Below are 69,976 nucleotides of genomic sequence, written 5' to 3' on the forward strand. Positions count from 1 at the left end.
ACCAGGTTTGCCTCAGAACCCAGAAACATCTCATTTCTGGCCAGCCTGTAGCAGAGCACCTAAGGGCAGAAAGGAGCCCCTCTGATTCCTGACTTAACCGTTCTTGATTCCAGCTGGACCTTGATCTCCCCCCACCCCATTCACCCACCTCCATGTCTGCAATTTCTTCCTGGGGGGCTGGTCAGGGGAGCCTTCTGGCTAAGGGACTCTGAGACCACATGTCCCCCTTCTTGCTTGAGGGGAGCTGGCAAAATCCTGCTCAGAAGGGCTGGTTGGCTCAGCTGTGTCACCTGGGCCAGACAATGGAGCCAGTGGCCCGAGCTGGACAGGGCACAGACCCAGTCAGTTCTCACCACGCAATGCCCTCCCCCCTCCAGCTGTGCCATGAGCGCACTGCTTTTTTCCACCCACAGGGCTGCCGAGGCAGCTGGGGTTTCTGGGGCAAGAACCAGGCTCTGCCCTGGCCTTGGTGGGATAAGATCCCCTCCCCTAGTGTCTACCAAACCTCCTGGCTAGCCCAGCTGATGCACAATGCATCCCCCCCAAACTCCCTAACAAGAGCCTTCATTTGCATATGGCATAATTCATTTACATATGGCTCTCTTTCTGCAGGGAGGCACTAAACCCCCAGCTGCCCCTACCAATTGCTCTCCCCAGAGACCAAACCTCTCTTCTTCACCCTGCCCCGCCCCCACACACAATCCTGCCCCAGCAGATGCTACTGGCAGCCTTGGATGGCTCAGCTTCTTCCTTCTCTCCTGCATCCTTCCATAGCTCCCACTAGATAAGATCACAGAACCCAGAATGTAAGAAGGTCTGGGTCAACCCCTCCCCCCATTTTACAGATGAGGAAAACAAGGCAAGAAGTATAATGTCTTGGCCAAGATCCTGCTCTCCTTGGATGGTTTCCACACACCCCTGCAGAGGGACGAAACCAGGGAAGAAGATGGGAAACTCCACGGCCAGGCTGGAGGGGACTGACCTTACCAACCAGAGTGCCACTTTCAGGCCTCCCAGGGGGATATCCCGGCCTTTCTATAGGAGCTAGAGGAAAACACCCAGGAGTCTGTAGTCAAGCTCTGCCCTCCAGTTCCCCTAAAAAAGGCTCCTGTTAGCTTCCCCACCCTGGCTGGGCTCTTAGCTCCTTCCTTCTTCCTCTGGCTGAGTCACAGGGAGAACTCATGGTAGGTTGGTTGGGAGTCAGGCGGAGTCAGATTCCAGCCCCAGCCCCATCCCAGTCCCCATCCCCAGCTGTATGACCTGGAACCAAGTCCCTTCCTCTCCTGGGCCTCAGTTTCCACACTGGAGGAGAACTAAGAGCTGCAGCTTTGGCAGTGACTCAGGAGGGCCCTGCCCGAGGCCTGTTTCATAATCAGGGTGATGGTAGAGACAGCCAAGCTGACACTTTCCCTGGCTGCCTCCGGGCAGACTCTGCTCAGAAGGGCCCTCTCCCATCTTCCTGGCTCCACAACTGCTGATGCTTTGAGATCAACATGGGAAAGTCACCCCCACAGCCTTAGGAAATCAGGTGCCACACAGCTCTCTTCCCAGCCAGGCCCCTCCTGTGTGTTAGCAGCAGTGAGGGGAGGGAGAGCAAAATGGCTTGCTCTGAGTCAGATCTGGGTTGAAATCCCAGCCCCAACACTGACTAGATGTGCTCTCTGGGGCAAGTTCCTTCCTTTTCCTCATCTGTGAAATGAGTGTAAACGCTGCACACACTGGGCACTCAGATCTAGGCAGGCTCTTCTCCACCTCCCCACCTCCCCTGGGCTTCTCTCTGTTCCACACTGCCCGCTGGGGAAAGCAAGCCAGCTACTAGGCAACCAGGTCCCACAGCTCCTTCTCTTCACATCCTCCTGCCTCCTGCCCAGGGCCCCAAGGAGAGGATTCATCCTAGCCCTGCAGGACCCAGGGACCTGCAGCAGGAGAAGACTGCTCAGTGCCACTGTGGAGCTCTGGTCTAGAAACAGGCAGCTCAGCCTTGACAACAGTAGCTCTGAAGCCACCATTCTCCACTCTCCTCCACCGCCCCCCCACTAAACCCCAGCCTGGCTCCCACACCACACTCTTATTCCAACGGCTTCAGTCTCCTAAACATTTGTACAGGCAGTTCCACTGTCTCCATGCCGCACTCTTCTCCAGACCACTCCCTACAGGGAGCCCTCCAGTTCAGGCCAAAAACAACTCCACTGTCACTACCTCCATGCATCCATGCAAGGCTGGCCCAGAACACCTACCACGACACACACAGGGTGCTTGGAGATCCCAGGATCAGTCTCCATGAACCTGGTTTCTCCGGAGGCACGGAAGCTGGGACTAAAGGGGTGTGACAACGAGGGAGGGGGGAGAAGGTACTGCAGAGCCAAGAGCCATCTGGGAGAGGGGAAGAAGGCCAAAGAGAGCCAGCCCAGGGTAGAGATGGGGATGAGAGAGGGAATTGCCCCCAACCTTAGGTGATGAAGAGTGGAGGGGTGGACAATTAGGGGAGACTTACTTCAAAGGTCGTGGGCAGAATCAGCCCCTGGGCCTCCAGCCAACTCTGGGGCAATTATGAAGACGGACAGGAGCTGCCCACGCAGGGCGGGCACCCAAGGCCAGGCCTGGAGCTGAGTGTGGAGCAGAAAGGAGTCGCAGCATTTGGGCTCAGTAACTCCAGGACCTGGGTATGCCGACTGAAAAGTGGGGCCTGCCCCGGAGGCCTGGCTGTGCCTGGGGCGGCAGCTCGGAGGGTCCTCACTGTGCCGCAGCCCGGGGAACCCTCACTCTCCCCAGGACTGGCTCGGTTGGCGGCCACGAAGGGCAACTGAGTGCCGAGCCAGGGTAGGCTGGAGACACACCTGACGGAGACGAGGTGTGCGAGGAGCTCCGAAATGCTGGGGAGGCTGGCCGGGCCGGGCGCCGGGCGGCAAACACCTGCCCCGCGGAGCCGGGGACCGGGGCGGGGGCCGGGAACCGGGGCGGGGCCCGGGCTTACCCAGCATTAGCAGCAGCAGCAGCGGCAGCGGCGTAGGGCTGAGGGCGCCCATCCTGAGCGTCCGGCTCTGGGGAGGATACGGGGGGCGTTGCGAGCTCTGGGGGGCCGGGGGCGCGGGGGGCTCATGCCCGGGTGGGGAGCAGGAAGCGGAGCAGCGAGGCGTGGGTGCGCGGAGCCGAGCCGAGCGGGAGCTGCCAAGTCCCCGCCCTCCGCCTTCCTCCTCCTCCTCCCCCTGCTGCTTTCCCTCCCGCCCTCGGCCGCTCGGGAGACCGTCCCCGCCTCGCCCCGCCCCGCCCCGCCCCGCCAGACTCTAGCCCTGGCTCCGCTCCGGGTCTCCAGCCCGAATGAGCTGGCGGCGCCTCGGCTCGTCCAAATCCCCAGCCATCCTCCCACAGAGCGCACCCCCGCCCCGCACCTGCTGGCCTTTCCCTGAGAGTTGGGTGCAGGGGCTCTGGGGCCGGGGAGGTGACTGTCGCCACGCACTTAGAATCCAGTTATTAGCTCTGGGTCGCTAGTCCTCGCTGCAAACCCTGCCGATGTGGGTGTGGGCAGGACACAGGACTTCCCGAAAGTGAAGGTTTTGGGCGGAAGGGCGCTTCGGGGATCTGGAAGGTCACTGGAGACCTGTTCGCCACACCCTCAGAGAGCAAAACCATAGGAAAGTGGGTTAGGAGGGTGGGCCGTCTGGGCGCCTTCACTTCCTGGTTGGGTGATTCTGATCCAGTCGCTTAACCTCCTGCAACCTGTTTTCTCCTCTGAAAACTGAACTGAGGTTGATGACATCCACCGAAAGAGTTATTGATACGTTTAATTGAGATAATGTAGATAAGGTTCTTGACACAGAATAACTAACAGGAAATAGGAGATGAGCGTTTTGTTTTGTTTTGTTTTTGAATTATTATTTAAACTGCTCCCTAAAAAGTTTAGTTTAGACCTAGTTTAGACCTATGGTTTAGGTGAAGGAGTTTCTTTGTCCGATGAGGAGAGATGGACATGGCTCTGTATTGAGCAAGGTGGGGCCTGCCTTGGAGGTGGGAGAATGGAGGTGACATCCTTCCTAGGTGCTCTCTTTTCCTCAAGTGTGAAGACGGTGAGGAGTGGGGAGGGGCAGGAAGGGTGAGCGTACGGAATGGAGAGATGGGATAGCCAGGTCTGCAAAGCAGAGACGATCAACCCGGCCATCAGTGGGAGGTGCTCATCCAGCACCCTTCACCCTCCAACCGCCCACTTACTCTCCACCCCCCTTTACAGAGGAGGCAACTGAGGCCCAGAGGGGGAAGTGGCACAAGCCAGACCAGACCTTCCTTGACTTTCTATTCCCAGAAGCTGACGCAGTTTCTGACTCAGAGGAGGTGCTCATGGAGTTGCTAGTTGAAGCCACATTCGGGAACTTGAGAAACGGGAAACTGAGGCAGAAGCCACATTCGGGAACTTGAGAAACGGGAAACTGAGCCAGAAGGGACGTCAGAGGTCCAGCCCTTGCCTCCCAATACTGCCAGGACTGGTCCAGAACAGGGCAGCAGGGTACCTGTTTATTCCCACTTTGACGTATCCGCAGCCTGGTTTCTGCAGACCATTTCATCTAAATCCATCCATAGGCTGTACTGGACTATGTGGAAGCAAAGTCATAGGGAAACTTTTGGAGGAAAACCACTCTCTTTTTATTTGGGACTTGAGTGGATTTAATGCCTTCCCAATTAAGAAATGTCACAAATAATAATAATAATAATAATAACAATAATAATAATAATAATAGATGCCATTTATGAAATGCTTACACAGTAAGGCCCTTTTGGATACTATTTCTAGGGTTTAGAGCATATTTTGTAAGATGGTGTCATCTTTTTTTTTTTTTTAAGTTGACCGGTAAGGGGATCTTAACCCTTGGTGTTGTCAGCACCACGCTCTCCCAAGTGAGCTAACCAGCCATGCCTATATAGGGATCCAAACCCTTGGCCTTGGTGTTATCAGCACCGCACTCTCCCAGGGGAGCCATGGGCCAGCCCCAAGATGGTGTCACTTAACAGAAGAGAAACATGAGGTTCAGAGGGATCTTGCCCTAGACCACACAGTTTTCAAGTGGCCAAGGTGTGACTTGAGCTCAATCTTGTCTGTCCCCAGAGCCTCACTTCTTCCTATACTCCACTGTCTCTCCTCCCAAGCCTCTCTACCCTGTGAACTCATTCATTTGACAAATACTGATTGGACCAGGCCTTGTGCTGGGTGGGCCCTGTAGATGCCCTGGTAAACAAGGCCGCCATGGTAAACAAGGCTGCTGTGGTAAACAAGATCGAGGTGGTCCCCTGCCCTTGGGGAATACAGTCATATGAGCTATGGAGACATACCATAAATATATAATAACCAACCTCCAATATGAGTGCTATGAGGGAGATCTTCAGGGCACTGAGGGACCCTCCCACACCCCATGGCTTGGGGTTGGGAAGGAGCTGGGGAAAGGTAGGTGTTGAGGACTGGACTGGTGTCTCCAGAAGGGATGAGGCAGAACACAGTTCCTTCCACCTGCCCCTCCCCAGACTGTGGGTTCCCGAGATGGCCAGTAGGGGGAGCCCACAGCTTAGGCCTGACTGGCCCCTCAGCAGCTTACGTAACTGGGAGAGCTGGGGGAGGAGAGCAGGCCCTAGGCACGCGGCTGGCCACACACAGACACACGTACCCACTGTAAGGGAGGGGGCTCCACACACAAGGACATCGCGCAAACCTCCCAACAGAGCGATGCACATGCTGCAAAGGAGGAATATATCATGTAGACTGGAGAGCACTCCCATACCCACTCATCACACCCATAAAAAACACACATAGGCTTACCCAGCACCTAGGCTGGTGCCCTGGGGTGGAGTGAGAGGAGAAAGGAGGAAGGAAGCCTTTCAGTGAGTCTCCAGGCAATGCTGAGAAATGAAGGGGGAGGGAGCCTGGGACTGAAGAGAGACATGGGTGGGGTGAGCAGTAGTGCCCACGGGGACCCTGATGCCTGGCTGGGCTGTGTTGTCACTATGCCATCACCAGCTCCCACCTGCCCCCATGTACTTCCAGGTATAGCATATACCAGACACCAGTCCTGTCTCACATGCTTGTTTAGTTCATTTCACTGCTAGGTGACATATGTACAAGGTGCTGAGGTGGCACCGAGGTGTCATTAGTAACATTAAAGATCATTAAGACCCGCGCTTTCCCCTTAAGCAGTTTATAATCTGGCTGAGATGTCACACACTGCAGTCACAACCAAGGAGACATGGCTCTCAGAGAGGAGCACCTTCAAAGACAGGACTGTTAATGGATTCTGACCTGTGCCAGCTGTGTACCGTATTTAATCCTTACCAGAACCTTGTGAGGTTAGTGCTGTTATCCTTGTGAGAAAACTGAGGCATAGAGAAGTGGAGGTACTTGTTCAAGATTAATGGGTTGGTTACTGTCCAAACTCGAATTTGAACCTAGGGTTGTCTAACTGTGGAACCTGTGCTCCTAATCCCTGCGACATTGCTTCTTAAAGGCAAACAGCACTAGAGGCAAAGTTAAACATGAACCCAGCACACACAAGTGCACACCGAGCTGCAGACACAGATACTGCTGTGGAGACAAAAACATCAAATAAACAAGCACACACACTCACCAGACACTAAGACATAGAAATGACAGAAACTCACACATAAGACTAGCTCACTCTCTTTTAAATGTGTATAAACCTCAGCTTCGTGGGGAGCTAAGGATGACAAAAATGTCCTGTGATTTGTGTGTGTTTATAAAGCCTTGACCCATGCTGCCCTGATGAGTTATATTTTCCCACCCTCCCAAAAGAGAAAAATTCTCTCTGCTGAGATGCTGCGAGGCCCAAGCAAAGCATCAGAGACAGAGGAAGAACGAAAACCTACCCTCACCCTGACAACAGACTCACGAAGAGTTTCACTGAAGCAGAGGTGCACCTACAACGCTAAACACACAGACATCATGCACAGCCAAACACACTCACAGAACCACAAAGCCATCTCCCCCTCCCACACACATGCACACATGCACACTCCACCTTCTCCCTCCTTCCTCCTTGGGCCGGGGGTCTGCACCCTCATGGTGGACTGTGTGTGTGTATCTGTGTGTCTATTCCCTGAACCCCCCTCTTGCCCTGGCTGAGCCTACATTCCTGCCTAAGTTCTCAAACACAGTGCCAAGGGGGCAGCACAGCTGTTCAAGAACAGGGGAGCCACAATGCCACAGAGGCCTTGGCACATCCTGGCCCTGACTCCTGAGGAGACACTGCCATTTCTGTACCCAGGCCGAGTGCCAGCTGCCACCCACTCTGGGATGCCTCACATGGATCCCTCTGAGCTAGAATCTCCTCAGCCTCTCTCTCTGACAAGTTCTTTGTTCCCAGTCCCATAGGGTGGGTGCCTAGACTCCACCCCAGATGCTCCCTCGTCCCTCTCCCCCATTCCCATCCAGCTGAGAGGGAACTGGTAGAGAATGCATATGTCTGGTGGGGCAGTGCAGGACTGAGTCAACCCTGCTGTGTGATATCACCTCTTCCCCAACCAGAGCAGCCTCAGGGGCTAGTCAGCCAAGGGTAGGAGCTGGCAGTGGTTTGGTTAGACAAGGGTGTGGGGGCTGAGTGTTGTAGATGAGCCTCAGGCGGCAGGAGGTGGTTGGCACCAGTTGGCTGCCTCTGAGTCACTGAGGTTGAGCAAGAGGCACATTTAGAGAAGAGGTCATTTACAAGTTTGTCTCCACCCAGCTCCAAGCAAGGTGAGAAGGAGGCACTGATCATTGCTGATGCTTGCTGAGCACCTACTCTGTTCTGGGCACTATCATAGACACGCTGCACGCATCCATTCATTTAGTCTTCACAACAAACCCATGACATAAGCGTGATGGTCATTTCTATCTTACAGATGGAAAACAGAGGCACAGAGAGGTTATATAATTTACCCCAAGTCACGTAGCTGTCAAATGGTAGCACCCAGATGCAAACAAAGCCTGATTCTCAAACTTAAGCTTCCCAAACATTCTTCTTCTGCTTGCTTACCCAACCTGCACATATCTATTCAAAGAAGCACGTGTGTGGGGACACACGCATACACACACCTGATACTTTGCAACCTTTTGAAATAACTGTCTTATTCTACTAATGTATCTCTAGCTTCTAGAACATAATGGGTGTTCAATAAATATTTGTTGGATGAATGCAGTGCTGGAGGCCCAGGAAAAGAGGAAATGTGAAGGTGTGTGTGGTGGTATGGTTGAGAGGGACGAGGGGGGATTTCACACACACACACACACAGAGCCCTCTGCTGCAAATAATGTTGAAGACTCACTTCTAGCTCTGGGGTCCCAGCACTTCAAAGTCCCCGAGGTGGGGAAAGAGCAATGGAACTGGGCTTCACTGGGTCCTCTGCGGTGGAAAGGGGTCTCTGCTCTTCCTTCCAGTCAGAACAGAGGACAGGGGACCATGAGAAGAGTTCTGGGAAGAGGGTATGGGGAGAACACAGCCACCTCAGCTCCTCCAGTCTCTTCTCTCCCTGCCCCAGCGCCACAGGCCCTTCCCCGGCCTCCCTCCGGAAAGTCCCTGCCTCCTCCACTTATCCACCTGGACTCTCTAGGCACCCAGCACCCCTGGGCTATTCTGGCTGAAGAGTGGACAATTCCCCTTTTTCCTAGTCCAACTGAAACAAGAGTGGAATTTTTCCAAGGACTCTCTATTAGGAAAGTGAAGGGGAAACAAGCCAGGAATAAAGATTGCAAAAACAAAGAGACAGATGGAATGGGATTGGGGGTTGGGGGAACGAGCTGGTCATGGGAGACACTGTGAGCCCAGAGTCCCGGTGCTTACGTGACCCCCCTTAACCCCACAGCACCCTGTCCTTGGCCCTTTGATGATGTCTCCCACTCTGTGTTATAATTACAAGACTTGTTTATATCTGCCTCTCCATCTTGGCTGTGAGATTCTCAGGGCCACTGTTAACTCTTTTTTGCTCTGTCCTCATGCCTACCTAGCATAGTCACCAGGCGAGGAGTAGAAGTTCAATAGACATTTGCTGAGTGACCGAGCAAGTGAGTGAGCAGTGAGTGACAAGACAGGAAATCTGGATCCTTTTTCTGGTGGCCTCATCACCTCCTCAGTGGGCACTATTGTTTCCTCTGGAATCCATCTCACACTGACCACGTCCATCCACAGCTGGTAGAAAGTTTCTCCTCCTATTTCAGAACCTGAATCTTCTATCCCTCAGGAAACAAACCAAACTGGCTTCCTGGGCAGCCTAGGAAGGCTAAGTTCTGTCCCCTGGGCAGAGAAGGGAGCTGGAGATCAGATCCAGCTGAAAGAGAATTTGCAGTCCAAAGGCCAAGACATTGGAAATCGAGGGCAGAAAATAATAGCTAACATTCACTGAGGATTTTAATTCTCAAACCAACTCTACGAGTTAGCGCTGCTAAAGAAACCGAAGTTTGGAGAAGCTAAAAAATGTGTCCAATTAGTGATAGTCTTAGGATTTCTTATCCAGGCATTCTGACTCTGTGTAATAAAATTTTATAATTTTATGTTGCCTCAGCATACATTGTGAACATAAGTTTAACTTTCTTATACTAGAAGCAGGGCTCAGTCACCCTTGACATAGTTTTCAGTTCTACACCACACCCAAATTGTTCAAGGTGGTGGCCAGAGATAAAACTTAGATGCATCTCTCCCACCTAGCAGACTGGACCCCCAGTTTCCCAAGGCTTCCTCTAAATGGACCATTCAGGCATTTGCCCGTGAACTCAGAGTGATCCACACCCTAGATCCTTATACATACTGCTAGTTGTCACGCTGTCCCTCCTTCTCTCTGCCTGACTCTTCATGCCTGCCTCACGTGGCCTGGGGATGGAGGACTGCCCTCCGACTCATTAGGTCCTCCCTGCACAGGGCCTGTAAGTAAAAACCTTTGAACTTGTTTCCTGTCGTGGTGGTGTATTGAATTTGCGCTTTGCATCTGAAGAACCAGGGGCTGGAGGCCAGGTTTTCCCCGGGACGCCGAGGAGAGCACAAGGTCAGGCTTCCAGTGCCAGAGCAATGGTCAGGCAGGCATAAACTGGACACGTGTCAGACAAGAGCCACAAGAGCATATGCCAGTATAAACAAGTTTTCATGTGAGGTACCCCCTGGTCGCAGGTCCAATAAGTAGGCATTAGGCCATCTGCCAGGTAAAAGAAGGCACACTGTAAACACCCACATCCAGCTCCCATTTGCTTCCCGTTAGGGAAAGTTTGCTAACCGCTCCAGTACTGGAACCCCGATTTAGCTGGGGGCTCTCAAAACACTCCACAGCCCCAGTTCTTAACCCTGTTGCCATGCTGCATCTGTACAGCACAAATCATCATCCAGAGAAGCTGGGGTCTGGGAGAACGACCAAGATGTGGAAGTCCAACCAGCTGGCAGGACAGGGTGATGGGGAACCCAGGCAAGCAGGACTGACCACTCTAGGTGGGCACTGAGGCACTGAGCATGGGCATGGAGGATGCCAGCTCCCAAACTAGATATCCCTGGGGAAAGGGGACTGGACAGAACAAACCTGAAAATTAGAGAATGAGGCAGGTTACCAATGAGGAGCTCTCGCAACCAAGTATAAAATTTGGGGGCTGGGATTTCAGAACCAGACAGCATAGCTTTGGGCAGACCTGGATTTACCAGGCTGTTACTGGGAATCCTGTTACTGATTTTTCTCTAGCCTTAGTTTCATCATCTGTAAAATGAGAATGATTATAGTATTGACCTTATTGTTTTCTGAGGAGTATTGTGAAGATGAAACGAGAATGTATGTACATGTCACAGTGCCTCGTTATGATCAAAGCTAGGGCACTCAGGCAGAGTGGGGCCAGCGGCAAAGGAGAGGAGAGTCTTTTAAACGATCACACCTGTCCCCTAGTTCCCACCTCTCTGCTCTCTCAGTTCCCCGCTGTCTTCTTTCTCCTTCCATTTCCTGCAATCCTCTCGGGAAAGGGTAACCTACACCCCTGCCTCAGTTCCTCATCACATACTCTCCAACCCTTCACAATTTTATTTTCAAACCTGACCCTCTATGAAAATGTTTTTCTCAAAGGTCACACTAGTGACCTCTGAGCTGACAAAAAAGTGACGAGCTTTCATTTTCCTTTCGCATCTGAAATCTGAAATTGTTAGTTCCTGGACCCTGGAAACTTTTTTCTCTCTTAGCTCTCGGGCCCCTTTACTTGGTCTAGTTCTCCCATGTCTCTGGCTTCTCTACTTCCCCACCCTCCAGATCCTCCTTCTCATCCCTAGGTGTTACCCAAGGTTGTGTCCAAGATCTCTGGCCCTTTTTCCTCCAGCTCCTGGTTCAGCTCCTGCTCTCCTGGCTCAGGTGATTGCCATGGCCCATGCTTTTTCCCAAGCTCTGGCCCCATTTCCATCACCCACTGAGCACCTTCACCTGGAGCCCTGCCAGTAGCACCTCAAACTTAATATGCCCCAAAGCAGACTTGTGGCCTCTCTCCTAAACAGCTTCCTTTCTTCCTTACCCTTATTTTAGTTATCTTTGCACCAATATCCCCATCTCCCCGTCTCCATTTCCTTCCTTCCTTACCCTAATGTCCAATCAGTTGCCAACTCCTGAAAGTCTACCTCCCAAAGACCTTTCACATCCATCTCTGTCTCCTCACTGTCAACGCTACTGTCTTTCTGCAGGCCCTCACCCCCTATTGCCCCCTTTCCCTTCCAGTCCAACGCTCATATACACACACACGCCCTGCAATCAGATGAGCCTTCCTAGGGCAGAATTTGAATGCGATTACTCCCCTGCTCAAAATTTAAATGGCTCCTTACTGTTTACAGCAATATTTCTCAAATTTGCTTGCTGGTAAAAATACAGACTCCCACTCCCCACCCCTGCCCTCATGAATCAGAATCTCTAAGAGATGTGCCTACTGTTCTATATTTTTGACAATCACCCAGGTGATTCTTATCATCAGAGCCTTTTAGGAAACACTGGCATTTAGAATGGCACTTAGGCATTCAAGGCCCTCCCTGAGATGGTTCCAACCTTCATTTACAGTATTGCCTCCCATGTTTCTTCTGTGTGCACTGTGTGCTCCAGCCCTCTGTGCCTGTGCTCACATTGTTCCCTCTCCTTTGTCTCTCTGAGCTAGATCCTACCTATCAGTCAAGGCCCAACTAAAATGCCATCTCCTCCATGAAGACCTTCCTGATTCATCCAGCTGAGAACCATCTCCCCCTTCTTGGAGCTCCCATCACCCTCTAAATGCAATGGTGTGCAACCAGCAGCCAGCAGTGCCTGGCTCAACACAGATGCTTGATGTTGGCACTTTTCCCTCCCCTTTATCTTCTGGAAGTTAAGTGTGCCTTCCCATTGAATCATCTAAGGAACTTTTAAAAACAACTGATGCCTAAGTCCCACTTCAGGCCAATTAAAACACGATCCCTCGGGGTGAAGCCCAGCATGTAGCATTAACATGTAGCTTGGTGAGTATCCCTAGCTGGTCCAACCCCCTTGCTTTATTGATAAGAGGTAAAGGACTTATTCAGGTGCACATTAACTTGTTAATGGTGGAGCAAGTCCTAGGCTGAAAGCCTCTGCCCTCCCTCCAATCCAGCACAGGATGGTTTCCAGAATGCATGACCCAGTCTTTGCTCCCACATCTCTGGGATAGGAATATCACTCAGGCAGGAGGCAGAGCCCAGACCCACCCAACTTCACTCAACAGAAATGGAGGAAAAGAAGTGGGGGGAAGCTTGATGGAATGGGTGGTGGGAAGAGTCACCAAGAGCTAGGAGCTTGCCCTAGGAAGACAGGGTCAAGCAATGAGGTGGAGGGATTTGGTCACATGAAATTCTGAGCAAAAGGACCATGACAGTAGGAACCCTGTTTCCCTTGATTGTGATTGTTTCTCTGGCCCCTTGCACAGTATATGGCATGCAGTAAATGCTCAGCAAACACTGATTGAATGTTTGAATGAGGCAATAGCATTGAAAAGCATGCACTGTTGATTAAGTCACCCAGGGAGAGTGCTCACATTCCCCAAGCAGCAATGGTGAGAACATCCAGACAGGAGCACAAGAGCAAAAGAGTCCTGGACTTTCAGAGAAACTGAGGCCCAAAGGAGGTCAGGATCCCTGAAGTTCCAAATAGAGTCTGCTGTGTGGGGAGGGAGGCCGTGGCCCTATGTGCCAAATGTTTGCAGGCCATCCTGTCCTAGCTGGACATCCAGAACGCCGAAGGGGACAGGCATACAAACAGCTGTATCCTGAGCCAAGTGGAGGGGGCCTGACAAGGGAAGAAGGAGGTAGGAAGGAAGAGCTGGGGGCCAAGCCATGCTGCCTCTTGATAGGGGGAGCAGGGAGGCAGGGTGTTCTGGGCCACTGGCTGGGTCAGATCTCTGGCCAAAGCAAACCTGCCTCGGGGGGCTGGGGGTGGGGGGTGCTCCTCCCTGCCCAGATGGAATCAAAAGCAAACAGGAACCCTAGAGGGCCCAGCTGTGACCCTTGCCCCCCATACTCAGCAAGACCTATTAACTCCATCTTCCCCATATCCCCTAACATACTCTTCCCAGCCCAAAGAATCTCTGTAAACAGACTCTTCTGGTATTTGCTGGTCAAATACCAGCCATGAGACGTCAAGTTTCCTCAGCCTCACCCCTAGCCCTGCCCTTCTCCCCAAAAGATACACAGACCCTGTCCCACCTCTCACAGTGCCTCTCTGTATGAAACCAGGGTAGTCACTGCCCACACCTCGAGCCCTTCCTTGTTTCTATGCCAAGAGTAAACGGATCAAGCTCGTTACTGTGGGTCATACTAACAAAGTGGGACCACCTGCCCCCATGCTAAGAAACAAAATTGGAGTCCCTCCCGCCTTGGATCTCCTTGTATACCCAGGTCTCCAACTGACAGTTCTCACACAAATATGACTGCAGGCAATGTCTGCTGTTCACCTGAGCTGAGCCATGAGCTGAGGAGGAAGTAGTCTGGAATTTGGTGATCATCAGAGCTAGAAAAGGATCTCAGGGATCTTCTAGTCCTGCTCCTTGTCATTCAGATGATGACACCAAGGCCAGAGTAGAGGAGCCTCTTGTGCAATGTCACACATGTGGCTAGTGGCCCCAGTAGGACTAACCTTAGCTGACCTGACTTGCAGGCAAGTACCCATCAAGTTAGACCATGATGGGGATCGCGGGGAAGGGCAGGTGGGAAAACAGAGGCACAGAACAGCCCTGGGCCATCATGCCCACGGCCATACCGTGAATCCTTCCCATTTTCTCCATCAGACTTCCACCTGTATGGAAGAGCCTTTTGGGAAACACTGCCATTCAGAATGGTAGGAAGGCAACGTGGAGCTGTGCAAACACAGAGGGAAGTAAGGAGGACAAAAAGAGGTAGGAATGAAGCAGAGGCACAGAGATGGAGGGAAATACTACCAGGTGGTTTTTTTCCTCTCATTTCCTGAATTCTACATAATGTGGCTTTAACAATAAAAAGGATAACAAAAATAATTTAGGGGAAAGATTAAAGATGACATAACAAGAGAGACAGAGGAAGAGATTTTTAAAACCTGCTTCAAGTAGATGGAACAGAAAGACCAGGAAGAAAACAGAGGATCAGATGTCAAGGGAGAGATGGCGAGAAAATCCAACACCATCCTTGTGATCGAGTGGGGAAACTGAGGCAGCATCAGGACTTGAACAGCCACTCAGTGACCCCCAGCCCAACCTACCCCCAGCAAGGTCACTACAATCTGAGTGATGGGAGGAGAAGGGGCTGGAGAAGGCACTTTGCTTGGACACTTGTCATGGCCACTCTAGGCCTTCCCAGGCTCCTGCCCATCCTATCACCCCAAGGCAGCCTCCCCTTGGAAGCAGAAGATTTTCACCCACACCACCAGAAGGCCCTGGAAGCCCTGAAGAACAAAAGAAAAGGAGAGTGGGAGTGGATAGAAGAAGGGACAGAAGGAAAGACGTCCAAGAGGGTTGGCAGCAGGAGGCAGGATAGAGCCGCAGGACTGGGGAGCTGGGCCCAAATCAGGACTGGGGCAGGAAAGTGGGGCGAGGGGGTGGGAAGAAGGGCCAAGGGGTGACAGAGCTCCCAGCTCTTCCTCCCCTCCCACTGTCCCTCTTCCACTCTTTCTTTCATGATCTTGAAACAACCTTCAAGTCTGGGCTGGAGGCCCCAGGAGGCCAGTCACTTAGGAAACAAAACTGTTTCTTGGAGACCTCAGAAGCCCATCTGCAACTGAGCAGCATCCCCACCCCATCCCCGGGGCACATACATATTCTCCCTGGACTCGCACGTGCACCCACAGCCGGCTTCACACCAGCTGCCCGCTGGCCCACGCACTTGACGCACACGCACACGCGTACACAGCCTCACACACCTGTGTAAGAGCACACGTTCGTTCGTATACAGACAGCTGATTTGTAAGAATGGCCACACCCCCAAATGAAGGTTGTCTTCTCCTCTTTTGAGGAGCTCCTCCTTTGGAATCACTATTTGGCACATTCACAGTCTCATACCACACACAGGATCCCACACACTCATGTCCTCTTCAGTCACTAACTAGCACACATACACACACACAAGCACCGAGACATTCCTCCATCTGTCCCCGACCTCTCTCAGACTCTCTCTCACACACATACCCCCACTCTCCAGATCTTCCCCTCCACACACACCCCTACTTCCCACATCTTCTCCCCCCACACACATCCCTCCCTCTCAGATTCTCCCCCAACACATACCCCTGCTTCTCAGAGTCCCCCCACACACACTCCTACTTCTTAGATCTTACCTCTCACACACATACACACCCCTACTTCCCAGATCTTCCCGCATCAACCAGACATTTGATTCAGGATCACCCGTCCTGCCCTTTGCCAATCCCCTTTCTGATCTGTGATTTTCTCTCAAGCTCACTCCCCCGCCCAGTCATCATGGCCTTCCAATCTCCTGCCTTCCAGTGTTCCTTTATCTCTCCTTTGCTCCTCTTACTCCAAGGGCCTTGATCCAAAGTGGTACCACTGGCTGTGTCCAAAGGAAGCAGTAGTCAAACCCAGGCACCCCAGGTCAAGGGACCAGGTGTGTACACTCATGTGTGTCCTGAAGTCTGAGGTTTCTGGTGGACAAGAAGAAGGAGACTCCCAGAGCCTCAGCTCTCCCACACGGGGAGAGTGGTCAGTAACGTGAGGATGAAGAATGGACCCTGGGTGTTATTTGTCTGAGCCCTAAATGTGTGAGCAGCAGGGCCTTGGGCTGTGCTCTAGTCCCAGTGCAGGGCATGACACAGAGCCCCAGCAGGCCATATGGGCAGAGGAAGGACACAGTCCTTTCTGGTATTGAGCCTGGTGACAGGGACCAGAGCCAGGGCCTTTGGAAGGACTGGGCAATACTGGGAGGTGCCAGCAAGGATGAGAGTAGGGAGGATGAAATCCATTAGAGCCAAGTGCCTGAAGTTTACACAACTTTGGGTTCTGGGACTAAGGTTTTCTCTCACCTTGTGTGCTGAAGAGGGCTAGACAGAATATAACCCAGGAATACTAATCTGGGAACCTAAGGAGCAGGTGTTTCCTAAACCCCAAGTTAGTCGTCCACCGCTAGCCTCAGGGCAAGGCTGTCCCAGCATTGAATGCCTGGCCACCTCTGGGCCACCCTTTCAGTGTCTTCTTCCCTAGGCAGTCTCTCCTGATGTCTAACCACAAGCCTTCTTGCTACATACTCAGCTACTCCCCTCTCTCTCTTTTACACACAGGGGCTGGAGCTGGTATCTATGTTCCCTTCATTGTTTTCTCTCCCTGCCTATTCTCCCCTAGGCCCAAATGCAAGGTCAAAGGAGGGGGCCATGGAGAGACGTAAGGAGGCCCTTGGCTGCCCTATCCTATCCACCCTTCCGGCCTGTAACCCAGGAGGACGAAGGAGGGTGGAAGTGGGATGTAACCTTCCGGATCCCTGTAATGGAAAATCTCAACTGCAGCCCAGGAGGGGGCCAGTTATTTAGGGAATTCAGATGTGAGCCTTGTGTCCTGAGAGTGGATTTGCTGGAGGAGAGGTTGATAATCCCTCTGCAGGGATTCCCTCTGAGGCTAGAGAGGAGCCCAGCCCAGCCAGTGGGCACCTTAGGCCTCTGGGCCAAAGTCCCCAATCTCCTTCCTTCCCTCCTGTCTTCCTTTGCACTCAGGGCTCTCAGACCTGCCCCTTCTCAGCTGGCTTCCCCTCATTCCATCTCTGTGACCAGAGAAATGGGGCCACTCCGGGGAATCCTGTATTCTGACTGCTCCCAGAAGGTGGGGCAGGATTTTTCTTCTCACTTTGCCCCTTCCAGTTCTCCTTCCTCCTTTTGCCCCTTGTTCTCTGGCTCTTTGACCAAATGAGCAGCAACAACACCCCTAGCCCCTCTGGCTCTGTCCTGGGTCATCTTTTCTCCCCCTGTTTCTGGCTGGTCCAAGGTTAAAGACACTCCTTCCAGCCCAGGGTGAGCTTCCTCCCCACTCCCCAGGCGCTTCCTCCTGTTTCTCGCTGCTTCACTGCAGGCCTCCTCTCAGTCTGGTCTCCATCCTGCATGCTGCAGACCTACCTTCCCCTCCCCACTGGAAGATGGTCATGCTGTTGACCTACACGCACTTCTCAGAAGCTCCATAGTTTCCTCTCTTTTGACTTCTCCCCATACCACTTGCCAACCCCAGACATAGTTCAGCCTAGGGCTGTTCAACAGCAATGACAGAAGAGGCATGTCCACTCCATAAACAAGAGGTAAACAGAACCCAGAGATGTCATCCAATTCGTCTGCTGAGCTGGGTCCTCTGGGAGGGTTTGGGGGACCCTCTCCCCTCCATCTCCAGACATCATGCTGTCTCTTGAGCCACCTTTGGCTCCCGGTAGAGACCCCTTCGAGGTGCCTCATAAGCAAAGGCCGCCCTGGGTTCGAACACTAGCTTTTGTCGTCTTCAGTGTCCCTGCAACCTATATAGGAGCAGGAGCAGTCTCTGCTTCTTTCTCTGGGAGGTTGACTATAGATTCAGGAGACTCGAGTTCTGGTTCTGTCTTAACTCAAATTGTTTAATCCTTCTGGCCTCAGTTTTCCCACCTGGAAAACAAGAGGAAGAGTTAGACCACGTGGCCTCTGGCATCCTGGGACCCCGAGCTGACTCTCCCTAAGGGGCACATTCCCCTGCTCTCCCGTCGCAGCCCTCTTCTCTGCCTCCCTCATTTGTGGCCACCACAGGCCAGGGTGGGGGGGGGTGTGGTTGAAGGCAGCCAAGGGGGGGCATGCTGCCGACGGACAACAGACCTTCAATGGGCCAGTTGCTAAAGGGGCGGGAGGGGAGGAGTCCTCAGTCCTCAGGGATCCTGTTTCAACAAGCGTTTCTTTCCCAAGGAGGGGAAGGCGGGGGAGGGGGGAGTGGGACCTATTTAAAGCTACCCTGTTGCTTCGGCTGTCTCTGTCTGTCTGCCAGGGTCTCCGGCTGTCCCAGACGGGCCAGTGAGGGTTTCGGATCCTCCTGGTGACCTCTCCAGACTAGCTCCCCTCAGCCACTCTGCGCCAAGATGGGCCGTGGGGTGAGTATCCCCAAAGAGGAGGAGTCGCTCTCTGGAGGGTGAGGAAAGCTATAGAGAAAGGATGAAGTGGGAATGGAGTGTGGAGGGAGGGGAGAGAGAAACTGACCGAATGCAACAGTTTGAGCTCGGAACTAACAGTCTCCACACTGCAAATGCATCTACACATCCCACGGCTGGCGTTCACATGCCAAAGTGCTCTCCTCTTCTCTACCCACCTCTGCCCCCTCCCACAACTAGCCCCACAGCCCCCTACACTCGGCCCTCCAGCTACCCTTCCACCCCATCCCCACATCTCCATCCCGGCTCTCCCCCAGGCTCCCCCTCCTCCCACCACGGCTCCTGGCCTCCCAGCTGAGGGATGTTTGGCACTGTTAGTCCTCCCCACCTTTGCTACCCCTGAAAATATCCATTCTTCTGGGAGCCCCAGCTGAGTGGATGGGGGTCCAATGTGAGGTTGGAGAGGGGCAGTGGAGCATCCCACTTCAGAGTCACCAAGCAGTTCCATACACCAGCCCCAGGGGCCCTGAGCACCAGGGACAGCTGGGAGGGGTATGGGGGAGAAGAATGATGTGCCCCCAGCCACCGCCCCCCAGCACCCCTTCGGATGTCCAGTGCAGCATTGTCCTCGGGCTCCGGGCTATGGGCTTTGAGGACTTTCCCAGAGTCTGGTGATGGCTGCCCCCCCCATCCACCCTGCTCATGGCATTCTGCAGCAATGGCTATGCCAAGGGGAAGATTAACAACCACGGTGGGGCGGGCAGAGACAGGCCTTCAAATTCTTGGAAATGAAATTCCCTTATGGAGAAAAGTGACCCAGTCCCTTTCCATACTGTGCCTGGCTGCTTTCCTTTTGTGGAATACTGGCAACAGAGGGCACAGAGGGAAAGGGCATGGTGAGCAGCAGGAGGGTGTAAGGAAGACGGTGCCTATGGAGAGCTTTGGGCCAGCTCCTGGGCCCAGGAGGAGTCAGGCAAGGACATGTTATTGCACTGAGCTGAGCAGCTGGGAAAACTCTGAGCCTGGACACCAGGGTTCCCGAGCTAGGGTGGAGCTATAAATAGAACCAGAGTGCATGTGTGTAGTGTGCGTGTATCCATGACCACGTGTCCAATAGGCTGGAAGTGCTGCAGATACTCGTGGATGAACACCTGCGTTTGTGTCTCAGCAGGCAAATTTGTGAATGTTCAAGCCTTCAAGCACACACAAGCATAGATGTCACTGTGTGTGGGTGCGTGAGGGTCTGTGGGCCTGCCCTGAGGAGCTGTCTATGAGATGTGAGTTTCACAGAGAAAGAGGTCACAACTGTGGGAAGATATACTGTCTTGAGACCTTCAGCTGCACCTTGACATGTCTGGTTCTCCATGGAAAGGGGGTCCCCAGCTGAGGTGCAGGGCCTCTGAGGAGAGGCCAGGACCGACTGGGCCAGGCAAGCCCTCTACTCCCTCACCCAAGTGGAGAGAGAGGGAGGAAAGGTAGCCCCCTTAGAGTGAGGTGGACCAAGCTCATGAGGTCCTGCTTGGGAAGCTATTTGACCTTGACTTCTCCAGTCTGTTCTCTCCCCTAGCACCCTTGAAATCCCCTTAACTTCCACCCCCAGTAGCTGCAATGAAGCAATAGCAAGATGAGGAGCAGATCTGGTCTGTTTAGGCTGAAAAGCTGGGTGACCTGAGGTACTTAAGGCCTGGAGCTTGGAGACCCCTGAAGAGGGAAATCACCTGCTACCCACATCCTTCTCCAGAGTTGATTCCACCTCCTGTCCCTTCTTCCCTGCATCTCCACTCCAGAGCAAGGCCTAATTGCCACCCCATCACCCTGTGGCCATGAAGGGCAGCATGGGAGTTGGAAGAAGGGACAACACTGGTGGGAGGGAGCCCAGCCTGCTCCAGCTGCCACGGAGAGGCATGAGGGGGGGGACTGGCTGATTTCCAGCTGCCCCCACTCTGTCCCAGCCTCTGGCTTTCTCAAAAGAACTCTCTGTTCTCCTTCAGCATTCAAGACCCAGAGAAGAGGACTTGTAATTGGGGGAGGGAGATGGGGGGGTCCTCGCTTCCTCTCTTTCTTTCTGGGCAGCCACTGGCCCCAAATCTCCGCAGGCTCCTGGCTGCAGAGACTGAGATCCTTGCCAGGACAGGAGGAGGGGCAAGGGGCAGTGTGTCCCAAGCTCTGAGCCTGTGGGAGAACAGGGTGGGAGCTTGGGGAAAGGAGGCACTGCATGGAGCTGCTTAGCTCAGCCACAATCCAACATGCCAAAGTGCATGGGCCAGCAAGTTTTCAAAAAGCATGCATCTGACTCTAAATTTTATAAATTTTATTTCATGTCTAAAGGTACAGAAATTCCTCTGGATTCTGCTCCTCTGCCCCTAGCCCTAGCCCCCTCCTATATGCATGCCCAGGCCCTAGTCCTGTCCCCAAAGCTCCCGCTGGTCACACTAAGCTTGTCCAGCCTGATCTCTTGTCTCTGATTCCTTCATTGCTTTTCATCCTTTTCTCAGCCCTGTCCTACCAAGGGCAGAGTGAGTGAATCCACAGCATCTCAATCCATTCTATTAAATGATCCCTCTTAAGTCTCCTGGGAAAGGGAGAGGTGGCCCTGCCCTTCCCCACTCCTGTTGTGCTGCTGCTTCAGTCTCGCCAGATAATTAGCCTTTAGGAGGCTAAAAAGACACTGGATTCATACACGCGTCAGATGGTACAAATGCATGATTTGCTGGTCACCTTTTCTGAGAAGAGCACTTCTGAGCAGCATAGCCTCCAAAAGCTCATATCTTTTTAGATCTTAGATTAGGAAAAACAGTACCCACATCTCCTACATCCACCCTCACCCTTGTTCCTGATATCACTGGTCATTGTATCTCTCAAGGGGCTGGATTTGTGACCTCTTGTGATCAGGGCAGCTGCCACATTCCTGGGATTGCTCCTGACCCTTGGCTAAAAAATGGTTAATCCCAGAGGATTTAGGTCAGTGAAGCTATTCAGTATGATACCACAATGGTGGATACATGTCAATATACGTTTGTCCAGACCCATGGAAAGTACAACACCAAGAGTGAACCCAAGAGTGAACTACAGACTTTCGGTGATAATGATGTGTCAATGTAGGTTCATCAATTGTAGTGAATGTACCACTCTGGTGGGGGATGTTGATAGTCAAGGAGGCTTTGCGTGTGTCAGGGCAGAAGATACGTGAGAGTTTCTCTACTTTCCACTTAGTATTGCTGCAAACCAAAAAATAAAGTCTATCAGAAAAAAACCCAAATACCCCACTCCCGGAAATGCATTGTCCTGCCGAAAAATAAAAGACAAACACTTTGGCTGTTAATCTTACCCAGATATCCACTCTTTATTGGGAAAAAACAAATTACACCATAGTATAGGAAAGCTTATTCCTGAAAGCCCAGAGCAACCTTTAGGGTCCAGTGGAGAAAGAAAGGCACCAGACAAAAACTGGGACAAGGACACCATATCCTGAGGGAAGTGAGAGGAGAGGAGACTAGGGAGAAGGAAGTGAGAAGACACCTTGCTTGGACAATTGTCATGGCCACCCTAGGCCTTCCCCAATCCCCCTCCTATCCTATTATCCCAAGACAGCCTCCCCTTGGAAGGAGAAGTTTCCCACCTCTCCCCCAGAAGTTATCTGTGAGGCCTGGAAGTCTCTAGAGTAAGAATGTCCATCTGATTTCACCAGATGGTCCAGGAATGCCTGGATCTAAGAGTCACATGAATTTTAGTTTTAGATGTACTCGCAGGTATAATTTCTTATATTTTTAGACAAATGGGGCCCAGTCCCCTTCTTACCCCACTGTGCTTTGGAGCATCAAGTTCTGAGAGTTGCTTGTCCAGCAAGGGGCAAGCCTGCCCAGTGGGATGGAGAGGGCTCCTGGCACATGCCTATTCCCATCTCCTGGACATGCTCTTACCCTTCCATTGTGACTTCTCTCAGTCCATTAGCCCTGTTCAGTCCATCTCCACCACTCTACCATTGGACCATGTTCTCCAGACACTTCCCTGCCCTAACCCCCTGGCTCCCCAAAGACTCTTACTCCCCCTAAATTCCTAACTCTGTTTACTCTTCTCTGAGTAAAATAGCATGGTATCAGGCAAAGACATTCCTACAGGATGCTTCTGTTCTCTCAACACCTGCAAACCCTGTCTGCTCCCTTCCAGAATTCTCCCAAATAGCGTAGGATGATGGCTTTCAAACCGTTTGTTCTGTTTTGTGTTTAGTAGCAGGGTTCTTTTAACAAACAAAATCTTAACAGAAGCCCAAAAACAGTACAGCTAAGGTGGTGCTCTTCAGTCCAGAGCTCCTCAGCCTTCTCGAAGTTCAAATATGGAGCTCCATGGTTCTGCCAATAGTGTGCAAACTATTACCCCTCCACCTGCCAGCCCCCACCCCAGGACAATCACTGCCTTTGAATCCACCCACCACTCTCCTGACTGGTGGGAGTGGAGGCCCCAGCTCCCATCCTCCCTCACCTTCTGGGCTCTTCCTTCCTCTTGCAGGCCGGCCGCGAGTACTCGCCCGCCGCCACCACTGCAGAGAATGGGGGTGGCAAGAAGAAACAGAAAGAAAAGGAGCTGGATGAGCTGAAGAAGGAGGTGGCCATGGTGAGGCCCACAGTCCACCTGGCTGGGCCGTGGAGAAAGGGCCCCATGCTGGGGGAGCTGCCTGGCAGCCTGGTGACCTCAGGGAAGCTCTGTGGCCCACTCCCATGCTCCTCACCTCACCCCTGTGCCCCCAGTGCCCTCATATGCATTCTAGATACACATACTCAACCTCCTTCCCCAAAGTGACTCGGCTTCCCCTCCCCAGGATGATCACAAGCTGTCCTTGGATGAGCTGGGCCGCAAATACCAAGTGGACTTGTCCAAGGTGAGTGGAGGGGATTCTAGGGAGGGAACCAAACTGGTGAGAGAACCATGCAGCATCAGGGTGGGAGGGCCTTAAAGCTGTAATCCAACCCTCTTTGCAGATGAAGAAACTGAGGCCCAGAGACTAGTCACTTGCCCAAGGTCACATGGCTAGTTGGTGGCAGAGCCAGAACTGGAATCCAGATCCCTTGCTTGCTATTCCAAATCTCTTTCCCTAAATACCCTGGAAGCCAGGACTCTTTAGAACCCAGACCCCAGAGGGGCTTCTGGCAGGACTGTTCCCTTCACTCCAAGCAACTTCAGTGGCACACACCTCTCATAGAACTGACACACATGAAATAGTGAGGTAACCCAGCCCCGTTATTATGGGCATTTGCTGGGTCCCTGCTATGTATGTGGCTCTGAGATAAACACTCTACATACATTTCTCTAATGCTTACACCAGTCCCTTGAGATGGGTATCACAGAACTGTTTGTTAAAGCAAAAAGATTCAGAGGGAGAGTAGCTTCCCAGGCCACATAAACAGTAAGTGGCACAGTCAGATTGCCAAGCCCATCATTTTGACAAAAAAAAAAAAGAAAAAAATCATTAATCAAAAATGTAGTAGGCACTTTCCTCCTCCTACAGGACTTCTCTGACTGCCCTTTCTAAAATTCTATGCCTGTGTTCCTCTAGTTTATGTTCCCTGACAGCACTTTTCACTGTCTGGCTTTAACGTGTTTGCTTACTGTGTGTCCCCTCTCTAGATCAGAAGCTCCACAAGGGCGGGGACTTTGTTGGTCTTGTCCATCTCTGGATTCCCAGAGTGGACAATAGTGCCTGGCATGTAATAGGTGCTCAATACACATTTATTAAATAAGTAATTAAGAAGCTTTCAAAGAGGTCAAAATCTAGTAGCAGAAAGAAATGCAGACACAGAATTCCAATGCAGTGTGGTGGGGGCAGCTCTAGAATCAGGCACAGCAGGCCATGGGGATCAAGAAAGGGGGTGCGAATGAGCCTGGGGTGAGGGGAGCAAGCCCAGGTGAGGTTTTCTGTGGAAGGTGACAGGTGGTTATCAAAGCTGTGTGACACTGATGGTCAGCAATGTAAGACTCTCCTGGAATCCTTGGCAAAAGGGGGAATCTGAAGAAAGAGAGACAGAGGAGGAAGCAGTTGAAGTGTCTTCCCAGGGAGCTTATCCAGGTTGCCTCCGGAGGAGATGTTGTGGCCCTGACCAAAACATGTCTCAACCCAATAACACTCAGAGGTGGTGCCACAGTCAAAATCTCCTCAGCCAGCAAGGCCCATTGCAAATGTCACCTTCTCTGTGCAGTCTCTCCTGATGGTTCCTCACCCCTTCCCACCAGGTGGGATTTTCACTGTCCACCTGGGCATGACTCCCCTGCCAAGGAGCTGGCGGGACATGGCGAGGGGCTGGTTCGGTCCAGATGCAAGCTCCCGCACCTCTCCTTGTTCCCTCAGGGCCTCACCAACCAGCGGGCTCAGGACATTCTGGCTCGTGATGGGCCCAACGCCCTCACTCCACCCCCCACAACCCCTGAGTGGGTCAAGTTCTGTCGTCAGCTTTTTGGGGGCTTCTCCATCCTGCTGTGGATAGGGGCTGTCCTCTGCTTCCTGGCCTTCGGCATCCAGGCTGCCATGGAAGATGAACCATCCAATGACAATGTGAGCCGCACACCTACCCCACAACCTGCCCATGTCTCTGTCCTCCAGCCCTGAACCCCCAGTACAGTGGGGGGGAGGGGAGTGGCAGGGGACAAGACCTTCACATCACAATCCCACAGCCTCCCTGAACTTTAGGCTGAAAAAGCGTGAGGCTTCCACACATATACAAGTCACCCCACCCCAGCACACAGACAGACACACGCTCATTAATATGGGACAGCCCTTCCCTGTTTATTCCCACTTAAGTGGGCTTATCTTCATCCCTGGATCTTCACTCCCTATGACTTTCCCTGTCCCTTCCAGTCTTAGGAAGCTAGGGGTTGGAAGGTCAAGGGGGAGGGTAGAAAGGAGGACTTTCTCTTACCATTCTCACCCAGTCACAGACAAAGTTCCGGGCTCTCGTCCTGGATGGCACTGAGTGCTCATCCCAAGTGACAGCTGCTCCTTAAGGGCTGGGGAAGAGCAGGTCTCTCAAACTCTTTCTCCTTACCAGCTATATCTGGGTGTGGTGCTGGCAGCTGTGGTCATCGTTACTGGCTGCTTCTCCTACTACCAGGAAGCCAAGAGCTCCAAGATCATGGATTCCTTCAAGAACATGGTACCTCAGGTAGATGGCAGGGCTGGGCTCTGTCCAGGCTGAGGCATAAGGTTTCCTGGAGAGTTCAGCTTCCTTCTCTCAACCATTGTGCTCTGAGATGAAGATGGGCAGAAAAGACGCTCCTGCTCTCCATTCCAGGACCTGGTTTTGTCACGGGGCACATGGGGGTTTCTCCTCTCCCTTGGTGGGGTTGGAGGAGAGACGGGAGACCAGCAGGAGAGGAAGGCAGGGGTAGAGATGAGCATTTCATGAGATACCTACCCATGGCCTCCTCACAGCAAGCCCTTGTGATCCGGGAGGGAGAGAAGACGCAGATCAATGCAGAGGAGGTGGTGGTGGGAGATCTGGTGGAGGTGAAGGGCGGAGACCGCGTCCCTGCTGACCTGCGGATCATCTCTTCTCACGGCTGTAAGGTGAGGAGGTCATACCAGAGCAAATGGTTGGGTCTGAGAAGCTGGCTGTATAGATCTGAGAGGGGACCAGTTAGAGGTTTAAAGTTTGGGAGACACAGGTCCAAATGCCAACACCTCCCCCCACACCCCCAGCTGAACCTTCTCCCAGGATGCGGTGCTTGTGCACCATCTCCTTGTATCTGTGTGTTACCAGTGCTCTGTGCCCTGGGTGTTCTTTGGTATCCACTTTATAGCAACTGTGCAATGAGAACCAATTATGTGTCAGATGCTTTGCATATGTTCACATATGCTCCCTAATGTAGCTCTACAGGATGGTGCAATCACGCAGGGCTGCTGTACATGGCCACACCGGTGGCACTGGATGCCCCAGGGGGTGCCATTTTCATAGACTACTGTAACTGGGCAATGCAAAGATTCTGTTTACATTCCCCATGGCACAAATGAGTAAACAAAGGCTCTGTTGGTAAAGTAAGTAGCCCAAGGCTGCGTAACAAGTCAGGAGGAACCAGGATTCCAAACTAGTGCAGGGGCAACAGCCGAGTAATGCCATAAATATGTGATGAGGACAGGTGTAATTTTGTCCTTCATGTCACGAAGATTGAGTGTGGTTGGAATCAGCTCGGAGACAGCTGTGTGTGCACGAGTGCTCCTGCAGGCTGACACACACCCCTTCCTCTTCAGGTGGATAATTCATCCCTAACCGGCGAGTCGGAGCCCCAGACCCGCTCCCCTGAGTTCACCCATGAGAACCCCCTGGAGACCCGCAATATCTGTTTCTTCTCTACCAACTGTGTTGAAGGTGAGAAGCTGGGCTGCTGGGGGAGCTCCTCATGCTAGCACAACTGTGGTAGTACTTACTTGGCAAAAGCTCTGTTGTAGAGAGGGAACCAAGGGGGCCCGCGGGCCTGAATATTACAGAAATAGTCCACTCCAGAGAGCAGCGTATCGGCTGGGGACAGCATGACCCCATGGAAAAGTTACCTCCCACAGGAAAATCGGTTCTGTCCACTCCAAGACGGAGGGGATCCTAGCGCCTTCAGTTCTTGGGTCAAGATCCCCCTACACACAAGTGCACGCACACACGCATACACACATAGATGCCCCAATCCAACCTCGATTCCTAAGTGTCTTTGGATTTGACTGATGCCCTCTATTGCTCATGGTTGTGGACTAGTTGCTTCCTTCTCCAACCCCTGCCTTGACCAGAGCGCCAGTCGGCGGGAGGGTCAGAAAAGCTTTCAGGCCGGGTGAATACTTTGGCCCTCCTACAGGCTGCATCTGGGCCTGTGCTACTCCGAAAGACATTTTTGCCATGCACAGGCTTCCCAGTTTGCTACATCCACGTTCTGGGTTCCAGAGGTGAACAAAGGTCAACAAAAACTAGAGCCACCATCACTTGAAGGCACAACTGAAACCCGTGTTCTCTGTGGCCCAGCCAGGGAGCAAAGCCAGGGCTGACTCAGAGAAGGGCAGGGGTAAGACAGGTGGGAGAAAGAGGCTAAACCAGACCACGTGTCTCTGAAAGTGGGGAAGAGGAAACCTTGTACCCCAGTTCCACACCTTTTCCTTCCTGTTACTCATTTCTCCTCAGCATATTGTTTTTCTGGGGGTGGAATTAGAACAAAAATCACCACACATTAAATTTCCTAAATTTTTAATGTACTGAGATTCTGAAATTTACTCTACGTTTTCCAAAATTGATTTATTCAGAAATGCCTGGTAAGATATTCCCACTGCTTACCCTGCAGCTGGCTTTGAAGAGAGGAGAGGAAATGAACAGAATATTTGTTGAGTGCCTACTATGTGCCAGGCACTGGTCTAGGTGTGTTACAGCACTATCTCATCCAATTATTAAAGCAACCCCTAGGTAGGAATTCAAATAAGGATTCACACCCAGATTTGGCTGGCTGCAACATGTATGCTCTCCCCACCATACCACACTTCCTTCCCTGAAGACCCCTGTAATGTCACACAGGGTTAGCAATTGCCTAGCCTCTTTTGTAGAGGTTCAGGCCTAATGTTGAGAAAGAAAATCTTAAGACATGGAAAATCCATAATGAGTGCTTTACTTTGTGTCAATAATATACTTTTGGATGATATCAAGTATGAGATGGATTTTACTGAAATGCCACAGGCAATTTTTATTCCATGTATTAAGTCTCCTCGATTTGAACTTTGGGATTATTTGCAAGGCTTTTGCCTAGACCAGGTATAAAAGAAAATAATTTGTTGTTGTACCGAGTCTGGGATTAACGATCTGTGCAGGGAGGGTCAACCCAAGTGAGGTACAATCTCCTGAAAGTGGCCTCCAGGATCTAAGTCTTTGACTCATTTACTCTGTGGTGGTTTTTTGTTGCTCAGGAAGTAGGATGGGTCTTCAGTCCCCGAGAGCCCCAACGCATCCAACCTGGTGTCCCCTCCTATGTTGCAGGCACTGCCAGGGGCATCGTGATTGCCACAGGTGACCGGACGGTGATGGGCCGCATAGCCACTCTTGCCTCAGGCCTAGAAGTGGGGCGGACGCCAATTGCCATGGAGATCGAACACTTCATCCAGCTGATCACAGGGGTGGCCGTGTTCCTGGGTGTCTCCTTCTTCGTGCTCTCCCTCATCCTGGGCTACAGCTGGCTGGAGGCAGTAATCTTCCTTATTGGCATTATCGTGGCCAATGTACCTGAGGGGCTTCTGGCCACTGTCACTGTGAGTGGATCAGGCCGAGGTGCCACCAGGGGAGGGTCTTGCTACCGTTTCCTCAGAATGATAGAGGCGCAGTTGCTTATTGGTTCTCAGTAATTTTTTCCCTTCTAGTCCCAAAAGTCGCATATCAGATGTGATCAGAGATCACTTAATACATGGCTCAGAGTCTGAGTCTGAAAAATCGCAGGTTGGGCTATACCCTGGCATTCAGTTTCTCTCCTGGAACTTGTCATTGTCACTTTTCTTGCCATCCATGTGCTCATCTGCCCCCTGCAGTCTGGGTTCATCCTGGCCATCTGTCCTGTAAAGCCTTTCTCAAAGGTCACCAGTGACTAACTAGTAAATACAGTGACCTTTTCTCAGCTCCATCCCTAAGTCTGCTGCTGAAATGGACGCTGTCATTCCCCCTCCTAGAATTCCCTTTTCTCGATTACTGTGATGTGTTGCCATCCCAATTCTCTTCTCCTCTGACCTCTCCTGCTCCCCGCACCGTGATTCTCAGGCCTCTCTTCTCTTCTTGCGTCCCTGGAGTGAGCCCACCTCCTCCCACAGTTTCTGGTGCCCATTCCATGTGGATGACTCCCACATTTCTATGCCTAGCTCTATTCCAGCCCTCTTTGGAGCTCTAGTCAAATGTCTTCAACTTCCTAGGGGGCATTTCACCTTAATATATACCCATGTTCTCAATTCAACACATCTAAAATCAAACACATCTGCATGGCTGGGTCCTACCCATTCATGTTTGTGGAGTCGAATAAAGGGAGGGGGAATAGATCCAGGGCAAGATCATGAACATCTCCAGCTCCAGATTTAACCCTTTGTATTCTCTGCTCTTTCTCTACCAGGTGTGCCTGACCCTGACAGCCAAGCGCATGGCACGAAAGAACTGCCTGGTGAAGAACCTGGAGGCCGTGGAGACGCTGGGCTCCACGTCCACCATCTGCTCGGACAAGACGGGCACCCTCACCCAGAACCGCATGACCGTCGCCCACATGTGGTTTGACAACCAGATCCATGAGGCTGATACCACCGAAGATCAGTCTGGTGATTGGGTGCTCCAGAGGGAGTGCAGGGGCTTGGAGGATGCCAGAGGCACTACTAGCATGGTGCGGTAGACGCGGGTGAGGTAAGGGCTCTAAAGAGAGCCATGGTCCTGATCCTCCCTCATTTCCTCCCAGGGGCCACTTTTGACAAACGATCCCCCACGTGGACAGCCCTGTCTCGGATTGCTGGTCTCTGCAACCGTGCCGTCTTCAAGGCTGGGCAGGAGAACATCTCTGTGTCTAAGGTATGGGGTCCGTGCACAACAACAGGTGTGTTTTGCAGGTGTCTCAAAAGACCCCTTGATGATGCCTGGTTTTCCCTCTCACATGCCATGGCTGCCTTGGGGCTTCAGTGCCCTCCTCAGCTGGTCCTCCATTGCCTCTCCTCCCCAACTGTGACACTGAGTTCTTTCCTCTCCTGGCAGCGGGACACAGCTGGTGATGCCTCCGAGTCAGCTCTGCTCAAGTGCATTGAACTGTCCTGTGGCTCCGTGAGGAAGATGAGGGACAGGAACCCCAAGGTGGCAGAGATTCCTTTCAACTCTACCAACAAGTACCAGGTGTGGTTGCATTGCAGGGATGGAGGAAGAGGGAGGGATAGAAATGCTGGGTGGAGGACAAAGCCAAGGGGGCATCATCAATAGGAAGAGTGAGGGCATCTGAGGATCATGCCCCCTCACTCCTGCCTCACCCCCCAGGACTGATTGTATGACTACATGTCTGGTTGCAATGACCCCCCGACTCCCACACCTCACTACATTCCTTGCTGCAAACTCTCTCTCTCTCTGCTCTTCTTCCTGTAGCTCCCCATCCTCTGGCCGTAGTCCATCAACTCTTCCATCCCATTCAATTCGGCCATACTTCTATAATTCCCTTGTGGTGTCCTTTAGCTTTTAGGCACCTGTCAAATGCCAAGAAGGCATTCTCCGCTATGTTCTGTGTGAGTCACAACAGTAAAGTCCTTGAGGCCAGTGTGAAAAGGGGGGCGCAGAAGAGAGAGCTCTCAGCCCCTACCACAGTGCCTGCCTTAACTGATCTTAATGTTTGCCCAGTGAATAACTGTCCTATGGAGGTGACTCTCAGGTTACAAGAGTTGGGACTATGAGGGCCCACCACCCCTCCACACAAGGAGATTCTCCCTTTGTTGACCATCTTTGATGGGTCAGAGTTATGTTATTCAGAGAGATTTCCTTACCAGCCACAGCTCTGTACCAGGCCCTGTGCTGGGCACTGCAGCTACCCAGACAAGCAAGGCCCCTTCTCTAATTACGTGTCCTCACTCCAGCTTTCCATCCACGAGCGAGAAGACAGCCCCCAGAGCCATGTGCTGGTGATGAAGGGAGCCCCAGAGCGCATCCTGGACCGGTGCTCCACCATCCTGATGCAGGGCAAGGAGATCCCCCTGGACAAGGAGATGCAAGACGCCTTTCAAAATGCCTACATGGAGCTGGGAGGACTGGGGGAGCGTGTGCTGGGTGAGGAGCCTAAAGCAGAGCGTAGGGCTGGGAAAGGGACTCCCAGGCTTTGCAGTGGCTCTGGGGTAAGAGGCTCTGGGGGAGCCTAGGCTGCCACTCTGCTTCTCATGCCTCCCTTCTGCCCCTCTTCAGGGTTCTGTCAACTGAACCTGCCTCCTGCAAAGTTTCCTCGGGGCTTCAGATTCGACACGGATGAGCTGAACTTTCCCACGGAGAAGCTCTGCTTTGTGGGGCTCATGTCTATGATTGACCCTCCCCGGGCTGCTGTTCCAGATGCTGTGGGCAAGTGCCGGAGTGCAGGCATCAAGGTACTGGCCTCCTCTCACCCCTCCTCCCCTCCACTGTTGCCTCCCTCATGCCAAACAAAGGTCAGGGACTGCAGCAGCTGCCACCCTGAGGAGACCCCGGCCACTGTGGCCTCTCTCACACTGACTCAGAGCAGAACCGTCCATCTGCTAGGAAAGGTCAATGCCTGCTCTCACCCTCATCCCTTTTGCTGAAAGTGGCGGGTTTCGCACGTCTGCCTCTCACTCACTAGTGCAGCTCATCGCCCCACCTGCATGTGCACCCTCCCATTCTGATTTGAAACATGATCTGGCACCCCTGTCCTGGACACCTAGCCTTCCCAACTACCGCCTGCTCTCTCTAAACATTTAGGGTGGGATTAGCAGACTAATCTTGTCTGCTCCCACTCGCTCGCCCCTTAATCCCACAGGCTGCCTCCCTCTCAAGCAGGCCTCTCCTGGGTCCTCTTGTCCACCTGCAACCACGTCTCACGGATCACTCCATCCTCATGCTATGTTTGTTCTTCATTCAACAAATATTTACTGTTTACCAAATGTGTATCAGGCACTCAAAAATCCCTTCTGCCTTAGAGCTTACTTTTCTATTTCCAAGATACAGCTCTTTACTGTCCCCTTTGTCTGATCACCCATTCTGGTGCCATCACGATATTTTCTCAACATCTCACCTGTGACCAAATCAATTCAACTCCACCTGGCTACCGGTGGCCGGGTTCTGCGCTAGCACTGGGGATATGAAGATGAACAAGACCCAGTGCTTAGCCTCCACGTCTCATGATCTGTCAGGGGAAACAGACGCCTCAGCAATTAACCACACAGCAGCCATAATAGAGTCATTGAGCACTATATGGGTCAGATACTCTAGCAATAAAAACAGCCCATTTTCTCAGCTTTTATATGAATCAGGCACTATTCTAAACACAATACTTGCATGATTTCATTTAATCTTCAACAACCCTATGAGTAAGCACTAGTATTTCCCCTTTTTTACAGAGAGGGAAACTGAGGCACAAAATAACATGCCCAAGGTCACACAGCTAGAAAGTTATAGAGCCAGAATTTGAACCAAAGCAGTCTGCTATTTCTTAACCAACACACCAGAGGACTTGGTGCAATGTATATAGGTATATGTATATGTGATTTCTGAACCCCATAATCACTCTCTCTCTAAAGTAGGCAACATTATCCCTATTTAAAAATAAAACAAACTGAAACTCATAGTGGGTAAGTAGCATTCCTAAAATAAGAGGTGGATTGGGAATATGAAGTGTGGTCTGCTTGGCTGGAAATCCCACAGTCCTCCTGCTCAGTTGGCTGCCTCTGCCATGATCAGAACTATCACAGAAGTCCAGCCACAGCACCTCTGTTGGAAGTCAGAGTGGGGAGCAGTTAATTCTGCCTCAGGGAATTGGACAGTGTTTGACAGAGGGGATGATATTTGATCTGGGCCTTGGAGGTTGAAGAGTATGCCATAAGGCAGAGAGGGACAGGAAGGTATGTCAAGTCAGGGAACAGCATGTACCCTGACGCAGCTAGACTGTACTGCTGTGTATGGGGGTTGGCCAGGGGAGAGGCAGAGGAGCACAGGGGACTGAGATGGGAACATTGGGTCAGGGCCAGTTGGAAGGACTTTTCTTAAATGCCAGATTTGGGCTTTATCCTGCAGGCCACAGAGAGCCACAGGTGTCACAGGGCAGGTCTAGCTTTTAGGAGGCTACTGGATAGAGAAGGGACAGGATTTGGGGAAAAGCTGAAGTTAGGGAGACAAGGGATGAAGACCTGAACTAGGGCAGCGACAAAGGGGTGTAGAGGATAGGTGCATTTGAGAAATGTTTTGAGAACTTAGTGACCAAACTGGATATGGGAGGTGAGGAATATATAGGAGAGAAGGGGACAAAATGAATAGAGAGGATCGTGTCTAAGACGCGGAGCAGAAGAGCAGGCTTGGTGGGGGTGGTAGGAATAGAGATCATGAGTGTGATTTTGGTCTTAAGTTTGGAGCATCTATAAAACACCCAGGGAGAGATGTTCCAAGGAAAATTGGAATATGGCTTTGAGCACAAAAAAGAGGTTCAGGACTAGATCTGAATCTCATTAGCACATGGGTACAAATTAAAGGCTTACTGGTATTGCCCTGGTAGGAACATGGGTCAAGAAAAGGGAGGAAAGTGAAGCCCTGAGCCACACCAACATTCAGGGGCAAGTGGAGAAAGCTAAACCAGTGAGGAGGGTAGAGGATGGTAGGACACAGCTAGCATTTACCAAACATCCACCTACTGCCGTTTGATCTTCATGACAATCTGGGAAGGTCGGAGTCACCTTCTCCATCATGTTAAGACTCAGTGAACTGACTTGCCTAAGGTCCTATGGCTGGAGAAGGCCAATGTTGAAATTTAGGTGCTCATTCAACTCCAAAGGCAACGCTTCCTCCATTCAACCAGGCTGTGCCCCTGAGGAGGCTGGAAAAGAGTGTGCAGAGGGGTGAACCAGGACTGGAGGAGTCCGCGGGTGCCAAGGGAGGGAGGGTTTCAAGGAGGATGGTCAACAGTACCAAGTGACTCTCTGAGGACTGCAAAGATGCTTTTGTTTTTCAATTGGGAGGCCTGTGTGGCCTTTGAGGGGCAATTTCAGTGGAGGGGTGGGCATGGAAGAGAAGGCAGTAGGGCCCAAAGGGGCTGTGTATTGGTCCATTTCAGTTGCTTATAACAACAAATTCTTGGAACTGGGTACTTTGTAAGAAAACAAAATTTATTGCTTTGTTCCAGAGGCTAGGAAGCCTAAAGTTCAGTATACACTTATGGTGAGGGCCTTCTTTGGTGGGGATTTCAGCAACTCATGGTCTCACATGACAAGAATGATGTAGCGGAGAGATAGCTCCTCATGCACTCTCCTTTTAAAGCCCTCAGAACCACGCCCACTATTCCAAGAATGGATCAATCCATTCTCAAGGGCACAGTCCTCACAATCCACTTACCTCTTCAAGGCCCCACCTTTCAACTACCACAATAGCATTTCCCACCCTCTTAATACTGTCACATGAGGGTCAAGTTCTGGGGGGACATTCAATCCAAGGCAGGCTCAGCATCTGTGGGATTTGCCCTGCAAACCCACACGTGCAAATGCTACCCTAATCCAGCTCAGATGCCAAGCACCTCCCCCTTCCAACTCCATCCATTCTGCAACAACAGCAATGAACATTATGATGGGTAAGGCCACTACTCTATCCAGTTAGATTGCTGCAGTGATCACATTAGACGTTAAGAAAATCATGTTCTTCCTAGCTCTGGGTTCCTGTGACCTTGAACAAATCATAGGCCCTCTCTGAGTCTTGATTTCCTCATCTGTAAAATGAAAAAGCTGTTAAAGCCTTCTAGCTCTGACTGCCTCATATCCCATGAAATCCAAACTCCTAGAAAAAAAAAATCTAAATAATCCTAAAGAATTGAGGCTTCTCTTTCAGGGGACCCTCATTAACCTGTTTACTCTATCATGGATGCTTTTCTCCATTTAAGCAAACTACCTCTGATCCCTTGAACACAACTCAACTTGTCACTCTCTCTCCCTCTCATGCACCCACCCAAACACACACACACACACACACACACACACACACACACACACACACACACACTCACTCACTCACTCACTCACTCACTCACTCACTTGATTCCATTATTTTGGCTGGGATCTACCAGCCGCAGACATCTAGTGGTCTAGCTTTTCCTAATTGGGAAAGGAATAGGAGACGGAAAACCCTCAATACTACTTTCCTTCTCTTTTTTCCTTCCCATTAGGTGATCATGGTGACCGGGGATCACCCTATCACAGCCAAGGCCATTGCCAAAGGCGTGGGCATTATATCAGAGGGTAACGAGACTGTGGAGGACATTGCAGCCCGGCTCAACATTCCCGTGAGTCAAGTCAATCCCAGGTGAGGCCTTTGCAGAAACCCTTTGTTCTCTGATCAACACATCCTCCCCCACAGAAGGCTCGAGTATCCCCTGGGGGTATTTGGACAGTGTCTTTGGGACCTTTACAGGCCTGACCTCTGATGTTCTGTGACTGGTTCCTCAGTCCTGAGTTTGAGTCCAGGCTGTGCCACTGATTAGCTGTGTAACCTTGGAGACGTCACTTCACCTTCCTGAGCCTCCATTTCCTCAACTATGACGTTAGGCTGCCCTCTGCACTGCAGGGCTGCTATAGGACTGGGATATGTATAAAGGAGCTAGCACATTGCCCAGCAAACTGTATTCATGACTGTGATGATGCCACATGGCGAGCATTCAGTGTTGCTTCCTCAGAGAGAAATGGGGAAAACTGGGCATCGAGAGAGAAGAGAGCTGAAGCAAAAGGAGCCCGACCTAGCAGGAGATGGACAGCCCCGAGGTGGTGAGGAGAGGCAGCTTGGCTGGCACAGCACAAGGCTCAGCCGCATCTTCCCTGCCTTCCAGAGAGGCCAAGGCGTGTGTGGTACATGGCTCTGACCTGAAGGACATGACGTCGGAGCAGCTGGATGAGATCCTCAAGAACCACACGGAGATCGTGTTTGCCCGGACATCTCCTCAGCAAAAGCTCATCATCGTGGAGGGATGTCAGAGGCAGGTGAGCAAGGCTGCAGGAAGCAGGGTGGCAGCAGGGACTGGGGAGGCAGGCACAGGGCAGGGAGTGAGCGTGGGGCGCGGGGCCAGGCCGGGGCAGGCACTTCCTCCTCATGCTCTGGCTGCATCTTCCCCACAGGGAGCCATTGTGGCAGTGACAGGTGACGGGGTGAACGACTCACCCGCACTGAAGAAAGCTGACATTGGCATTGCCATGGGCATCGCTGGCTCTGATGTCTCCAAGCAGGCAGCCGACATGATCCTGCTGGATGACAACTTTGCCTCCATTGTCACAGGCGTGGAGGAGGGTGAGGAGGTGACGTGGGCTGGGCTGGCACCAGGGATGTCTGAAGCCAGCACATCTGCTTCCCGGACCTTGTATCCCAGTTGAGGGTCAACCCAGGACTCCAGGCAGCCCCAGCCTGCCTTAGCTTCCCTGAAACACAAAACCTTCTTTTCTTGGGAAGAGGGGCAGCCATGCTTCAGGGGCTAGGGTGGGGAAGGGTCCCTCTAATGTCCCTGATGCCCTCAGAGCCTCCCCACAGGCCGCCTCATCTTTGACAACCTGAAGAAATCCATTGCCTACACCCTGACCAGCAACATTCCTGAGATCACGCCCTTCCTGCTGTTCATCATCATCAACATCCCCCTGCCTCTGGGCACCGTGACCATCCTCTGCATTGACCTGGGCACAGATATGGTGAGGCCAGGGGTGCAGTAGGGGACAGGCAAGTCTAGCATGTGGGCATAGGGGTGGGGTGGGCAGCAGATGGAAGGAGAGGTGCACCAGGGGCAGCTGACCAGGCTGTGGTGGTTAAAGAGAAGATAAGCACAAGGCCTGGAAGGTAATCGGGTCTTTACAAATGTTGGTTGAATTGTGTGAAAGATTCTCCACTGCTGATCATCCGCTGATTCTGTTGTCTCCCCATCCCATCGAATGCCCTCCCCTCCCCCACTGCCCGCAGGTCCCGGCCATTTCCTTGGCCTATGAGGCAGCTGAGAGTGACATCATGAAGCGGCAGCCACGAAATCCCCAGACAGACAAGCTGGTGAACGAGAGGCTGATCAGCATGGCCTATGGACAGATCGGTGCGCCAGCCCGGGGGCTTGAGGGGGAACCCCCAGAGGGTGCTTCTCCCAGTTTGTGGAGGGATGAGCCCCAAGCAAAGCTCCAGGACAAGGGCCAGCTCCCCGAGGGTCAGGGACCTTCGTCTCTGACCCGGACGGGCTAGCCCCATCCCTCTCTGACCCAGCCCTGCCTTTTGCACTACCCACAGGGATGATCCAGGCACTGGGTGGCTTCTTCACCTACTTTGTGATCCTGGCAGAGAATGGTTTCCTGCCGTCACGGCTGCTGGGAATCCGCCTTGACTGGGATGACCGGACCATGAATGACCTGGAGGACAGCTATGGACAGGAGTGGGTGCGTGGTGCTGTGTAAATGCCATGCGCAAGTGTGAACGGTGGGGCTAAACACCTGGCAGGAGTCGCCAGCCGTGCCAACTGGGACTGGGTGCTCAGGGAGGATGAGGTGCCTAGGGTTTAACAACCACCCTGAAACTATGTTACTGTCTGATCCTCAACTTCCCTCTGACAGTCTCGCCTCTCTCTGCCCGCTCTCCCTCCAGACCTATGAGCAGCGGAAGGTGGTGGAGTTCACATGCCACACGGCCTTCTTTGCCAGTATCGTTGTTGTGCAGTGGGCTGACCTCATCATCTGCAAGACCCGCCGCAACTCCGTCTTCCAGCAGGGCATGAAGTGAGCGCCCACCCACCCTGGCAGGCAGAACGGCTCTGGGCACATGCACCAACCCACACAGGCCAGGCTTCCAGCTCCAGTCACCTCCACCCTCTGGGCCCAGATCTGCCAAGGGGCCATCAGGGTCAATTTTCCAGCTATATATCCATAGCCATGTTTGAAACAGAAGAGAGAAGAGGAAGGGATGATATGACTATTTCTTTTTTTTTTTTTTTTCCTGACTGGTAAGGGGATCGCAACCCTCGGCACGGTGTGGTCTGCACCACGCTCAGCCAGTGAGCTCACCGGCCATCCCCATATAGGATCCGAACCACGGCCTCCCAGCAGCGCACTCTCCCGAGTGAGCCACGGGGCTGGCCCTGATATGACTATTTCTAATGAGCTCTAATTTTGCTCCTAAAATGTACTTTGTTATGGTCTCCTTCCACCTTCTTTTCTTTCATCTCCTCTCCTCCCTTCCTCCCTTCCTTCCTTCCCCCATCTCTTATTCGAGTGCCCCTTACTCCAAATGCCAAAACCCTGGAGAAGTTCATAGAATCTAAGATCCTAGAGAGAAGAAAGCGAGAAGTCTCTTAGATAAATACAGAGAACATGAAGGAAGGAGAGTCCAGTAAGCTAAAAATACTGATGGGGAAAAGGCAGTGAGAAGGGAACAAGGAATGGAGAGTCTAAGAAACTGGGTTCAACTCTAGGGCCTGGGACTTACTACAGAGAGCGTGGTGACACAGGACAGTGGGAACACAGCCACGCTGGCTAAGTTCAGCCCACCTGAGAAGCAGGTGGGAAAGAAACGCCACCAAAATCAGGCCAGGTGCAGAGGAGGAGATCTGCAACCAACAAGTCACCTGGCCAGAGGCAGCCTCAGAGCACCCCAGGCCTCACCTTAGGTCCCTGGGCTATTGGGGGTCCTCAGAGATGCTACTGGCATTATCAGAAAGCTTTATGGAAATCAAGCACTTACCATGAGAAGGCTACCAGGCTACCCAAACATGTCGTTCTTAGGCGACAGCCAAGAAAACATATCATGAAGTATAGTTATCACATGCTGATTCACAATTCTGTTTGGAAGCCATGAATATTTCTAATTAATTTTATGTGGGGGAATATATCATTACTTATTAACAGCTTGAAAAACAAAAATCAATGAAAGTGTGGCCTTTATAGAAGAAAAAGAGAGAGGTCCTTAGTGAGTGAAGTTTCAGAAACACTGGCTTAAACTGTAAAGAGGTGCCCTGGATAAGAATATAAAAGGTCAAGGCTGGCTGGTTAGTGCACTTGGTTAGCCCACAGCCTTATAACACCAAGGTTGTGGGTTCAGAACCCAGAACTCGCCAGCCATGACACACACACACAAAAAAAAGAATACAAAAGGTTGAGTAATGACAAGACTGAGCTCTTTCATGTTTCAGGGATTCCCAGGTGTTATCTTCCATAACTTTTCCTGCAACCCTATGATATAAAGGTAAGATCTCCATTTTACAGAGAAGGAACATGAGGCTCAGAAAAGTTAAACATTGCTTACAACTCATAGCTAGTAAGTGGCAGAACTGGGGAAAGACCTCACCTGTCTGCCTCCAGAAACTGCCCTCAGAACCTTATTCTATCCTGCTTTTCTGTTCTGATGTGGTGAATATATATTGCCCATTTACTATGCAGTGAGCTAAGTACATTACAAACATTCTCTTCTTCATTGAATATCTACAATGAACAACTACCAGGGATAGTGGGAGATGCTGAGAATGTATAAGACCTACATGGGCCCTGCATTGAATGAGCTTTCAAAGCACCTTGCTGGGGAGGCAGCACTTTCACAGACAATGTGGCTGGAGCAATAACAAGATTTTAAGTTGCATGAGGGCAAGCCCTGTGTTGAACATCATGTCTCCGGTACAGAGCACGTCACCCAACACGTAAGAAACAATTATTTAATGGGTGCATATATGTGCCATAGACAACAATTGGAGGTAAATTCAGTAAGCAGGAAAAGAAAATAAAATCTTTCTTTGGTTACATAAAGCATTAGAAGAGGCTGTTTGAAGTAGAAATAGAAGATGTCATTTATAATGCTTCCCTCACATTTCTTCTCTCTTCTTTCCCTTCCACGCCTAGGGGTGTCCTGGATTTCTCCTTCCTCAGTCCCCACAACCTACCCTCTTTTTTTTTTTTTTTTTTTTTTGCCTTTCCAGGAACAAGATCCTGATTTTTGGGCTCCTGGAGGAGACGGCGTTGGCTGCATTTCTGTCTTACTGCCCGGGCATGGGTGTAGCCCTCCGCATGTACCCACTCAAGTGAGTGTCTCTTTCAGGCAGCCAGAGTGAGTGACACAGAGGGGTCTGGAGCTCCTTCCAGGACCCAAATTCTAATCTGTTTGCATCCTACTTTATGTGACCAACCTCTCACCTCCTGACACTGTCCTCTGATGCTTTCAGGGTCACTTGGTGGTTCTGTGCCTTCCCCTACAGTCTCCTCATCTTCGTCTATGATGAGGTCCGAAAGCTCATCCTGCGGCGCTATCCTGGTGGTAAGACCTCCGCATCCCACTCTAACCCCCAACAAAGTGCACCCCCTACTGCTAGCCACCTCCTCCAGGACTCCAAACCCAAACTCCACTTCCACCAGGATCCCTGCTCCTGTTCCTCAGTGCCCTCAGATCCAGGTCCCAGGTCCTAGGAGCCCTGCCTCTTTTGAACCTGTTCCCTCTTCCTCTCAGATACTAAGTTCTGCCTACCTCACAAGTGGTTTCCAAGGCCTTCCCCCTTCCACCTGGAGTCACAGAACATCAGAGTTAGAAGGGTCCTTGGAGGTCATCTAGTCCCTCCTGCATATATTACAGATAAAGAGAGAGGGCACAGAGGTGAATGTATGGGCTCAGGGTCATAAAGCAAAGAATAGCAGAATGTGCACTAGAACCCAGGCATCAACCTACACTTTTTTTTTTTTTCCAACAAGCATTTTTAAATTATTATTGGAGGTTAAAATGGTTGACCTACAAACCAAATACAATCTGTGGATATTGTTTGGTTTGACCTGCCCAATATTTTGTGCATGTGTGGCTTTTCAATTGGCCCAATATCTAAAACTTATGGGTTTTCACATAAAATCTGCATTTGACTTCCCGTGAAAAAGTTGGAAGAACTGTCAATCCCATGGCCACATTTCTGCACAGCACCAAGGGACAGCTGCTCCCTTAGACACTCATTTCTCACCTGAAGAGCCCTGTAGGCATTTGCATTTCTGCCCCTGACCTACTTTACACCCACCCTCCACTGGACTAAAACAAGTTTCTCCTGGAAGCAGGCCCACCCCTCTCCTTTCCTCTAATCTATGGTCCCAGCTCACTGGATCTCCTTCCTCTCCCTTTCACTTTCCTGCGGCTGCTTCCCTCAACCCCTTCACCAGGCTTTCCTTCCTCCTGGCCTCAGCTACCCAAGCCCCTAGGAGATTGATCTCTTGCTTCCTTTAAGCTCAAGCTGCAACTCCCACCCCCAATCTCTCTCACAGGCTGGGTGGAGAAGGAGACATACTACTGAGCCCACTGGAAGAAGAACCGGGAAAGATGGGGTGCTCTGGAGGTGTTGTGGGGATGGCGACTGGGAGGGATGGAAAAAACTAGGGTGATATTTTGGGGAGAGAAAATGAGACAACCAGCAGGCTAAGTTGGGGGGGAATGGGTAAATAAGCTTGAGGTAATCGCCCCGTAGACCTAACTGTGAACTCTCAGATTAGACACTACATGTTAGGGTCCCCTCCCCAGATCCTTCTCCATCCCACTATGTTGTCAATGCTTTTCTGAGGAATTAAGGGTTACCCCAACCCTCCTCATTTCTTATCCCTTCACCACTACCCTCTACTTGAACAAATCAACATCCAAAGGCAGGGACCTGTGTAAACCAGGAGAGGGAAACCCTCTCAGATCACCAAGCGTCCTTCATCTCTCCGGCCTTGCTCCACCTGCCACTTTCACCTCTCCTTGGCTTCCTGCCTGACTATCCCTTTGCTTCCCCTTCAGACCTTGAAATCACAAAAGGTTCCTCCTGGTGAGTGCAAGATCCTGAGGGCAGAAAGGGAAGCTGGACGGAGAGGCCCCACTTGTCTCAAAGTCAAGGCTGGTTAGGGACTTGGAGAGGAGAGTTGGGCAGACAGGTGGGAGCATGGGGTAAGGCTGGCTGGATGAGGGAAACGACAGAGGGAAAGAGACAGAAAAGGAGAGAGACGGTGCCAGTGACAGAACATGTCTTGAGTCTCCAGGTTGAAGTCTGGGGCCCAGCTCTGTGTCCTGCCCATTTAGAATACCCCACCAGCAGACGAATTCAGATCTCATCAGAGTAGCAGCAGAAGCAATCTTTGGAGCTTCACGGTGATGCCACATTCGTGTGGCATGGAGTTCCCCACTCACCCTTGTTAGTGGTCCTCTTGATGCACAAGGCCCAGCTGTCACAGAAGCTCCATCTCTCTCAATCACAGGCACTTGGTAACACTCCAACCTTGAGAATACTAAGCCCACGTTGTTCTGAGAGGGATGGCTGCCAGTTTTCTCCCAGACCCTTCCACTCCATTCCCCTTCATGCCCATCCTGCTGAACCTGTGTCACTCCCGGGCACTGCCAGCCAGCCCTGGAAAAGGAGTTCTCTGGCCATTGGCTGGAATGAGGGTGGGGAAGTTTCTAAAAACTTCTTGTCTTCCAGGGAAGTGCAGAATCAGTTTAGGTCACGAACATGGTCAGAACATTTGGACAATAAGGGGGAAAATATTAGGAGGCCTGCCTGGACCTCTCAGATGGCAGGGCTGCTCATCCCAGGCGGGTGTCCTTCACACCGATGGTCACTGTGCACACTTTCCTTGAGACGGGGAATTGGTTGCAGGTTTCTACAGGAGATGCTTTTCTTTCCCTTCCTCCTTCCTCACCTAACACTGTTGCTCTGCAGGCAGCTCTGCCCATTCTCTAAGCCTGGCACAGAAGGCATCGGGAATGTCCTGTGCAGAGACATAGATGAGCCAAGCGAGTAAGAGACACTTAAGGAAAATGGAAGACCTAAGGCAGAAAGAAAGGAAGCACAAAGACAAATGTTAGGCCAGGCCCATAAACAGCTTCCCAAGGGCTATTATTTCATTGCGCCGGAATTTGGCTTTATCAGAAGTACCCTGAAATAAGTGAACCATTGCCTTGGGCTTGGAAATCTACATGGGAAAACATATTAATCTGGGCCCTATTAATTTGAGACTATTGACTGTGGACAAAAGTTTATCTTTGCACAGTCAATTAAAATGGTATTTTTTTAGTAAATTAAGAGCGTAAACAATATTTCTAGGGGAGGTATATTTAGTCTACCTAAAACAATACTTTTCAGGCACTTTAGGAATATCCATTTAGAAGTAACAAATGCATGAGCTAATTATCATCAGTTTTTATGTATTTGTTAAAGAAACATCTACAGGCTCTTTACTGGTGACCTTTTGTAAGACATTAGCTTGAGGTATTACATATGTACTTGAAAATAATAAAGTTGCATTTCTTTATGGAAAAAAATGAAATCTCCTCCATAATTCAGATTTCTATACTTCATACTTGCCTCCCTCCCAGATGGATACTCAACTGTGTACTGCAGCAGGATGTGGCGTGTAGAAGCAATAAGGAGAGGGCAAGTGTCAGGGACAGAAGGGAAATGTCCCAGACGCAGATGATGTCGGTGGAGAAAGCTGGAGAGGTAGAAGTTGGGTTGCAAAATAACCTAGAAGAAAATATAGTGGGTCCTCCTTCCTCATGGCTGATGCCATCCTGAGAGCCACAAAGGCTTGTCCAGGACAGGAAAGGGCCTGAGTCTGTGAGGGCCCAAATCCTCAGGACCACTTCTGCTTTTTCTGTCCCAGACCCAAATCAGACCACTCTCAATCTGATGGGGTGGGGAAAGGAGACGATGGGCTGGGGGGCCCCGACAATCAACACTAGTGAACAGTCTAAACTGTGTGCAGAGCCCCGTTCTGGGCGCTGTCTTTATGGAATGAGGTAAAGTGGATGTAGTCCTTGAAATTCACCTGAGTAGTAGACGTCAGAAACCTGCACAGGCAGGGTGTGGTGACCAGTGGAGACGGAGAGTGGGGTGGGCAGTGCAGATTCCTCCAGGGCTTCTCCGTGGAAGAGAGGAGGACACCGGCTCCTACAACCTACGCCAGAATCTCGGAATAACAGCCGGAAGTCAGTTCTCACCCAAGCCACATTGTGGCCTCTTTATATAACTCTGAAAGTGGCGGTGATGACAGTTACAGCAGTTGTGGTTGTAGAAGCATCAACTTCAACTCACTTTGTGCCATGACCGTGTCAAAATTTTATCTGCAAAGTCTCCTCTAATGCCACCTTGGGGCCCTTTTCCTTGATGGCCCTTCTGCCGGGAACACCTTTCCTCAGTTATTGACACGCCTGGAGTGCACACATCATTCGATCACTCCTTAAACACCACCTCTTCAGAAAAGCCCTCACAGACCACTTCCAATAAAAACACTCCTGGAACCTCTTTCTTTACTCTCTTTGTTATTTTTTTCCTTAAGAGTACTTATTCTTCCCCCCTTTTTTTAAAAATTTATTTATTTGGTGGCTGGCTGGTATGGGGATCTATTCTCTTTGTTTTTATTCATAAATACCGCCTCAAGTTTAGAGAGAGAGAGAACTCACTAGATAGGTAGATAGATAGATAGATGTAATATATAATATATATATATATATATAATTCAAATGCATGTATTATTTATTTATACTTTTGTCTGTCTAACTCTTCCAGAATAAATTCTGTGAAGACAGGGATTCTATTTCTTTGGTTAATTTATCCTGAGCACCTAAAACAATGTCTGACACACATTAGGCAATTAATATTTGTTGGATAACTGAAAAAAATCTTCACAACAGTCCAGTAAAATGGAGACTATTATTATCTCAATTTACAGATGAAATAGCCAAGACTCAGAAAGGTTAAATGATGTGTTCAAAGTTTCAAATGTAGTAAGCATCAGATGCAGGACTCAAACTTAGGCCAGTCTGGCTCCAGGGCAAGCCCGGTAACTACCATGCCATACTTATCTGCAACTGCAGGATCAGAAAACCTGTGGGCATGGAGGGAGCCTGATCGGCCCAATGGCTTAGTGAACAGGAGGCTTCCATTACTTGGACAATGAGCATTTGAGCCATAGGGCCCATGTGATTAGAACCAGAGAAAGAGAGAACGAATGATCTTAAAGATGTAGTAGAGGGTTAAGAAAAAAGATACCAGGACATTCAGCGACCTTCTAGAAGATCTTAGCAAAAGAGGAGAGAATCTTACTGTTGGATGTAATGTTGGAAGTTAAGGCCAACTTCTGACCTAGGTAGAAATACTTTTCATGGCATTTCCTTTATATCTGCAGAATAGGAAATATGAACATATAGATGGACTTAGCAATTTTAACTTTATTTTATTTATTTATCGGAGTGTGGGGACTGGCCAGTGTGGGGACCCTTGGTGTTAGAAGACCATGCTCTATCCAACTGAGTTAACTTTAATTTTAACTTAATTCTAACCTTGCTCTTAAGGATTTTATGATTTACATTAAACACAAAGATTGGGAGGAAATATTTGTAATGTATATGACAAGGAGTTCCTACAAATCAACAAGAAAAATAAAACAGTGGAAAACTGGGCAAATGATAGAATTGACAATTCAATTTTTTTTATTTTTTATTTTATTTTATTTTATTTTATTTTTTTTTTTTTTTTAAAGATGACCGGTAAGGGGATCTTAACCCTTGACTTGGTGTTGTCAGCACCACGCTCACCCAGTGAGCGAACCGGCCATCCGTATATGGGATCCGAACCCGGGGCCTTGGTGTTATTAGCACCGCACTCTCCCGAGTGAGCCACGGGCCGGCCCCTCAATTTTTTTTTAAAAAAGGATGACAATTCTCAAAAAGAAAAATGAAATATAGAAAGAAGGTAAACAAGAAAAAATGCTCACATAGACAATAAAGAAATGCAACTAAAACAATAAGATAGCAAATTTCACCAATTATAATGATAAAAATGTAAAAGATCAAAGTCATCTTGTGTAATCCAAGGTGTAGAGAGTGACCATTTTTGCATCTTGTTGCTGGGATGTAGATAGGTAAAGCCCTTTGAAAGCAATTAGCAGAATCTTTTAAGAGTTTAAATGAGTGTACCCTACAATTCAGCAACAGGAATCAATTCTACTGAAATAGAACTTCAAGGGCCTCAAAATACCTACGTGGAAGGACGTCACTGTAGCAATGCTTCTAATGGTTAAAAAACTAAATAGAAAATATCCTATAAATCCATCAGCAGCAGGAATGATTGAATAGCCCATGATCAATACAGAAAATGGAATGCCTTGCAGCCACTGATTAATTTTATTAGTGGCTGAAAGGCTTTATGTACATGATAGGTTGATAAATGAAAGGAGAGTTGAATGATTGTATGAAAATTAAAATATATCTCCTTTTAGATATTTATTTGTATAAACACAGAAAAAAGACTGGAAGGACGTGGAGCACATTGTTAAGGGCAGTAACTTCAGCAGTAGGGAGTCTAAGTTTGGAGGGAAGGAAACTGGAACTCTCAGTTTTGATCTCATGCATTTTTAGTAGAAAAGAAAAATCCAGTCTATTAAAGAAATCGACTGTCATTTATCCTAGCTGGGAAGGGAACATTTCTATTTTTAAATATCGAAGAAGGATTGCATCGGTACCAAGATGGATGTTTTCAGATATAGTCATATCTTAAAAAGCATGCCCAACCAAGATGCAACTAAATAAATGCCAAACAGTAGAGAGAGAAAATGTATGTAGCATGCATAACTGAAAAAATATAGAAATGATTGATAGAAATAGTAGCTGCTTCAAATCCTTTGTGGAAGGAGGTGGAATATAATTGACATGTAAAACACGTATAAAGTTGATACAGTCAAAGCACTTACTAAGATGTCAGAGATGGTGAATGGAAAAGACAAATACATTATTTTATCATAAAGAAATACAATGTTATCATAAGGAAAAGCCTATTTCTACTCTCACTGAGAAGAGCTGCACATTAATCTGCAAATAAAACTACTAATAATGAAATCAGGCTATTTATTGAGCACATACTATATACAAAGGTTCTTCGTAAGGTTTGTAGAAAAGTAGAATTAAAAGATAATATGAATCTTTCCACAAACTTTTTGAAGTACCCTCATATATCAGACATTATGTTTTCTGTGGAGCACCTCACTTTAATCCTTACTCTTGCTACCTTACAAGGTAGATGATATACACTTTTACAGGTAAGAGAGGCACAGAGAGATTGGGTAACTTGCCCAAAGCCACACAGCGGAGGAGCCAGGATTCAAACTCAGGACTGATTCCAAAGCCCAAGATCTATTCTGCTAGTCAATCTCCTAAAATTTAAAGATCAAATTCAAAGGTGGTGGAAAAGTGTCCCTCACTAAAATGTACACTCACAGACAGAGCCCCTGCTTTACTTTTCGGTTCAGCTGTCTGGGGTCCCTCTAAGCTTCAGAAGTCTTCAGAACCCCACAAGGGCTTTGTTCTAATTTTGTCCTCAGACTGAAATTCTCTCTGGAGCAGAACCTGCTCCAGTCATTCTCAAACCCAAAGACCGACCTCCAGATTCTTGGTTAGAATATTCAGGAGGTCTTTGTGATGCCACACCTGCGTTGTTGCCGAGGCACCCACAGGGCCTGGGGCTGGGGGCTCCCCACGCCCTGACGCCCACTCTGGCCTCACTCCCACTGCACTTCCCACCTGCCGAGCACCCGGTGGTGTCTTCATCACTCAGCCACCCAGTGCTCTTGACTTCCTCAGCGCCATCTCCACTCTCTGCCTTCCTCACCTCCGGCTTCTCCTGGTCCCTGACTGCTCAGTCCTCTCCCCCTCCCCTCCCCTCCCCACCCTCCCCCTCCCCTCCCCCTCCCCCTCCCCCTCTTCATTTTCTTCCTACCAATTGAGCTGGGTCAGCTACATCCCGGGGTCACAATGGTGCTTGGGAGGAAAAGAGGGATGGTGACTCCAATGACTCCTCATGAGCAGAATCCAAACCCTAGACCTCACGGAAGGGCTAGAATTAGTAAGGAAAGGGCGAAGAGGAAACAAAAGAGGAAAGATATGGAGGAACTGAAAAAGGAAGTGGTCATGGTGAGGACATCCCAAACCAGGGCTGACAAATCGCCCTCCGAAAACACTCCTTAGCCTTCCCCCAACTGCCTCTACCATCTTACCTTGAGAATTAGCCCCTGTTTCTCTTCCCCTCCCCTGGGGTCACCACCTCTCTCTCAATGACTACTGTCCCCTCAGGATGAGCACAAATTAACCTTGGAAGAGCTGAGCACCAAGTATTCTGTGGATCTGACAAATGTGAGTGAGGCACTCCCTGAGGGAGGCAGAAGGTCTCCCACTCTGACTTCAAGGCCGTCAGGACAAAAGTAGAGCTAGACATCCAGCCCCGCAACTTCAAGTCCAGTGTTCTGACCTCGTACCCTCCACCCAGCCAAGTTCCACGGGACCCCACTTGAAACAAGATGATAATGTAACTACCCCAAAGAGAATTCAGGACTAGATAGGAGAGTAAGAGTGTTTAGGGCGGTGCTACCCACATAGCTCGTCCTCAGGACCCCTTTACACTGTTATAACTTATCAAGGACCCCAAAGGGTTTTGGTGTATGTAGGTTACATTATCTATATTTATCACATTAGAAATTAAAATTGAGAAATATAAAAAGTATTTCCCAATTCATTTTAAAATAACAAGAGTAAACCCATTATATGTCAGTATAAATAATATTTTTTGACAAACTATATTTTCCAAAACAAAAAAATTAGTGACATCTTATATTTTTGCAGACCTCTTTAATGTCTAGCTTTTTAACAGAAGACAGCTGGGCTCTCATATCTTTTCTGTACTAAATCTGTTGCAATATCATGTGTCTTGTAGCATTGGGAAAATTCCACCATATACTCTTGAGGGAATGAGAGTAAAAAATGCAAACAATGATTTAGTACTATTGTGACAATTGTTTGACCCTGAGTACCCTCTGAAAGGGTCTTGGGACTCATTGGGTTTTTCAGGGGGAGGTTGGGGCACAGTTGACCAGGACCGGTAGGTTCTACTATTGTTTTCATTTAGAGGAAAAAGTACATAAGTTTGTGCACAAACTAGAATGAGAATCTATGCATTCATATCTTTAGTTGGTGTTTTTTTCCTGTTTCTAAGTTGGAGAGTCAAAATATGGGGATCAATATATTATAAGCAGAATGTATTATTTCTCATTATTACATTGGCCTTGCACGTTATAATTATCTGTATATATTTATCTCTCCACTTGAGCTCCTTATGAGCAAAAACCCTTCTTATTCATGTTGGTATCTTCAGTACTTCTCAACAGCATCAGGCCCCAAGATAGAGTTCAAGTTCAAAAAGGTTTGTGAATCAATCCATATCAACAGCAACAACAATAAAACCCTCCTATGTAAACAAATTAAATGACATCCCTTCTATAATGCAAAAGTTTAAGTTTCACCTTATCTAGGAAGAACTTCCAGACTGAACTTCAGCGAGCATCTTTGGTCTCTAGACCCATCTAGGGCTATAAATGGCAGGTTCTCCTTTGCTACAGCTACTTCTCTCTTCCCAGCTCTCTGTCAATCCCTATTTCTTTCCCACACAGGGCCATAGCCTCAAAAGGGCAAAGGAAATCCTGCTTCGAGATGGACCCAACACACTTACCCCACCCCCCAGCACTCCAGAATGGATCAAATTCTGTAAACAAATGTTTAGTGGCTTCTCCCTCCTACTGTGGACTGGCGCCATTCTCTGCTTCGTGGCCTATGGCATCCAGATGCATTCCAAGAAGGAGCCTACCAAAGATAATGTGAGTCTGTTCAACTAATCCTGGCCAGCCGGGTCTCTCTTCAGCCCCTGATACTCTTCTGCTCAGCAGCCTAACACTCTCAAAGTCCTCTGGCCCAAATCTCTAATACTCCCAGCACTTTCTAAGGGAGCCCTTGGTCCCTGGACTTTTATTTAGAAAGCTAATGGTTCAGCTCCCTGAGATGCATGATTTCCCCTAGAAACTTGCTCTCCTTTGATGATCTTCTCAACTGATCATCAAAGCACTTTGTAGTCCCTTTCTCTTCCATGCAATTTTGACCTCTTCATCTCCTCCCCCTCCACCTGCCTCACTATCCACCCCACCCCATGAATAGCCTTCCACGAGAGGAAGATAACAGGCTTTCTCTGGCCAAGGACGTTGCTGACTACTCACCATAGCTCAGGGTTCCTTCACCAGGAAGCCAAGCACGCTGGCCCTGTCTCACATTTTTCTTAGCCTCTTTGCCCTCCGATTCAGTCCTATGGTTTCTTCCACCTGGAGAAATGGCTGTTACCCTTGCAAGCTGATTTTCTGAGGATGAAGAGGAAGAAAAGGACCTACTGATGAACCTTTCTTCCCCCCCACCACCCCCAGCTGTACCTGGGCATTGTGCTGGCCATTGTGGTCATCATCACCGGCTGCTTCTCCTATTATCAGGAGGCCAAGAGCTCCAAGATCATGGACTCTTTCAAGAAGATGGTGCCTCAGGTAGGATTGGTGTGGGAAGATCTATTGAGAGGAGGTATAGAATGTGGCCAAATACACAATTATTGAGTCCCCTGGTGAATTATATCCTATGTCAAGGAAGCTGAGTAAAGCTGGTGAGGGGCTCAGGTTACTCTGTCAGGCCTTAAAAATACCTGGAAAAGCTGTGAAACCTGAGAAAGACACAACATCACCTATGAAGTAGTCTGGTCTAGAAGGCATAATCTGAATCTAATGAGTGAAACACCATACAACCCCCAAATGAGAACATTCTATTAAAAAAAAAAAAAAAAAAAAAGGGCCGGCCCGTGGCTCACTCGGGAGAGTGCGGTGCTGATAACACCAAGGCCCCGGGTTCGGATCCCATATACGGATGGCCGGTTCGCTCATTGGCTGAGCGTGGTGCTGACACCAAGTCAAGTGTTAAGATCCCCTTACCGGTCATCTTTTAAAAAAAAAAAAAAAAAAAAAAAGTCAGTCGTTAGTGGGGAGGCTGGATTCTTTGAATGTCAATAACATTAAAGACAAAAAAACAGCTCTGGAAATGTTCCAGATTAAAGGAGCCTAAAGAGACATGACAACTAAATCCAGTACCTGGTCTAGATCTGATCTTGTGCTAGAGGAGAAACTAACACTGTAAAGGTTATATTGGGTCAGTTGACAAAAGTGGAATGCAGACAGTCGATTAAACTATTGTGTCAGTCTGAATCTTACCGAAATTGGTAACTGTATTGTGGTTATATAAGAGAATATCCTAATTTGTGGAAAATGCATACTGAAGCATTCAGAATAAAAGATCATAATGTATGCAACTTACCCTCAAATAGTTCAAGGAAAAAAGTACACGCACGCATGCACACACATGCATGCGTAGAGACGGGACCAAATGACAAATGGGGTAAACTTTTTTTTCTTTTTTTTTCTGATGGCTGCCCAGTACAGGGATTCAAAGGGATAAAATGTTAGTAGGTGAATCTGGGTAAAGATCATATAGGTGTTCTTGGTGGTATTTTGATTCTTGCAACTTTCCTGAAAGTTCAAAATTATTTTCAAGTAAAAAGTTTTTTTTTTTTTTTTAAGGTACCTGGAAATAATATGACAGTAGATAAGGATCCGTAGGCACAGGGCTGGACATTTGGAAAGAAATAGGCTTGAAAATTTCCCAACAGTATGGTCATATTCTAATAGCCCAGGATTTTCTTCTCCCTTTGGTATCAATATAACTTAATTTCTTCCTTGGATAAGAGTTTGGGAAGAAAGTGTTTTGGTAGTTTTGAACTAGTATCTTGGAGATTATCTGTTAGCTTTTGCTGCCTAAAGAACCACCCCAAAACTTAATGGCTTAAAACCACAAACATATTACTTCCCACATTCTGTGGCTGGGCTGTTTTGGTCTGGGCTGACCTCAGCTGGTGCTGGATGGTCTAAGATGACCTCATTCACCCATCTGGGGCCTCAGCTGAGATGACTGGGACAGCGGGGGCCTTTCTTCTCATGATCTCTCTTCTTCATGAGGGAGGCTAACTCATGCTCATTGGTATGGTGGCAGCCGAGGGATTCCTAGCAACAACAGGGCAAGCCCAACATGAAAGCACTATTTAAGCCCTTGCATGCATCACATTTTTTAATGTCCTATAGGCCAAAGCAAGCCACAGGGCCAAGCCTAGGTTTAGGGATAGAGAGATAGACCCCATCAAGTCACATTGCAAAGGGCCCTGCAGACCGTGGCTGTAGGAACTTGCAATCTACTAAAGATTTCTTCAAGAATGATGTGGTGGGTGACATAGTAAGAAAGGCGAGTCAGAAGGAAGGAGACCAGGAACAAGAGGTTGTAGGCTAGGGATGGGATGGGGAAGCAGAAAGTATTAGAAATGACCCTGCGCTATCTTCCCATAGCAAGCTCTGGTAATTCGAGGAGGTGAGAAGATGCAGATTAATGCACAAGATGTGGTGTTGGGAGACCTGGTAGAAGTGAAGGGTGGAGACCGAATCCCCGCTGACCTCCGGCTTATCTCTGTACAAGGATGTAAGGTGAGGGGATGTGGAAAGCTATGGGAGGGGCCAAGCATGGTATTAAGCCACCATAGGGACCTGGGGTCAGTTAGATAAAGTATGATCTTATTATTCAGAACCTTGAAAAGTTACAAGTGCAAATTTGAGCATAGAGACAATAAGGTGCTGGTGTGTAAATTTGTTTCTCTCTGTATGTCAGTGATGATGTTGGTGGTGAGAGATAAAAATATGCTGTTTTTACAAATAAATCTGCCTTTTTCCTCATGCTCACCTTGTGACCCCTCCTCTCTCCATCCCAGGTGGATAATTCATCCTTAACCGGGGAGTCAGAACCCCAATCTCGTTCGCCTGATTTCACCCATGAGAACCCTCTGGAGACCCGAAACATCTGCTTCTTCTCCACCAACTGTGTGGAAGGTGAATATTGCATTGTAAGCAGCATAGATTCAAAAGCAGAGATTGAAACAAAAAGATTTCACAAACTGTCTCTCTTCTAAAGGTAGTGGAGTAGGTAAGAGTTGGTACACAGTCTTGGTTTTCCCACACTCATGAGCTGAAAGACCTCTGGTGAAAGGTCAAAGCCACCATTTCCACATCTGCACAATGATGATACTAAAAGTCATTACCTCATGGATTTCTGTGTGGATTAAATGAGATAATATGTATAAAATGTTTAGGATAACACCTAACACATTGCAAGTGCCCTATAACAGCTCTTATTCTAGCTAGAGAGTGGACTATGCTTTATGAGCTGAAAACAGCACAGAAGGGAGGAAAATTACTCAGCCCTGCTGGGTCATTTTTTTCTTAAGCTTAGCCCTAATTTCTCTTAACTATTCCCTTCTCCAAGAGAGGATATTGGCATTGGGAATTTGAGTTATCAGAGGTGCCATTCAGACTTTGGCTTTACTCCTGGAATCTAAGACACCCTTGAACTGGAAAGCAGTGTCAGCCAATGACAACATGGGACTCAGTATCATTATGTCAACCTCTCCTTTGCCCTTTCCCCTAAAGGGGGCTGAAGACTCCATGAAACATACTTGAAAATCATTATTCATGCTTAATAATAGATGTTTCAGTATCTAAAAATAGCTATTTTTTTTTATTGAATGCCTAGTACGTGTCAAGTGCTATCGATCTTATCTCTGATTCTCACAGCACGATATACAGCAGATGTTAACCCTATTTGCACAAGAAAGACTAAGGTTCAAAGAAATTAAGTGCATGTCCAAGAGCACAACTCAATGGAAAGGCATTGCAAGGTTGGCCCGTCTTCAAGGCCCGGGTTCTTGCCACAGACCCTGCTCTGCCTGGAAGATTGCTAATGACCTCTCTGGCAATCAAACTATGCAATTTGAAAATACCTTAAAGATGATGAGTAACACTAAGACTGAATGGACACTGAGGAAGAGTCTACCTAGAAAATAAAATATACATATTAAAATAAAGTTTTAAAAAATTGATTGTACAGAAAGATGTAAGTTAGAAAGCATTGTCCGAAAACACCAGACTTCTATTATTAAACTTTAGGAAGAAATTTGCTCAGATTTGTCCTTCTACAATAGGTTTTTTGTCAGCTAAGTATATACTTCAGATAAAGAGATAGGGGATGTGGGTGGTGGTATTCATCTGGGAAACGAGGGTCTGCCTCGGTGGAGAAGGGTTTAATAGGAAACTCGCAGAAACCAAGATGTGGCCAAGAGGGTGGAGCTAGTTGGAAGGAGCTCTTGACTGTTAAATTGAGTTATTTCTGTACAATTTGCAAACTAGTAGCATTTACTGTAGACCAATTTGCCCTTTAACCTTATACCTAGACCAATTTGCAAACTAGTAGCACAACTTTAACCTATATCCTTGACTCCCAACTCTCACCACTGTAGATCTAGACAGGGCTGTAGTACAAAGGTCTCTCTTAGTTTCTCAGGCATCTTCAAGGGAGCCTAAACTAGCTTTCTGGCAATATACAGAAGGTGTATGAAGGGGCCAGTCTGGCCTGGGATACGGGATGCTTGGCCTTATCAATCTTCCCCAAGGTGACATCAACCCGCCCTGTTTCTAGACATACTGGGATGAGTTATTAAATCCTGTCTCTCCAAGCATGAGAAAGCCATAGCAGGAAGAATAAAAATGAAAAACTAGATTAAACCATGGCACAGAATAGATACAGAGTAACTATACATTACTCACTCCCCCAACCCCACCAAAAATATGAAGCCCTTTCATCACCTCTCAATTATTTCAGTATCTGCTTTCCATGAGGCCCAATGGAACAGCCTCTGGCAACCAGCTGAAGCTCCTCTGTAGAGTGCCTCATACTGTGAGCCTTTCCAGAATTCCTCCTCCACATATACATTGAACTGTCTGCTATAGTAGGACCCTGCTCTCAGATTCATAGCTGAACATGACCTTAGAAAGAGAGACCACCAGCTGCTCTGTGCTATGATATTTGTGGGAGCTATTAAATTAAAGTTACCCCTCCTAAGTCACATGTATGATTGTATATGTCTTTTGGAGACCCCAAACTCATCTAAATGAAGAGAAGAAAGAAACTAAAATTTGAGCTCCTACTATGTGCCCAGTCCTCTTCTATGCTCTTTTAAAAACATTTTTTAGGTGCTTTTATACCATTTTAAAGATGAGGAAGCCCAAGTCTCAGAGAGCTCAAGTAACCTGCACCAGAGGAAAGAGCTAGCAAGCTGGAAAGTTGAACACCCAGCCCTGAGTCTTTCTGTTTCTAAAATAAGTGCTATTTCTACAGTATGTTGCTTTTCTGAGTGATTCTGACTCTGACTCTAGTGGTAGGAATTTCAGTCATTATGGTAAAGCAGGAATAATTGTTTTCAGCAAAGAACCTTATCGTGCCCCTCATTTCAAGCCATGTAGGTGAGTGGCCTGCATCGTGTGTGCAAAGCCAACCATGATGTCCCAGTTACCCTTCTGATCGGGGGCGGTGCTGGTGGAGAGAAGAGGAAGACCTTGATAAGCACAGAAGCCCAGCTGTTATGGCCTGTGCTACCCAGCAGAGGTCAGACTGGCTCTAGCCAGCAGAGCAGGGAGGGGCTCAGGTTAGAGCAGGGTTTCTCTACTTACTGATATCTGAGGCTGGATAATTCTTTACGGTGGGGGGAGGGAAGGGCTGTCCTGTCCATTGCAGGAGGTTTAGCAGCCTTCCTGACCTCTACCCACTAGATGCCAGTAGCAGTCCCCTCCCACCCCAGTTGTGACAACCAAAAATGCCTCCATACATTGCCAAATGTCCCCTGGGGGGTAAATTGGCCCCAGTTGAGAATCACTGGGTTAGAGCATACAGGATGCTGGAACATAAGACTCTACCAGAAAGGTAACCACTATTCCTGGGGATCTAGAAACAATTCAGCTGCTGAGGGCAAAACAAGAAATAGAAGATATTTGGATTAAGTGTAATGGAGACATTCTTGACAATGAAGACAATCAGGCAGTGAGAACTGGGTATCTCTAGAGAACTGTGAACCTCTTCAGAGATTTTTCTATCTTAGGAGCTTTTGTCAGGAACTGGGGGCAGAGACCAATGGGTATTTTTCTTCTTATGTCACAATATCACATCGCCCTTTCCCTTTATCAACAGGAACAGCCCAGGGCATTGTGATTGCTACAGGAGACTCCACAGTGATGGGGCGAATTGCCTCACTGACATCAGGCCTGGCAGTTCGCAAGACCCCCATCGCCACTGAGCTTGAACACTTCATCCACCTGATCACAGCAGTGGCCATCTTTCTGGGTGTCACTTTTTGTGTGATCTCACTTATCTTGGGCTATGGCTGGCTGGAGGCTGTCATTTTTCTTATTGGCATCATTGTGGCCAACGTGCCTGAGGGGCTGCTGGCCACTGTCACTGTGAGTAGACAGGGTGGAGGGTGGCCTCAGGGCAGATAAATAACCCCAGGGAAATGAAATCACTAGTATTTCATTTGTTGTTGAACCTCAAGTGCAGAGTATTCCTGACCTGTGTAAAGGAGTCAAAAATAATTCATCTCCCAATATTACACTGACTTCCTCAGCCCATATTTTCTGGTGCTTTTTCCTTCTCCTCATTAAGAGAAGAAGCAAGTTGCAATGGAGAAAGCGTTGGATTATAAATCACCAGGGGTGAGTTCTAGTTCTGGGTGGACTGACTGATGAACTAGGCCAAATCACTTAACATCTCCAGGCCTCAATTTATTCATCAGTTTATAGAGGAAAATTATTTTAGGTTATAGAATCTTACTGGAAAGGACTTCAAAGTCCATATCAGCTCAACCTTTCAATCAATGCTGACTATCCTTTATAAAATCCATGGGAGACGATTAAGCCCACCCCTTACTGTCTCCGCTCATTTCATTGTTGGATTGCTCTAGTTAAATTCCATTGTGTGGAGCAGAAATATGAGTCCCCGTTTGGTCCTAGTTTACTTAGCCCTTTGGGTTTTTTACAATAGCCATTATGCTCCCTCAAACTCTCCAGGTGGGAGGTGAAATAATCCCTTTTCCCTTAGCCATTCTTTCTCCGGCATGGTCTTCAGACCCCTTGTCTTGCTGAATACCTGTTTGGGGTATGCTCTAGCTTATCAATGCTCTTCTTAAAAGATAAATGAGAGTAATTCTTGGGGTGTGTTTGGACTAGCATAAAAACATTGGGACTAGGTATACCATGTAAATAGATTAAAATCCCATGATTAGAATCTTGTACTGACTTGACCACAGCCTAAGAATTCGTTAGTTTTCAAAACAACTTTGCCGCACACCTGACTTACGTTGAATTTATGATCAACAAAAACCTTCTGGTTTAAACGATTTCTCAAATCCTTTTCAAATACTGCACTATTCCTTCCTGATGTCTTCATTCTCTCCTCCCCATCCTTTTTTAAATTGTTGGTACAATCCTCCCTTCACACATAGCGTATTATATCACAATAAAAGATTAGCTATCTATGTGGTCCCTGGAAAGATTGGGCTTGAGAATGAGGTGTAGCCTGAGCTTGAATGAAAAAGAGAGTGCTGAATAGAAAAGATAAAAGGATCCTGGGGGGAGAGGAATATTCCAGGGAGAACAAAGAGGATCATTCTCTGTGAGACCCTAGTAAAGGAATACGCTCTTTTTTGAAACTCTTGCCATAAAGCAAAAAACCCAAACCACTTTTCTAACTTCCTTTACCACAGCCACAGATGGAATTTCTAAAGAGTAGGTGGGACTCAAAGAGAAATAAGTACAAAAAATTAAAATAGCAATAAAAGCAATCAAATTTCCAAAATGCAGAGCGGTATGAGTAATCCAGCTCCTGTGTTATTCCCTCCCCTCTTGGTGGCTTTAGGTGTGCCTGACCCTGACAGCCAAGCGCATGGCGCAGAAGAACTGCCTGGTGAAGAACCTGGAGGCGGTGGAGACGCTGGGCTCCACGTCCACCATCTGCTCGGACAAGACGGGCACCCTCACCCAGAACCGCATGACGGTCGCCCACTTGTGGTTTGATGAGACCCTGTATGAGGCCGACACCAGCGAAGAACAGACTGGTGACTAGTGGTATTGGTGGACCAAGAGTGGAAGGATTTGGGGGATGGGATGAGTGATCTCAGAGAGAACGGTGAGTCCAGACGAAGAGAAGAGATAAGGAAAGCGGAGTGGAAAGAAGGGAGGCGTGCAGGAAAGGACATGTGGCCTCTGTGAAGGACTGGGGCATGAAACAGGACATGTTTAAACTCGCCTATTCCCACTCCCACTCACAATTCTTCCATTCTTTCTCCCTAGGGAAAACATTTTTCAAGGGCTCTGATACCTGGTTTATCCTGGCCCGGATCGCTGGCCTCTGCAACCGGGCTGACTTTAAGGCCAATCAGGAGACCCTGCCCATCCCTAAGGTGTCAGTCCTAAGGGGGAAGAGGGTACCTCAGTATCCAGGGTATAACCTGCCCTCTCCCAAAATATCTTTCCTGGCACTCAGTGATTTCCCCTAGGCACCCCCTCCCCCTTCTGCCTCTCTCCTTGTCGCCACAGGTAAGCCCCATGCCCAGGTGGCATGCCCCTTGGGCTTATCATACACACCCCACCCTGGCAGCGGGCGACAACAGGCGATGCTTCTGAGACAGCCCTCCTCAAGTTCATTGAGCAGTCTTACAGCTCTGTGAAGGAGATGAGAGAGAAAAACCCCAAGGTGGCAGAGATTCCCTTTAATTCCACCAACAAGTACCAGGTACTGAACCGACAGAGGCAGGAGAAGAGGGGGGCGTCAGGCTCATGGTTCGGGAAACGGCAGCTTTGCCTTTGCCCTCAACTTCACCTCTGAGCAGTAGCACAGCCCAGTAGAACCAACCTCCCAGTTAAGAGGAAGGTGCAAATCAAGAGAAAGTGACAAACAGGTGGAGAGAGGTGAAGCAGGAAATAAAGGAAGAGGAGTTTGGTCCTAAGCGCAGTTCCTGTGGAGAAAGCGGGTCATAAAATGCTCTCCAAATGTCTGTAGGTCGCAGAGGCTGAGTGGTGAGTCACGTTAGAGGCGTGTGCAGCTCTTAGGAGGCATCTCCGTGTCTACTACAAGATTTGCCTCTGCAGAATAAGGTTGCATTTGCAATACTCTTTGTTTCATCAGGCATCAAATACTTCCTTTCACCCCATGCCTTCAGTTGTAGTGGCTGCCATCAGGCGATCAGGGATCTCCAGCGCATCCGTGAAGTTGTTAGAACATTTTGATCCATTATCCAGGGAAGAGTAGACAAGAGAAGGAAAAATGCTGAGTGAGGGACAGTGGCAGCACTAACAATAAAGCCCGTGAGCGGGACAGGAAAGACAGTGAAAATCCTGGCAGAATTTATTTATTTATTTTGGTGTCTGGCCAGTATGAAGATCTGAACCCTTGACCTTGGTGTTACCAGCACCATGCTCTAACAAGGTGAGCCAACCAGCCAGGCCCCTGGCAGACTTTAAAGAGAGGGTTATGGTAAAAAGCAGGAAACAGTGGCATTGCCATGACTGGATCACTACCAAATATGGTTTTTCTATGGGGTGATTATGATTTGATCAGGGGAGTGGATTCCCCAGTTCCGTGTAAAGGACAGACACTCACGTGTGGGTAACAGAAATGAGACAACCATCAGTCAGTTTCACTTTTCTGTCTTAAAAACATAGGAAAACACAATCTATATTGATTTTTAAAAACCCAATTACCTATATTTTCATATTGAACACTGAGCAGGTAAAATTTAAATAGACCCATACTTTGCTGTCTTAACTAGTTTTTAGTCAATGTTAACAAAATAGGTCGTCTAGGCCCAAACTACAAATGTATTTCCATTTTTTTCTGACATTTAGTGGCCTCAATATCTAGACAGGAATTTTGTGGCTTGGCAAGTCCCAAGTAAAGCCTTTGGAAATAATTAGGTACCTCTCACTCTGTGTGATTCAAAACAAAAGAAAACCATATTCACATTTGTTGGTACATCAACAAATAGCAACTTTCCCCAAAATGACTACATTAATACCTCTTCTGAGCTATTGAATATCAAGCTCATATGGCAGAACTGTCCCCTGTGGGACACCAAGTGTGATGGGCCAGCCCACCAGCCACCCAGCTCCAGCAGGACCTTGCTCGGGAACGCTCCAAGTTAATTGCCTTAATTAGCTTGCTTTAAGGATAGAGATTCCAGCCTTTGCAAGGGATGTCTCAGCTTGCAGATGGTTTCCAGAGATTGGTCCCTTTCCCTCTCTGAGATCAAAATGAAAGAAAGATTCTCTGTTCTGGCATTTCCAGATTTCTCCCTCCATCTTTTTTATCGTATTTCTATCAAGATGTGATTTTTCTGTGACCAAGCTACTTGCTTAAGTAGGTCTTGCTATCACCTCCCACGCCTTTCACTCGTTCAACAAATATTTACTGATCATTCAGAACATTAAGCTTTTTTAACCTCTTACATTCTTCAGTGTAAACAAGTTAAGGTTTTTCCTCTGAACTGCTTAAGCGCATTTTGAACGTAACTGAACCGTTTTTAACAGAATGGTTTTAACCACATCTTTCCCATCCTGCTTATGCTTTGGGCAGTGCACTCTAGGCTCCCCTGAGATCTCGTGGTTCCTTTCAATGCACTGATTTTTGTTCCCGACAGGTGACATAGCAGGTATTTCCTATCAATCACAAGAGGAACCCTGCAGAGAGTTTCTTTTCATAGATCAGAGATCAAGAGAATATGCAACACCTGAAATGATCTTCCTTCTCTCTTCCTGTGACTATGCCCCTCTCCTCCCCCACCACACCCACACCGATCCAGACACCCAGCCCCACCATCTAGCTCCTCTAAGGGGACTTCTCCCGCTTTTAGGAGAGAGTGTCTAGGGAGCTAGAATGGCTAAACTATTTTTGGATTGTGCTTCACAGTTTTCAAGGTGTTTTTTTTTTTACACTTTCTCTCATAAAAACCCAATAAAGTAGGCAAGGAAGAACCTTCTACATTTTATCAAAGCACCTTGGGTTTTGCAAGGTTCAGCGGATTGACCTGAGGTCATAAAGCTAATGAAGCATTCATGCTGGCCCTAGAACACAGGTGTATTAGTAGATTTTCTGTTGCTTATAACACAATATCTGCAACTGGGTAATTTTTAAATAAACAGAATTTATTTCTCATAGTTTTGGAGGCTGGGAAGTCCAAGGTCCAGTAGGGACATCTGACGAGGGCCTTCTTCCTGGAAAGGAAGAGAGGCTGGGCTCCACCTGGGGGCAGATTTGACTGGGGCTGGTGGGGGGAGGGGTGTGAACAGGTTGCTGTCTGTTTTCCCTTCAAAACCTCCCCCTTGCTTTTTGCCCCTGACCCTTGCTCTCTCCTACTGTTTCATGGATGCTTTCTCTCCTCTCCCTAGATGTCCATCCACCTTCAGGAGAACAGCTCCCAGACCCATGTATTGATGATGAAAGGTGCTCCTGAGAGGATCCTGGAGTTTTGCTCTACTTTCCTTCTGAATGGGCAGGAGTACCCAATGGATGATGAAATGAAGGAAGCCTTCCAAAATGCCTACTTAAAAATGGGAGGGCTGGGGGAACGTGTGCTAGGTGAGGAGCTGTGGGAAAAGTCTTTGAAAGAATCACATCAAAATGGTTATTATTCACAGGGTAAAAATCTAGGATGTTGGGGTCAGTTGGATAGAAACATAAAGCTGAATGACTCCTGGTCCCTTCTGTCTCCCTTCAGGGTTCTGCTTCTTGAATCTGCCTAGCAGCTATTCCAAGGGATTCCACTTTAATACAGATGAAATCAATTTTCCTATGGATAATCTTTGTTTTGTGGGCCTCATATCCATGATTGACCCTCCCCGAGCCGCAGTGCCTGATGCTATGAGCAAGTGTCGGAGTGCAGGGATTAAGGTAAATACCTGCCCACCCCAGAAACCCGCCACCTGTCACAAGTTGGAACAGCTAGTAGAAAGCTTTGCACAGAGTAGGCGCTTAATAACCTTGGTTTGATTGAATTGATTTCTGCTTCCTTAAGCTTATGGTTTTTAGTCTTAAAAGAAACCTAATAGTGTTTCCTCTCTAGTTAGATCCTATCTTGCGTTGAACATTAGAATCACCAGGGGAGCTTTAAAAATCTCATATCTAGGCTACACCCCAGACCAATTAAATCAGCAGTTCTCAGAATGGGACCGACCCAAGTGTCTGTATTTTTAAAAACTTTGCTGGAGATTTCAATGAGCAGAAGAATTTGAGAACCAATGTGCACCACAGTGCTTCTCAAACTAATGTGCTTGTGAATCACTTGGAGATTTTTTTTTTTTTTTTTTGAAATGTAGATCCTGATTCAGTAGGTCTAGGGCACCCAGAGATTCTGCATTTTTACCCAGCTCCCAATTGATGCTGTTGCTGCTGGTCTGCAGACCACATCAGGAGAAGCAAAGTGCTAGATGCAATGTAAATATGCTGCTGGGATGGGCCATAAAATGTTGAGGCTAAGAGGGCTCACCAGGCAATAGTGAGAAAGAGATATTAAGAGCTGGGGGGGTGCGGGCTGGGGGGAAGCTCAATAGGTCTGACTCAGGGTGAGCAGCTTACCTAACAGGTACGTGTTCAGGAGTAAAAGCTAGAAACCAAAGTGAATTGGGCCAAGAGCAAAACTCAGCTGCAAAACAGAAGTAAGAAGTCCTCTTTGGTCAGGGTGGACCTTGGACTTCATGGGATGGCAGCAGTAGAATTCCACTAATTCTGAGACACTCTGTACTCACATTTCCCAGATCAAATTCTAAGACTCATATATATTTCCACAGTCTAGATATTGACACCTTCTCTGCTCATACCTTATATTCTGGACCATCTGCATATTTTGGCTCCTAGAGTTGAGGAAGTACAGGTAGAGTAGAGGGAGATTGGAAGTACTGAAGGGAACTGGATGGTCTCTGTTGGAGCTGGCTTTGTATTAAACCTGTGACTGTTGGCAGTTTGTCTGGGGGTTGGCCTGGGCCATGCCGAGTTCAATGATTGATCACTAGAGTGGGAACCGAGGAATGGAAGTAGGAAATTATTGTGAGTGAATTCCCTTTTCACTACACTACAAAATGTTTGAGGTGGTACAGTCCTTTGCAGAGATAGCATTATTTTAGCACATCTGCATAGGATAACCAAGTTATCTTGATAGTCCTCACAGTTCTATAAAGTACTATATCATATTGTAGGAGAAGGGGCTCATTTGAATTTTCTGAGCTTTGAGGAGGGCTATAAGAATGAAGAATAACATGTGGGTGTAGTCTAAAATTTATCTCATCTAGGAGTTTATGGACCCCTTTAGCAAGAAGAGGGTCACAGTCGTGCTGACAGGTGGGGAGGCCCCTACAGGAGACACAGGATTGATTCTAGTCAGCATGCTGCCCAGATGAGGATATTGTCACAGCCTGAGGCAGGGTCAGCTCGCAGTGGTCTGCAGATGACTCTCAGGGCTGGCCATGAGCTGAGAGCTGAAGAAGGAGGCTCAATGCTTCCTGGCCAGTCCTTGTTCTGGGCACAAGTTTACAGGTCTCACTATAATTTCTTATCTTCTTCTGGCCCCTAAACTGACAGGAATTTGGCAGACTTGGTGAGGAATTGTGAGTCATCCCCTCTTCCCTCTAGGGAACGCATATGTGTGTGTGTGTGTGTGTGTGTGTGTGTGTGTGTGTGTGTGTGTGTGTGTGTGTGTGTGTGTGTGTGTGTGTGTGTGGTGCCATCCTTCCAGGAGGACTACAGACAGTGGACACAGCTTTTCCCATAGGGTAGGCCCTTTCAGGGCCAACTCTGCAATGGTGTTGATGCAGAGCTGATGAATGTTACAAGGCTGCTGAATAAAAGTAGTTGGGTAATGATTGCATGGCAGCAAAGTTTTTACAAGGAAATGATCTGGGGACTGGGATTTCCCAGGTAGCCAAGTGGTCAGGACTTTGGAATAAATGTGATTTTAAAAATTAAAAATGTATCCCATTATATTTGTCACTAACTGAAGATCTCAGCAGTGTGAAGATACTTGGCCCTTGCTATGAACCTGGCCCCTTCTAAGAACTGCAGCCTGGCTTTGAATGCTGTTGTGAGAGCCTGCAGTTTTGTTACCAGCACTGTAAAGTTTCTCTCAGATAGGTCTGATCTGGGGAAGAGACTAGAAGGGAAACAGAAGGCAGCTTGCAAGACTGTGTGGGAAAATCAGAGGTGTCGTCAGCACCAAGAAGTTGGAAATGAAATTCTATTAGTACTTGATGAATTCCAGAAACTGCTAGGTGCCCTGTACCTCAAAGGGAGCCATTCTCTGTAGAACTGCGCTTCTGTTGTACGTATGCATCTCAGTGCTGGGTGAAATTGTGTCCTAGGAACTCACTCTTGTGGCGATTGCTTTTGTATTTTTCACTTCTCAGTATGCAGATGGAACTGCTGGAAGCTACTCTAGAATAGCCCATTTGAATGGTCAAACTGAGCTAGGTACTAGGAATGCATGAGGATTATCCACACCTTGCTCAGCAGGTCCTAGACCACTACTGATGGGCCACTGGGGAGCTTTCAGGGCACTGTAAACCTGAAAGGCATCACTAAGAACTCAGTCTGAACCGCATCTGGAAGACAATCTTCTATGCAGTTTCCTCCCAGATCCTCACCAGCTACCAAGTGCCCCACAAGCCACACTTGTCAGGATCCAGTGCCCCACAGCTCAGCCAGGATACTTGAAATCAGTGGTTGTAGGTCACAGCCCAGTGCAGTTTTACTGAGTGTCTGCTCATACTGCTGAGTTAGCACTTGGCTGTCTCTTTTCAGGAAGTCAGGGGTACCAGAGTGGAATGCTGAGGGCACATGAAGCCCCATAGTTGAATCTTTGGGGAAAACTTCTTCAAGGCTCATTTCCATGATTTGAAAGTAATAGACTGACCTCTCCAGTACTTCTTGTCCTGAAAGCAGTTGGTAAATTTAGTCACATTCAGATAGTTTCCTTCTCTTTCCCATCAGAGCTTGAAAAATTGTGTGCTTGGAAGGCACCTGGGAACCTAGGGCAGTGTTTCCCAGGTTGCGATCATTCCTTCATTAGATAACTATTTGTTGTTGGCTTATTATGTACCAGGCATTATGCTAGGGCAGGAAACGTAACAAGGAATCCACTCTCACAGAGCTCTCAGTCCAGTGGGGGAGAGAGACAAGCAAGCAATCACCACACAGAGAAGTGCTGAGATGTGGAGAGAACAGAATGCTTTGAAAGCACAGAGCATGGGGCCCTAATCTTCAGGTAGGAATGGAACAGCACTAGGTACAAGGTATCCAAAAATGAGTTGAAACAGAGAGGCAGGGTGAGGCAGTTGGGAGAAGAGAGGTACAGTGAGGATCTGAATGCACTGGGCTAGGCAGATGGATTATTCCAAACGTTCCTTTATTACCACTTGCTCTATGTAGGTTTTTCTGTATTTGCACTTAAGAAAGCAGAATAGCTTCTGGAGCAATTAAATGAAATTCGAAATATAGTAACACACCCAAATCTCTGACTTATTCCTTGGAAATCTAGAACACAAATTGCCTGTTTTATGACCTCATGGTCCTGACCCACTCCTAAGGGTCGAAGCCACAGTAACAAAGTTTTTGGTCTATACTACAAGTTCTTGGGAATGAGCCACTGGAACTCTTGCTGAATGAAGGCAGTGATCTGTTCTTAGGGGAGAAAGACTTAGGATCCAGGGACCCTCTGAAGATGATGCAGCTCCTCTTCCCTCTCCTCCCCAACCCAGGTGATCATGATAACAGGGGATCATCCCATTACAGCCAAGGCCATTGCCAAAGGTGTGGGCATCATCTCAGAAGGCACTGAGACAGCAGACGACATTGCTGCCCGGCTTAAGATCTCTGTCAGCCAGGTTGATGCCAGGTGAGACCTCAAAGACCTCAGGTCTGCCATTTTACCTTTCTCCTCAACCTGCCCTACCCAGATCCCACTCACTGACGTTCTTGGAGTCTCCTGCAGTAGAGAAGGTAGGCAGGAATTACATTTTATAAAGTAAAACATAATAAGAAAATAATTAAGTGAATATGTCAGTGGGTTTTAGAGGCAGCGGGACAAAGAAAAGGGAGACATGGCTGGCCTAAGGGGGAAGGGAATGGACTGTGTCAATTTGGGGACAGTGTATGGCTAGGTACAAGGTTTGATTGAAGGGCACCAGGACCTCTAGGGAACTTGAACTATCCTTTTGAAATTCTTTTCCCTCAGCACTGTCAAAGCCATTGTGGTGCATGGCTCAGAACTAAAGGATATGAACTCACAGCAGCTTGAGCAGATCCTCCAGAACCACACAGAGATCGTGTTTGCTCGGACCTCCCCCCAGCAGAAGCTCATCATTGTAGAGGGGTGTCAGAGGCTGGTAGGAGGCACAGGAGCCCTGGGGAGCCTGGAAAAACTCAGCCCCACACCAAGCAGAGGGGCACATGGGCTGTGCGAGATGAACTTCCATGGTGGCCTTCAGTCTGGGGCTCCCTGAGAGTTTAAATATCTTAGGGGGAGCAGGAGAAGGAAAGGTCAAGAGTCCTAGACCAAGCATAATCACCTCAAGAAACAAGGGAGGCTGAAATCAAACTGATCTTTAGGACTGGTCCCAAATCTGACACAGTAGTTATTTCACTCAGTATTTATTTCACTCCCCCTGTCTGGACGTCGCCAGGGAGCTATTGTGGCAGTGACGGGTGACGGGGTGAACGACTCTCCTGCACTGAAGAAGGCTGACATCGGCATTGCCATGGGCATCGCTGGCTCTGACGTTTCCAAGCAGGCAGCTGATATGATCCTTCTGGATGACAACTTTGCCTCTATTGTCACAGGCGTGGAGGAGGGTGAGGAGGCAGGGTGCCCAGGTTGGAACCTACCCCTCAGACTCTGGTGGGGGTTGGTGTACTTTACCCTCATTCCCTTTGCCCATGAGTCAACCTCCATGATCCTGCACAGACTGGGAAAAGTCACTGTAAGACAAAATTCTGCAAATTAGATTCAACTGGTACTTAGAACATCACTATCTGGGATCTTTTTTTTTTTTTTTTTTTTTTTGGTGGCTGGCTGATATGGGAATCCAAACCCTTGACCTTGGTGTTATCAACACTGCACTCTAACCAACTGAGCTAACCAGCCAGCCTTTTTTTTTTTTTTTTTGGCAGCTGGCCAGCACAGGGATTGACACCTGGACCTTGGTGTTATCTCTGGGACCCTCTTATGAGATTGGGGAAAAGTCCAGATGTGCTAGGGAGACTGGGACTCTTGTAGAGCATAGTATCTTGTTTGTCCTCTGTCACTGGGATCTAAGTAGGTCTATAGCAAGTTCTAAGAGGTAGCCATCCTTCTGGGACTACTATTCCATACTCCACAATCTTCAGGAGGGCCCCCTGGGAACCCGTGGTCTGAATGGTGGTGATACATCAAGATCAGTTGGAGCCTGATTTATTAATTGATTTGCATGAGCACAATTAAGCACCCTCTTTCCCAGAGAATTCTGAAAAGAATGCCCATTGGTGGATAGAGAAAAACCCAAAATTCTGCTTCTCAGGCTCCCTCCTTTCTGCCTGAAGCTATCTTACCAAAACGTACGATAATTCACATAATAATAATGGTTACCACTTTTTGGAAACCTAGTATGATCCCAACACTTTGTTTTGTGTTTTATATCCTTTTTTTCAATAAATTATTTTCGGCACTGACTATGTGCAAGGCACTGTTCTAGATGATGGGGATACAATAGGGGGAGAAGAAAAGATACAAATCCCTGCCCTGTGTAACTTAATTTCCAGAGGGGAGAGACAGACAACAAAATAAATACATTGCATAATGTGTTAAAAGAAGTTAAGTGCTATGAAAAAATAAAAATAAAGCAGAGAGTGCATGGAGGGATTACAATCTTTAAAGAGGTAGTCAAGGAAAAATCCACAATCTGGCAAAATCAGGAGAAATAAAGCTCAGAGAGGCGAGGGGTGCCCAAGGTCACAAACTAGTTATGGCAAAAGATGGAATTGAAACACATGCCTGTCCCAAACCCAGACTCTTTGCACATCAGCTTTAATCTTGTAAAACATTTTATACTGATATTCTCAGACATCTCAGGATTAACGAGGCCCAACCCTGCTTAATTTTCAGAGATCAGATAACATTAGCCATGTTGAATCCGAGAACAAAGAGCACACAGACAGGGCATGCTGATAAATCATGGCTCTAATTAACAGTCACACAAATAAAAACTAAACTGGGACTGCTGAGGTCTAGGATCTCCAGACCCTCTCATGGACCCTTTTTTGTAGTGGTCTCTTTGTCCAGGAGCTTGTTTGTGGGAGGTGCATCCTCTCAGAGCTTCTCACAGAAGGTTGACCATTCTCTCCAGGCCGCCTCATCTTCGACAACCTGAAGAAATCCATCGCCTACACCTTGACCAGCAACATTCCTGAGATCACGCCCTTCCTGCTGTTCATCATCCTCCGTATACCCCTGCCTCTGGGCACCATAACCATCCTCTGCATTGATCTGGGCACTGACATGGTGAGGACCAAGCTGGGACCCAGCTCTCGGAACTCCTGTGTGATGGACTGAATAGTAGGAAAAACCTGTGTCAAGAGAGAGGGGCAGAGATAGAGTTACTTCTGAGTTTTTCTCTGAACTTTGCGACCTCTGTCATTTCTACCTTTTATCCTCCAGGTCCCTGCTATCTCCTTGGCTTACGAGTCAGCTGAAAGCGACATCATGAAGAGGCTTCCGCGGAACCCAAAGACTGATAATCTAGTGAACAACCGTCTCATTGGCATGACCTATGGACAGATTGGTACAGCCAGAGGAAGGAGGGGTGAAGGGGATGGGGAGTGTTTGTCCCTGCCTGGCCATCTGAGCCATCTCAGTTTGGAAGTCAAAGAGACATTTTCTCAGCAACAAAGTGAGAACACAAAGAACCATTGATCTCTGATCTTTCCAACTTAGAGTCCAGTAGAAAAGGAACAAACATACATAAAATAATAGTCTCTTCCCAAGTGCTAAAAATGAGAGTAAACAGAACATGCTACAGGAGTACAAAGCAAGCAGGCTCACCAATGACGAGCAGTCAGTGAGGCCTTATGGTGGAAATAGAACTGAAACTTGGTATTGGTGGATAGACCTTAGACTAGTAAGTGTATGGTCAGGTATGGGGGACCAGAGGAGAAGGGAAATTCACATGGCATGGTTAGAGAACAGTGACTAAATCAGTTTGGTGGAGCCCTTAGTCTTAACAAAGGAGTAGTGGAAAATAAGGCTGTAGACACAGGTAGCATTTATATTGGGGCCAGCCTTGAAAGACACTTGAGTTGCCAGGTACAATAGCATGTTTCAGGCAATAAGGCAAGGGATAGACTTGGAACACAAACTGGGGACAAGGAAAATCACCCCAATATCTAGGGGGAAAAAACATGCAGAAAAAGCACATATTTCGGAGTCATACCTATGTCTGAATCCTAGTTTCATCACTTGCTGCCAGAACGACCCTGGACAAAAACTCAATCTTTTTTGTGCTTCAGTTTTCCCACTTATGAAACGTAAATAATAGTTCAGAATTATTGTGAGGATCTATGTCCACAAGGTAACTTGCACAACTCTATAGCTAAGTAAGCATTAATGTCAGCTCTTGCTGTGGTCCGGGCATGGAGGACAGGGGGTTTGATGAAAGGAGAGGCAGGGGGCAGATAGGAGAGGAGAGGGCTTGATGAGTGTCCGAAAGTCAGAAGAACTGGAGGAAGAGGAGGCCATCATTCACTCAATAGGGAGAGGGAGCAAATTGCTCCTAAAGTCTTTTTCAGTCCTAAGATTCAAAGGTAACGCCAAGTTAGAGTTTAGAAACAGATGCCAAGGCTTTGAGGCAAGTACCACAGAGGTGACAGGATCAGATTGTGGACAGCAAGAATCTTCAGTGTTACTGCTCAGACACA

General features: G+C 48.7%; 3 protein-coding genes and 1 long non-coding RNA gene across 5 annotated transcripts in view; 2 read left to right on the plus strand and 2 right to left on the minus strand.

The window, feature by feature from the left end:
- The window catches only part of IGSF8 (immunoglobulin superfamily member 8), a 7,204-nt gene extending 4,055 nt beyond the window's left edge, over positions 1 to 3,149 (minus strand). The window contains exon 1 of the mRNA XM_063106126.1: positions 2,975 to 3,149. Coding sequence (XP_062962196.1) covers positions 2,975 to 3,026 — 52 coding nt within the window. The 5' untranslated portion in view covers positions 3,027 to 3,149. The remainder of the gene's footprint in view (positions 1 to 2,974) is intronic.
- A 15,253-nt stretch (positions 3,150 to 18,402) lies between these two features.
- Positions 18,403 to 43,488, plus strand: ATP1A2 (ATPase Na+/K+ transporting subunit alpha 2). Of its 2 annotated transcripts, XM_063104175.1 has the most exons (24): positions 18,403 to 18,530; positions 23,034 to 23,138; positions 23,344 to 23,403; positions 24,868 to 25,071; positions 25,565 to 25,678; positions 25,948 to 26,082; positions 26,764 to 26,881; positions 28,514 to 28,782; positions 29,625 to 29,823; positions 29,958 to 30,067; positions 30,248 to 30,382; positions 31,108 to 31,297; positions 31,430 to 31,605; positions 35,394 to 35,530; positions 36,051 to 36,201; positions 36,337 to 36,505; positions 36,743 to 36,897; positions 37,163 to 37,286; positions 37,475 to 37,620; positions 37,826 to 37,956; positions 40,143 to 40,244; positions 40,386 to 40,477; positions 41,458 to 41,528; positions 42,205 to 43,488. In XM_063104175.1, exons 1-23 carry the CDS (start codon positions 18,519 to 18,521, stop codon positions 41,484 to 41,486), a joined length of 3,063 nt encoding a protein of 1,020 aa, XP_062960245.1. In that variant the 5' UTR covers positions 18,403 to 18,518; the 3' UTR covers positions 41,487 to 41,528; positions 42,205 to 43,488. The 2 variants fall into 2 exon arrangements, with proteins under 2 accessions (XP_062960245.1, XP_062960244.1); XM_063104174.1 differs by having other exon boundaries at positions 41,458 to 43,488.
- A 4,480-nt stretch (positions 43,489 to 47,968) lies between these two features.
- LOC134383662 (sodium/potassium-transporting ATPase subunit alpha-4) overlaps positions 47,969 to 69,976 on the plus strand; it is a 28,324-nt gene continuing 6,316 nt past the window's right edge. The window contains exons 1-17 of the mRNA XM_063104950.1: positions 47,969 to 48,127; positions 48,287 to 48,346; positions 49,657 to 49,860; positions 50,455 to 50,568; positions 52,462 to 52,596; positions 52,878 to 52,995; positions 56,183 to 56,451; positions 57,905 to 58,103; positions 58,339 to 58,448; positions 58,646 to 58,780; positions 61,432 to 61,621; positions 61,761 to 61,933; positions 65,788 to 65,924; positions 66,264 to 66,414; positions 66,712 to 66,880; positions 68,410 to 68,564; positions 68,721 to 68,844. Coding sequence (XP_062961020.1) covers positions 47,969 to 48,127; positions 48,287 to 48,346; positions 49,657 to 49,860; positions 50,455 to 50,568; positions 52,462 to 52,596; positions 52,878 to 52,995; positions 56,183 to 56,451; positions 57,905 to 58,103; positions 58,339 to 58,448; positions 58,646 to 58,780; positions 61,432 to 61,621; positions 61,761 to 61,933; positions 65,788 to 65,924; positions 66,264 to 66,414; positions 66,712 to 66,880; positions 68,410 to 68,564; positions 68,721 to 68,844 — 2,602 coding nt within the window. The remainder of the gene's footprint in view (positions 48,128 to 48,286; positions 48,347 to 49,656; positions 49,861 to 50,454; positions 50,569 to 52,461; positions 52,597 to 52,877; positions 52,996 to 56,182; positions 56,452 to 57,904; positions 58,104 to 58,338; positions 58,449 to 58,645; positions 58,781 to 61,431; positions 61,622 to 61,760; positions 61,934 to 65,787; positions 65,925 to 66,263; positions 66,415 to 66,711; positions 66,881 to 68,409; positions 68,565 to 68,720; positions 68,845 to 69,976) is intronic.
- Positions 67,950 to 69,976, minus strand: part of LOC134383664 (uncharacterized) — an 11,906-nt gene continuing 9,879 nt past the window's right edge. The window contains exon 3 of the long non-coding RNA XR_010024198.1: positions 67,950 to 68,629. This is a non-coding gene — a long non-coding RNA (uncharacterized LOC134383664). The remainder of the gene's footprint in view (positions 68,630 to 69,976) is intronic.

The sequence above is a fragment of the Cynocephalus volans genome, chromosome 8, assembly GCF_027409185.1.
Source record: "Cynocephalus volans isolate mCynVol1 chromosome 8, mCynVol1.pri, whole genome shotgun sequence".
In the NCBI taxonomy this organism is placed as follows: domain Eukaryota; kingdom Metazoa; phylum Chordata; class Mammalia; order Dermoptera; family Cynocephalidae; genus Cynocephalus; species Cynocephalus volans.

What these genes read in the sequence shown, in the direction of transcription:
- ATP1A2 (XM_063104174.1), top strand. An exon ending in TGGAGGGATGTCAGAGGCAG is followed by an intron (nt 36,202 to 36,336) that starts GTGAGCAAGGCT and finishes TCTTCCCCACAG; the next exon opens with GGAGCCATTGTGGCAGTGAC. An exon ending in TTGACCTGGGCACAGATATG is followed by an intron (nt 36,898 to 37,162) that starts GTGAGGCCAGGG and finishes CACTGCCCGCAG; the next exon opens with GTCCCGGCCATTTCCTTGGC.